We start from the raw sequence: 71752 nt of genomic DNA, 5'->3' as shown, positions 1-71752 counted from the left end.
TAGAAAGGTTACAAGTAGCTTTATTTTGTTGAAATGTAAAATAAAAAGGAAAAAAAGGAAGGAGCTATACGTGGAGCTGTGACAGCTGTGTGTGCTCATCTCTGTGGGTGTTATGAACAGAGGTCAAAATGATGTCTCACAGTGATATATAATCCTTTCCTGTTGTATGTTTGCAAAGCCTTTAACATGTTGATATTTCTGGACTAGCAAAAAGATAAAAACAAACAAACTGGAGAAAAATATTAAGCGTGGTCATTTATTTATTGATGTAAATATAACAATGTTAAATATGAGTCCTAGGATCCTGTTGTTAAGTGTTAAGGGTGACACATACAGTGATTCAGAAAAGTAAAAAAGTAATAAAAGATGCAGATCTACTGGGATTTTCCCACTACAATCATCTCAGAGAATGGTCTGAAAAAGAGAAATATCCACTGAGCGTAGATCTCTGGGGGAAAGTTGGCCTCTTGATACTAGGGGTCAGGGGAGAATTGCCAGAATGCTTAAGCTGATAGGAAAGGTCACAAGGTGCAGAAGAGCATCTCTGAACACACAACACATTGAACCTCGAAGCAGAAGAAGACAACACTGGGTGCCACTCCTGTCAGCTAAGAACCGGAAACTGAGGCCACAATTTGGGTTTGCCAAAATTAAAATGTTGCCCTGTCTGATAGGACTTAATTTGTACTGAGTTTGAAAGGCATTTTGAATGGTAGGCTCAGAATCTGATGTGAACAACATGAAAGCCTGGATGCCACAGCCTCCCCATCCATCCATTCATCCATTCATCCATCCATCCTCTCCCTTCTCCTTTTTCAGGGTCGCGGAGGGCGCTGGAGCCTATCCCAGCTGTCTTAGGACGAGAGGTAGGGGACACCCTGGACAGGTCGGCAGTCTGTCGCAGGGCTCACAGCCTACCCGCGTATTGCTATTCATTATGTTCATCCCTTTACGGCCACATAAAGTGTACCCATCGTCTGAGGGCTGCTTCAAGCAACAAAACACGTCATGCCATGAAGCTGAAATCATCTCAAGCTGATTTCTTGGTTCACTGAACTCAAACGGCCTCCAAAGTCACCAGATCTCAACCCACTAGAGCACCTTGGGGGTGCAGTGGAATGAGTGCTTCATATCACGGATGTGCAGCCAACTAATCTGTAGCAACTGTGTGACATTAACATCTCAATATGGATCAAAATCTTTTGGCAAGGTCTCGGGAACTTATTGGATCTGTAAACATGTTAGTTAACAAGGCACAAAGTGGGTCCAACACAGTATTAGTGATGTGTACCTAATAAAGTGACCATTGACAGTAAGCCTAGATATCTTACTCTTAAAATGCAGAAACTATATTAGAATTAGCAAATAAACTTGGGGGGGGGGGGGGAAATTATTGAGGGCTACTTCTTAATTACAATGTCATTAAGACTAGTTTAATCATAAAAAAAGCCCCTAAATCTTCCAGATTTTCCTCTTTCTTTTCCTTTTTCTCCACCAGAGGGCATCCTATAGTCGTAGATAGAAACAGACTGGTAATATCTAGCTTTTAGGTCAGTTTGTTATGCGTGGCAGTCCTTGCAAGTGTAAAAATTAATAGTATATATTTTTTAATGATTGTTTAATTTATGTTCTATGTGCAAAAGCAAAACAAACAAGCAAACAGAAAAAAATCCCCAAATGACAGGTGTAAGAAAAAAAAAAAGGACAGACGACAGGGGCACAGAGGTTGTGTGAGCGAGGTTAAAACAGGACGGCTCTCTCACCCTGACTGGCCACTCCTTAAGAACAAACAGTCCGCCAGATGTTGAATGTCCCGCTTAAATCAACATCACTGACTGCTGAGAGGCGGAAAACAACGAGAGAGCCTGGACGTAGCTGCAGAAACTTCACAGACACAAGGCAGAAATATGGTTTGCAAGCACCCGTGCACACACTCACACAGAGGTCACTACACGAGGAATGCACTCAGACACACACTGATGCTCAACATCGACCCCCATGCTGTGAAACATCATTTACCCAGATTCTTGGCCTTTGGAAAATTACATTTTTTCTGATGTCTGGGCTGTCCTGCGTGTCTCTGCGGCGTCTCTCTTTTGTATTTCTTTGAAAAAAAAAAAGACCTATTTTACAGAAATAGACAGTTCATAGCAGGTAGCTACAAATATGGGACTCACGTTTTTTAGAGAATCATCGACGGAAGTAAACTCAAACAGAAACACGCTGCCTTTCATCTGTTTCGGATGATTTTTATCTATTGAGTTTTATCTTTTGTCTATCTGAAAATTGTAGTGTTGATTTAGCGGAGAGAGCTTTAAAGTTTAAAGGGATTCAAAACATTAATTACTTTTAAATTTTTTGAAACAGCAGGTTGGGCTAGTTGAATGCAACGTGTGTTTCTTACATCTTCAGAGAGGCTCTATGAGCTTCGGAGCTGAAGACTGATTGATGTGTATAATGTTTGGGTCTCGACAAGCTTTACTCTGCATCTTTGATTTTACAGACATGGTTGTCTCTCTTTCCTTGATCATACAGTTTCTTCACACAAAGACAGCTTTTTTGTGTAATTGTGCCTTTGTGCACCACCTCAGGAGATTTTAAATCAATCTAAATGTGACTGAAGTGCAGACCTTCAGCTTTTTTTTTAGCTGTCATGCCCAGATGTGTCCTGTTCCCTTGGTACAAATTAAACAGATAAAATATTTGCAGCTAATTCCACTTGTATTTGGTGACTACTGTTTTAAAAAAGATTGTAAAAACCTTTAGGGAGGGTTGAATCTACAAGCTGGTACATTCTTAAAAACAATGGATGCACATCGATACCAAAATGCCTGAAAGACCACAGAAGACAAAAAATGCACGATGACAGAATTATTTCAGTAGTTAAGAAAAATAATTTCACGCATCTCTCGAGGAGACACGTACTGACAGAGGCGAGGCTGCCGGACACTGGCGCCACCGGGCCCTCTGACCACCACCAGTAGGCAACGGGTGAAGTGTCTTGCCCAAGGACACAATGACCGAGACTGTCCAAGCCGGGGCTCGAACCGGCAACCTTCCGATTACAAGACAAACTGCCAACTCTTGGGCCACATTCGCCCCATTGATCAAAAACCAATGGATCTCATTGCATGTTGGAGAGAGACAAACCCACAAGAGAGAAAAACACTGTGGAATTCACATCAGGCTTCCAGTGAGCTCATATGCAGCATTTGCTGTGATAGGTTCTTGACTCGGGGCAGCACGCTGGCACGGTGGTTAGCACTGTTGCAGCAAGAAGGTCCTGAGTTCAATTCCACCATCAGGCCGGGGTCTTTCTGTGTGGAGTTTGCATGTTCTCCCCGTGTTTGCGTGGGTTCTCTCCGGGTACTCCGGCTTCCTCCCACTGTCCAAAGACATGCAGCTTGTGGGGATAGGTTAATTGGATAATCCAAATTGCCACTAGGTGTGAATGTGCAAGTGAATGTGAGTGTGAATGGTTGTCTGTCCCTATGTGTTAGCCCTGCGACAGACTGGCGACCTGTCCAGGGTGTACCCCGCCTTTCGCCCTATGACAGCTGGGATAGGCTCCAGCGCCCCCCGCGACCCTGAAAAGGATAAGCGGAAGTGGATGGATGGTTCTTGACTCTGAAGTGTTACATGTGTGATAACACGATGGGAGGGGTTGTAATGTAATGCAATGCTCTCCTATATGTTGGTCTGAAAGGCCAGACCCAAGATCATCACAGGGAGATCCACCGGGAGCTTCTTTGTACAGTTGAGGGAAAACAAAGCTGAGAAAACATCCTTGTTATGTTTTAACAAACGTAAAACTCCAAACAAGAGCGTAAGCTGGAAAATTAGACGATTTGACTTCTTCTCTACTTAAGTTTAAAATGTTATTTTTAATGTTGAATCTTATTTACAGCTCAGTCAGATGATTCTGAACCTTGCCTTGGTTGCCACTATCCCATTAGTTTTGTCTCCTCTCTCATAGTTTTTGCTTTGTCTTGGTTGTTTTTTCTTTATGTTTTTCTTTCATCACTTTTCTTTGCCCTACTCTGATGACCGCCTTCCTACAAGATGCTGGTGCTTTATGAATAAAACCGATTAAAACCAAAATAAAGTAGCTGATACTATGAAGGACACATGGTATCAAAGCTTGATCAGAGATCTTTAAATAAGGACCAAAATTACTGCAGAAGAACCAGTTGTGTTTTTTCATTCCTTTCTTTTACCTGCCAAACCTAGTGCCTTGATTTATTCACAGTGCAAGTACAGCCCTGATTTTAATCCAATATTCAGATTTTAGTTGCATTTGTAGCCTTGAGTTGTTTGCACAGATGAGGTAGAAAAGGTGGGACCTCACTTCTTTCTCAGCACCTTCAGAATGCAAATCCTCGTCCTCCGCGTGAGGTCGGCTCTGCATGATGTTGAAACAACATAAAAATCGCACATGCGCAGACATGCAATGAAGCAAATTATGTCTCCTGGCTCCCAAACTCTGAAACTCTGTAACCACATTTAGAAGAAACCAAGTGAAGACCTAAGACTGATTTGTTCCCAGATGAAGCTGCAGAAGAGGAACACCGTGAAGAAAATCAGCCAGTAATAACAACCCAGTAGATCAGGTGATTAAATGCTTATAGAGAAAAAAAACCTTTAAACTTAGTTGGTATAAATTTCAACACAACAAAATGAGAAGTCTGAAGACCAACAACTATATGCCTGTTTATTCATGCAGCCTTGTCTCACCTCTGCCTCCCAGACGGTGGTATCCTCTGGAGGAGATGAAATCCAATAATTATGAAACATATTCTCCCTCCTGAGTTGGGACATCTGCGACTTGAGAAACCTCAGTCACACCAGGCTGTACTCACAGCTCCTCACATGTCCTTTAAACCCAATGAACAGCAGCACGAGCAGCTGTCGTCATAGATGAAACACACGTCACATTCAGGATTCTCATCTGCTGCATTCCACTCATATAATATGGATGAACCACCCACAGGTGCAAAATTAAGCAATCCATACGCATGGAATCGGACCTTTTAGTGAGCGTGCAGCACTGTACATGTGCATCTGCATCATGTGCATACATACATGACTAAAATGTAAGCTTCAGATGTTTAGCAGCTGCAGATGTAGAGCTTGCAAGCCTAAAGTATGATCAGCACTGTAGTTGTCCACTTTACTGGTCATGCACAGATCTCTAAGATCTACCATACTTATTATTACCAGTTATTCTTTTGTGATTTGTTAATATAAGAATACGCCAATGGGTCACTCCGAGAGAATGACTAATAAGCATTCATTGAGAGGTTATTGAGGGAAAAGTCTTAGTGAATGGCCTAGGTGTTTTAAAATATGCTTTCTTTTGGAATCAGGCATTCGTTAATGTTTTATGACTAAAAAGAGAAAAAACGTGACTAATATTAGTAAGTAACAAGTTATATTTTGAAAATGAATTGATTTGCTTTGAAACTGCATTTTATCCTTTAAAAATTCAGCTCTCGAATAATTTCAGTTTCACTTCTCACCATTCAGTTTCAGTTCTACAATTCAATTTCAGTTCCAAAATTCAGTTTTTTGGAACTTACATCCGGTTCCGGTTCAAGCGCAGATTAATAGAACTACGTTTTACTAGCGGACCGAAAGTGTTACTGACGGGAATCTACAGCGTCTTGAGCTGAATTAAGACTTCAGAAGTCATTCGTCATGTCGAATGACCAGCGGATAAACTCTCAGGTTGGTAATAAATGTATTACATGTATAAGAACAAGTGTCATGTTAACAAATGATAGCCGTAAGGTAACTTTTATGCTTATTGTAGCTGTTAGCTAAAAGCGCTAATTTAGCATAGTTTGCCCTGAATTCAGATTTGACAAACAAATATGATCGACTGTTTCTAGTAGAATTCCAGAGTTGTCATCTTGGACCCTCTCAGAGTACCCCCTCTGTATGCTTGCAGAGACCCCTACAGTAGGGAAACATGCAAAACGGTGCCCAAACCTTTGTATTTTAGCTTTATTTATGTCTTACACAGCATCCCAACTCTTTAGCTAACTTAATAACTTTAGCTAAAGTGAATAGTTAGTCTAATTCATTAGTGTAGCATTACTGGATCACCTCTGTTTGAAGTGATATAATATGATATACAACTATCACTGTGTTTAACTACCATAATAATTCTTAGGGTACTGAGTGCATGCTTAATTAATTTTTTTATTTTTAAACACACTGCTCCATTAATATGTTTGACAGGCTGAAGTTGTCGGGTCACCTCCTAAATCGACCATCTTTTACAGGTGTTTTGTGCCAGAAATGGAGTGTCCACTGAAGACTGAAGATACTGAATCTCTACGCCTTGCCATTGATCCCTCTTGTGCCTTCATCTAGACAAGAGACATTAACTTAACCACTCTCATATGCTCTGTACCTACATCACCTTCCCTGACAGTCGTAGCTTGGCTCATCTGAGGGTGAAATTATAAGAATGTGTTATTTTGCAAAGTGCTCTCCAGGGTTCCTAAATAAAATATGGCGTTGAGGTCATTTCTTTTGAATTAATCCCTTCTTCTGAAATATAAGAACCTCTCCTGGTTTTAATGGCACTTTGGATTTCTTTACTTTCTGTTCCACTTCCAAACCCAAATAGATGCTGACAAGCTGACACAGTAACATGGAAGAGGGAAAGACGTTGGAAAGGACTACTACAAATAAACCTAATGCCTAACAATGAAAAGTGTAAAATAAGAACAATAATAATAAAGATAAAAGATGAAGTAACACGTTTTTAGTATTTTATTTATTCCAAATGATCATCCAGATGTCTGTGACATGTGATGACAAACACCATAATGGAAGGCCTTAGTCATCACATGCTTAAACTCATCATATATTTTTGCATATGCTGAACAGGCAGTCAGACATGCTGTAACTGTGGGGTAGAAAACAGCATGAACACCATACGGCAGGGGTCTCAAACTCCAGTCCTCGAGGGCATGGAAAAGTTGCATGACACTTTGACCTTTGAGGACTGGAGTTTGAGACCCCTGTCATACGGAATATGACAGGTGTGGTTGAACTGCATGAAGACTCTGAAGTTTCTCTTCTCTTCTGGCAGGACAGGAATGTGGCCTAGTCCTGTGAGCCACTGTAAGGATGTACTTAGAGTAGAACTGGACTGTCACCGGCCTCAGGCTCTTCACCCTTTTCAAAGACAAAGCAGTCATTTAAATAAAATATTAGATATTGTTTACCTGTAAATGCACAAAGTAAATTTAGAAATGTTATTATTGTCAAGAGTGAACAAGCACTGATAGTGTAATCTACAGCTGTGGCCAAACGTTTAGAGAATGAGAAGTGTTGTTTGCTTATTTACAAAGTTTGCTGTTTCAGTGATAGTTGTATATCATATTATATCACTTCAAACAGAGGTGATCCAGTAATGCTGCACTAATGAATTAGACTAACTATTCACTTTAGCTAAAGTTATTAAGTTAGCTAAAGAGTTGGGATGCTGTGTTATGCTGGGCTTACACTGTGCGATTTTTGGCCCATTTTGAGCCGATTTTTGAGTCGTGCGACCGTTTTGGCGATCGGCCCGATTTTGGCCTTCATCGTGCGTCGTGTAGTATACGTGGGGTAACGAGAAGCGATTAACACCTCACGACCAGCTCCCGATCATCAATCGCTTGGTCGTGAGGGTGTCGCCGCAGCTTCTCACACTGCGCACGCGCAAACACAAATGTCAGCGAAAAAGACGGCGGAGCACGGCAGTGCAGCGTGTGATCTGGACACACAAGCGATGGAGGCACAACTTGTAGAACTATGGCAAGCTCACCCGAACCTTTTCGATGTGGCCTAACAAAATTATCACGACCACAACAACCGTGAAAATAGTTGGATTTACATTGCTGCTCAATCACAGCTGCCTGATCAATGTTTTTCATTAGCAATTTAGCAAAGTTGATGGTGGTGGTGTGTCTGTGTGAGTGAAAGACAGAGAGAGAGAGCGAGCAACAGAATTTCTCTTATAACCTTCATTTTATGGACGCACAGTGTGAGCACTCGGGTCGCATCAGAGCATCGGGCCGTATAGTGTGAGACCCTGCATCGTGACCTACGAACTTCTAACCCCTGCGAGTCAATCGTACAGTTTGAGCAGAAGCTGAATCGCGCGACTGAAAAAAATCGCACAGTGTCTGCCCAGCATAAGACATAAATAAAGCTAAAACACAAAGGTTTGGACACCGTTTTGCATGTTTCCCTACTGTAGGGGTCTCTGCAAGCATACAGAGGGGGTACTCTGAGAGGGTCCAAGATGACAACTCTGGAATTCTACTAGAAACAGTCGATCATATTTGTTGTCAAATCTGAATTCAGGGCAAACTATGCTAAATTAGCGCTTTTAGCTAACAGCTACAATAAGCATAAAAGTTACCTTACGGCTATCATTTGTTAACATGACGCTTGTTCTTATACATGTAATACATTTATTACCAACCTGAGAGTTTATCCGCTGGTCATTCGACATGACGAATGACTTCTGAAGTCTTAATTCAGCTCAAGACGCTGTAGATTCCCATCAGTAACACTTTCGGTCCGCTAGTAAAACGTAGTTCTATTAATCTGCGCTTGAACCGGAACCGGATGTAAGTTCCAAAAAACTGAATTTTGGAACTGAAATTGAATGGTGAGAAGTGAAACTGAAATTATTCGAGAGCTGAATTTTTAAAGGATAAAATGCAGTTTCAAAGCAAATCAATTCATTTTCAAAATATAAAATTCAATTTCAATTAGTGATGATCATTTTCAAACCATAAATTCAATTTCAAATTAGCCTAATTCAAATTCAGTTTTCAAAAGCATTTATTCAAGTTACAATTCAGATTCAATCTGAGCAATTCAAATTCAAATTGAACTTATTCAAATTCAGTGTCTGATGGCACAGATTTCTGCCCATAGGTTTGATCGAGCAAAAAACTCTCTGCAAATGAAAAAAAAGGTTACAGCTGGACAAAAAATGTCTGTCTGTTTGTGAACGATATATTCTTTAAAATAAGCATTAGTACCATTTAGGCAGAACCTGCTTGCACAAAAATGGTAGATTAATTTTATCAATGATGGCTCACCTGCAAGGTGTTAGGAGACCTGGGTCAAGTCCGCGTCTCTGTGTTATGTTTCCTGTTTTACTTTGAAAGTCCGTGTCTCGTGTTAATGTATCTGGGATTGCTTCCCTTGTCTCGTTAGCCCTGATTTGCCCCAGCTGTGTTTCCCTCCTGTTTCCCATTCCCTGATTGCTCCCTCAGTGTATTTAAGCCCTGTGTTTTATTTTGTCGGCGGCCATCATCCTGTGTTGTGTGTTCTGGTCATCTGTCTGCCAGTTAGTTATCTGTAGTCTCAGTTTGTTTAGTTTCTGTTCTGCGTTGCCATCTAGCAATAAAGCTGAGTTTGAGTTCACGTTTGCCTCTGAATGTCTGCACTTTGGGTCCTCCATACCACCACTCCTGCCTGCACCTGACACCACACAAAAAAATGTTTATCCTATGCAATGACCATGCGCTTATACATGTGGCCAAACACCCACATTTCGCACATCAAGCAGTTTTCCTCATTAAGCTGCCAGCACGAGTGCTCGATGCAGCCTTTTCATGTCACAGAAGAATAAGAAACAGCCTTCCTCACATAAACAATTCTCTCCCTCGACTCTTTCTGTGGCTCTTTTATGACCTTAATGGGTCTTTAGCGAGCAACTCGTAAAAGGCTCGACTCCTACTGAGAGGGCTTTCTTACTTTTCAGTGCTGCACAGCAAATCTGGCTTTTCTAATGGATTTACGGTTTAGGGCAATTACGGTTCAAGTGAACTGTGGTATTAACCGAATACTGCTTCCTCCTATGTTTTAGAGTTTTACAGTACACTGTAAATAAAACTGGTGGCATTGTTGAGACTGTAGGTGTTTCAATCTCCTGTTGAGTCTAAAAAGATATGGCAATGAAAGCAAGTGGAAACATTTGGATAAGAGGAGAACACGATGCGAAGATGCGCTGAAAACAATAAGAGGATGGCCTTGGGCTTATTGCAAATGTGCTCTGAATCTAGGAAGGAAGTGACACGTAGGCATGAGCATCTGCTCTTGACCCTTGAGCTGGACAATAAAAAGGAAAACGCATGCAGTTAGCTGTTAAGGAAGCACCCCTTGTAATGAGGAGCAGCCATCTACTGTACACACATAGTGTAACCTCTCTGAAACTCAGGGCCCCCCACAAATTTCTTCACCAAGAATATTTACGCTGCGTGGTCTCATGAAACCACATCCCTGTTTTTGCCTTCTCAGTGAGTCGTCAAAATGATCGTTTATACTCAGGCTTAATTCAGAGGTTTTTGCTTTACTTCTCCTGACTTTAAAATCTGTGACCTGCTGTATGTTCGTATAATAAAGGCTTGAGTTGTACATGTAAATACACCTGCAGAGCGGCGGTGTTTCTACAGCGCTCTTTTAAACCCTGTAAACACATGTAAGTACTGCGGGAAGGAAAACAAAACAAATAAGGCAACTAATGAAGCCACTAATTTAAATATTTGCAATTAGTCCTGAAACACCACACAGAGCCCAGGCATGATTTGTGGATTAAGTACTGCAGTGTCTGCACTCTTGTGTACTTTCAAATGCTACAGCCTGCATAATCTTTCAGACGTGCAAACAGAGCCAGCTGAGGAATGTGAAACAAATGTGCAGCCGTTAGATTTGCAAGGCTTCAGATGAAAATGCTGCAAGAGCAAAGTGAAGAAATTCCTCACCGGCAGGAAATCTATGTTCTCCCAGCAGTGATCTTTTAATTTCCTCAGCAGTCAAAACCAGACTTATTGGAGCTTAGAAAGGCAGAAGATCTGTATACAAACTAAAAAAACACTGGTAATTTGTTTCCTCTGCTTTTTATAAGTAATTATCATTGACTTTTTGTTCTCCTCCCTCTCTCTCTGTCCATCTACAGCACTTTCTCTTCTGACTTTTATCAATCTCCAAGCTGCGAAAAATAAAATCTTGTTTCCACGATCTTAATCATCATTTCACTGAGGTTTGTTCTGGATTATCTCATCTTATTTCTTTCTGGCCCTGTCGTTTATCTGCATGTGTCTCCCCTTGGGGCAAGGTACTGTAACCACACTAGAAGCAGAGATCGAGGCTGATCAAAGGCTGAAGGATAGGCGTCGCTCTTCTGTCTAATCACTGGGTTGGGCTTGTTGGTCAGGCCATAAGCATCACCTTCCTGGCATTCACTGACACACACAAGCTTTCACACACATACACAAACAAAAGGATTATATTTAGATAAAGAAAAACAGAGCAGGGGTGATTTATTTTTTATTCCTTGTAAACACATGTGCAGAGGAAGGGATAGTGGAAATATTGGACAAAGGATGGTAAAGACTGAGCTGCCAGGCAGGAAGCAAAGAGGAAGACGATCACAGAGAAGGTACAGGGATGTAGTGAGAGACGACGCAGATGGTTGGTGTGACAGAGGCAAGTGAGATGAAGGCAGAAGATCTGCTGTGGCGACCGCTAAAGGGAGCAACCCGAAGAAGAAGCAGAAGAAGAAGAAATCTATTAACGGACACAGGATGAAAGTCATGAACACACTGAGCACATAGTTTCTCACTTTCTTTGCAAACTTTCATGGCAGTAAAAAGTACTAATTTTAAAAGGCTATTGTGTTTTTATTTATTTACAATATTTTTTTTACAAACTTTTTTTTCCATTTAGACTGAAGTAAAGATATTTCTGCTGTCAGTGCAGCAGATTGGGTGTCTCTGTGGTCCACTTTACCCATTTGCTGGCTTTTATTCTTACTTATTCTCTTTTATTTGATGAGATATTGTGTCAGAGATTCACAGAGAGGAAGGTTTATTCGTTAAAATTGAATTTGTTTATACTCGTTTAAAAGGGCAATGTTTTTGTCAATTAAACAACTTAGTGTTGGGGAAAAGGTGTGCAGAATGTGCACAATCCTTTTCAGTCTCCACATATTTTAATCTTTCACATCAAACAGATAAACTTTGCTTACAACAGAGAACACACTATACAATTACATTGTGGGTAATCTAGGTTAAAAGTCAGCCTGTGTTTGTTGGCCTCTGTCTGGAGAAGAGAGGCACAAAATATTCTCACACAGGTGTTTTGGCATGAAAATCATTGTAAAAGTGAAATGCAGTTCTCGTAACATCCACATGCTTTTGATTTCACTGCTGCTTTGGTTCCCCCGAGGCCCTCACTAAAAGGCTTTAAGTATGCACATGCATCTAAGCAGCTTGTTTTATTTATATATGGTATAGGGGTGGGAAATGGTATTAAATTCTTCTTCTAAACCCAAAGAGAACAAAGACACTGTGAAGCATTAGACACCACGTCGTGCTTTTGGCGTTGCTACACAGTTGATGGCTCACCAGAGGTCCACCAATGAGAGAGGGGGCTCTGTAGCACACCCACGCTGTTCTGATCTGCTGGAGGTATGCTGAAGACGTGGACAGATTATCAGAGGTTGGGCCAGAGGGGCACAAAGATGCAAAAGCCTTCAACTCACACGGGAGAAAGATCTCCAGATTCACATCTCTTTGGGATTTTTTCACTGCCCCGTGCGCATTTTCAAAGACTTTGTCGATGCGCTTCTTTGGATCTGTTTTGTGTCAACACGCTTTCACTCCCACTTCATCATGCTTGATAAGAAGCATTGTCATGTTTTAATGCACTGGGTCCCCCCTCTAGTGTGATTTCTCAACTTGCAGCGCAGCATCTTTGTTGGCATGTCTGCAGTGAATACATCACAAGATTTTTGATCAAGAAGACACAAGTTTGTGTTCCTGCATAGGGCTCGTGCTGTATTTTCATTTTTTACATTTTGTTTTAGTAGCTGTTTGGTTTGGTTTTGGAAAACGTCGCTGTTAGGGTTAAAATGCCCCTTTTTACACAAGATGTGTTAGAAGGAACACTTCTCCTGTTTGCAAAAAGCTCTGTTTTGTCAACTCCACAACAATAACCGCTGGGGTAATGATGCCACAAGCAGAAAACACCTGGCTGAGATCAGACTTATACCAGTACCACCGCCAAAGTAGTTTAAAATGTGAATATGAAATAAAAAAGAAAAGATCATTTATACAAGCAGAAATATTTAGAATTTAAAGTGATTTGATTTATTGATGTAGACGATTTATTGATCTTGAAATAGGAAACATCAAGTAGGTTAATGTATTTTTAAGCTCATAATACATTTATAAGTATACATTTATTATGAATTGTATATTTTATTCTGTGTTTTACAAATGATTTTTCTTCTTAGTGACAATCTGAATGCCTTTTCTGCCTCCTAGTGCTGGACATGGACAGGGCTGGCATTAGGAGTACACTGGCTTGTGACCAGTTTCATTAATTAGTCATTAAAAATTAAACGTAATCTAGGTAACTGAACCATAAATTCACACCTAGAAAATGAATATTTAACTTATGAAATATGTACTCCAGTATTTAAAGCCAGTACTTGTAGTGTTTACCATAAAGACGGAGCGACCTCTACTAACAAAACATGGCACCAGGTAGCCTATGATTAAAAAATTATTATTGTGGCACGCAAGGCTTCACAGAAGTGATGTTTCCCCACAAGCACACGTCTCTCCATCTGGATATTTAAAAGGTTAAGTCCAACCAAATTACCAACACTCACTTCCACGCTGACACAACATGTTTTCATTGGATTCATTCCCCTGCCTCGATCCGTACTGTCTGACTGCGTGATTGTTCATTTCCCAACTAAAGTCATGACTCAATGGGCTGGTTTTCCCCTGCCCTCATTTTTGTTCACTTTTATTTGAAGCACAAACTTACAGCAAGACGTTTAGCTGTATATTGTAAAGATTCTGAATATACTTTTTTAATTATTTTGGTAACATTTTTATATTAATTCAATAAGGTCGATCATAATTTTTTTATTTAACCTTCTAGGGGAAAAACTCTTGAGATTAAAAGTCTCTTACAAGAATGTCCTGATCAGGACGGACAGCAGTATGATCATATGTTGCATAAAATAATAACACATGCATCCAAATCCATACACCAGTTAATGAGTCTAATATGCTGTTTTAAATGTCACTGTTTGGCTGAAGTGTGAGGAAACTCTGGTGTTTTCCTAAAAATCCATTGTCTTGAATGGTAATTCATACCTAACCCTGTTATCACCGCGTAAATAAAACACTCTGCCGTGCAGCCAGCTCTTCTGTAAAGGGATGTGGATGATCTGTTCTCCTTCTCCTCGCTCACTCAGAGCTGGGGTAAACATCAGTCTCCGCCCTCGAACCTCCAGCCAATCGTACTTGAATATTCAAATAAGCCACCAATAAAGATGACCTGTAGCGGCAACTGTGACAGACCATAAGCAACTTCACTCCTCAGCTCCAGCTTCACACCACTTTCTGACCTGTCCAACATCAACTGGATCTACAACTGCTCCACCAGCATCCAGCAACATTTCGAAGAAACACATCAATAAGATGGGAAAACAAAATATCTGCTTTTTAACTGCTTGGATAATTTTGGGAAAAATCTTTGCAACTTTTTCTTCAGACCTTGAATCCAACACCACCGCTTTTGGTAAGTGGCTGAGATACTTTTTATTTATCTTAAATTATTATTATCATATTACCCCGATGTTGCTCTGTTTAAGTAAATGGATGCAGGTTAATTAATGCGCGCTGCACCGTGTTGACCGGTAATAACCTGGTAATAAGCGGACGGAGTTTAGGTCTTTAGCTCCATGTGTGACTGCGGCCAAGAGGCTTTTGTCCGAGGAAAGAGTAAAGCAGAAGGCATCAACACAGGAAAAACTAAAAGCAAAAAATATTCGCACATTTATTTTCGCAGTTTTATTATAAAACATGAAAAATATTAGAGTAGAAAAACACGATGCTCATATTTAATTAAGTTACAACGCAAATTCAGTTTCATAGTCTGTCTCATAGGGAAAAAGTTATTATTGTTTACTTTACAAGATCCAGTTTTATTTCCGGAAAATCCACATTCTTCATTTTTTCACGAAACTTTCAAAACTTGTGCTGGTGGGAATCCAGGAGACAAAAGGGGGCGACACCGCCACGCTTTACACTCCTACTGCTCCACCGCTCACAATGCTTTATGCATCAGCAGTCCGAGGCGTCAGAATGATGCTGATTCACTTAATTAAAAAAACTATGTCACCGTATTGTTTTGAAGAGTTTTCCGTCATTATTGAAAAGCTGCATTTAACTGAAACTTAATAACAGCGTAAAAAAGTGTCTTTGTCTCACCTGTCAACAGACACCCGCTTTTCTGTCATATCATAACAATCCAGCACTGCTTGTTTGTGTGTGTTGTAACAGCAAACACCACAGTCACCATTGATCAACTGCTGAATACCACTGAATGGCTCACCGACTTCACCGACATCGTGTCCAAGTTCTCCCTGCGCACCGCAGACACCCCGGATGATGACATGTGTTACATAGTACCTGGGAGGCCGGAAACCATCAAGGAGTGCAACTTTAATCCAGAAACACAGACCTTCATTGTGATACACGGCTGGACGGTATGTCACACTGAGCACACTTGACAGCCATGTTTTGCTCTTTGCAAATGACAGAAATACTTTGTTCTGATGTTGAAAAACCAAACCTACCAATTGTACTGTTATTTTTGGGGCAGAATTGTAAACTTAATACAAAGCTACACTTGTAAGAGGAAACAGGCTGGGTAAGGAATGATAGGAAGTCCATGCATTTTCTGTTTTAATGTGATTTATGGCCAGTCAGGCAGCAAAATTTGAACCTGATGATGCTTTGGCTGTTCTCCAACAACAGGACACAGAGCGAGGGCTAAGGCAAGAATAAATCATGCCATACTGCAGTTGAGCTCACACTAGCTTTGTGTGTTCCTGTAGGTAACAGGGATGTTTGAGAGCTGGGTGCCCAAGCTGGTGTCTGCTCTGTATGACCGTGTACCCACTGCTAATGTGATTGTGGTGGACTGGCTGTCCCGAGCCAACCAGCACTACCCGACCTCTGCCGCCTACACCAAACTAGTGGGTCGTGACGTCGCCAAGTTTGTTACCTGGATACAAGTGAGTGCTCTCACAGAAAAGCAGCGGTTGACAACTAACTTAACACATTTTTTTTTCTTTTTGGACGCCCATATTACCACAGCGCTGACTTGTCGTCAGTGTGCTGCCAGAGAAAGTTGCTTTACATGATGTAATGTTTTGTACCCTGTGGTGCTGCTGCGGATATGTTTTCCTACTGGTTATGATTTTAAATGCCAATAAAAATATTTTATGACCGCGTTTGTGGCTCACAACAGCGTCTCCTAACAAGGCTTAGTGGAGCGCAGCTTTGGTTTGAACAAGGCTAAAAGGGGAACTGGCGTGAAGAATTTGTTTACATGAAGCTTGCAAAGATTTGGCAAACCCCAAATTACATAAAATGATCCCCTTTTTTGGAGGATTTCCAAAATTCTGTGAACATTTGGAAAAGCTATAACCTACAGATAGTTTCGATCCCTCTTGCAAGTCTGCAGGATTCTCTACAAACTGTTTTAAGGGAGTGTAATATGTTCTTCTGACGCATTTCTTACCTTTCAGAACGAGCTGCAGTTGCCCTGGGACAGAGTTCATCTGCTGGGTTATAGTCTGGGAGCGCATGTTGCTGGAATTGCCGGAGACCTTACCAACCACAAAATCAGCCGGATCACAGGTAAGAGCATTAAGATATCAAATGGATTATTATCTGCTCACATTATAGATTTATTAGCACAATGGGTCAGTGTTGCCCTCTGTTCCGACTGACAGCACAGTCTCACACAACTGCATCATTACAGTTAGGATTGTGTAAGGTGTTTTAGCTGTAAGCACTGTGACCTGTTTTCAGATACCATTAAATACTAAATATAGTGTAAGTGCCTGTGTGTTAACATACCATACCATATGTATGAGTATTTTTTTCCAGTGCCGTTCTTAAAAGCACCTCGGCATGCCAGTGAAACATAATCTGGGCATGCATGTGTATCTACATCTACTGAGCTCCTGCCAGCTAGTGGCTCCAGGTTTTTTTTGCCACTATGACGTTGCTCCAGCTTTGAAATCCGTCTGACCTGCCAAGAATAATATGTGCAGCTCTGTTAGTAAATCTATCTATAAAAGTGATCGCTTTCTTCTAGTACATCCAAATCTATCCATATTTTCTTTGTTGTGACACAGTAAAAAAACGCAAATCCCTCTTTTTCTCCAGGTCTGGATCCCGCCGGCCCCACGTTCGAGCACGCGGATGAACAGAGCACACTGTCCCGAGGCGATGCCCAGTTTGTGGATGTCCTGCACACCAACACCAGGGGCTCCCCGGACCGCAGTATTGGCATCCAGAGACCAGTGGGTCACATAGATATTTACCCCAACGGAGGCACCTTCCAGCCAGGCTGCGACATCCAGAACACTTTGATGGGAATTGCATTAGAAGGAATCAAAGGCCTCCAAAGTATGACATACAAACCCTCCTTGCTTTTTGCTCTTGACTGCACTTTTACAAATATTCACTTTGAAGCACTTTGTTTAGGTTTGATTTGATTACTGATGATAACACACAGCCAAATACAAATATAACCTGGATTCATAACAGCACATGCAGCATCACATAATCTTTGCTCTTCAACACCAAGAGTGAGTGTTTATGTTCAGTATAATGAGCAAAAACAGAAGATAATGGTGATCGGTTAAATTGTATAAACGATCAGTTTAACGAATGTCTGTAACAGTTCTTGTAAGTTTACGTGGCATCAACAGACACTGACTGTATAAAAGCTTTCAGGGCCGCAGTTAAAGCGTGTTTGCCTCCAGTCATAACAGACTTGCACTGTGACAGAGATTAAAGTACCTCCTGATGTTCTGCCCCCTCAGCTATTGTACTTTAACAGAGCAGAGCAGAATTAAGTGGGAAATGGCTTGTGGGTCAGCATGTGTTAAAAAAACAGTAAAAGTCCAACACGAGGAAGTAATTTTCCATGTTTGCGTGACGTTACCTGGGCGATGTGCAGAAACCTTACACGTTCTTTGCTCTCTGTTTCGCAGATATGGACCAGCTTGTCAAATGCTCCCACGAGCGCTCCATCCACCTGTTCATCGACTCTCTGCTGAACATCGAGCAGCAGAGCGTGGCCTTCCGATGCAACTCCAAAGACACCTTCAACAAGGGAATGTGCCTCAGCTGCAGGAAGAACCGCTGCAACAAGATCGGCTACAACGTGAAAAAAGTCCGCACGGCCCGCAGCACAACGATGTACCTCAAGACTCGTGGAACGATGCCTTTCAAAGGTAAAAACCAGAAAAAAGGATGTGCACGTGAAAAGATTTGAGTATCTGTCAGTGATATTAAAGTAGAATGAATGGATGCTCCCTGCAGTGCAAAAGAGATTAAATTTAACATTTAACAGCTGAAGAAAATTCCAGCTGGTTTTATGTACTTTATGGAGGATTATAATGATTTAAGCCATTCACATACTTTATTAAAGTAATCCTCAGTCTATGAGCTACTGTTCTGTGGTGTTCTTAGTGTGCATGTGGTTTCCTGAAGCTGGAATTACTGGTAGTACTGGTAGTGTTGCTGTGCACAATTTGTGGACCAGGAAAGATGACTTACTGCAACGACACGTGTACAAAAAGTATCACGCACTCAGAAGGTTACGAGAAGGTGTCATGGGTGTTTCCTTTATCTGGAGGGGATGTTAAGGAAAAGTGAGACCAGTGGACACCAGCAATGGAAAAGTTTATTGACACAAGCCAACAGTGTTATTGTTAGAAACTTTGTGTGGACAGCTTAGCATGTTTTGTAGATACATAGGGTCTCCAACATGGATCAAGCCTCATTCGCCACTCAGTGACTTTTTTCAACAAAGATCTTGATTGAATTTTTCCTCTAATCTGGTACACGTCTTGAGCCGTGTCTGGGAATCTGGCTGTTAGTCATTTATGTGGCTTTGCAAATGAAACCAGCCAGGATTTACCGCAAATCCGTGTTTTAAATGCCAGTCTGTAAAGGTCACACTGAGATAGAGAAAGGTCCAGGTTACATAAGCTTTTCTAGTGATAAACAAACTTGGAGCAGTCAAATAAGAGAAGTGGGCTAATCTCTAACAACTGGATCCCCCCTTCTTACAGTTTTCCACTACCAGGTGAAGGCACATTTCTTCAGCCAGAACAAGCAGAGCTTCACGGAGCAGCCAATGAAGATTTCCCTGTATGGAACAAATGGAGAGAAGGAAGATATTCCTTTTGTTCTGTGAGTACATTAAACAGCATACATATTTACTTTTATAACTTTAAAACCAAGTTTGCAAAGACGTGCACATGTAGATTACAAGAAAAGGTAGACAAATCTAACAATCCGTGTAGAGAACCTTCAAATCTGAGCAGCTTCTCTTGTCTTAACCTTGCAGACCAGCCCTGAACAGTAACACCACTCAATCCTTCCTCATCACCACCGACACGGATATCGGAGACCTGATGATCGTGAAGCTGCGCTGGGAGCGGGATGCGTACATCAGCTGGTCAAACTGGTGGGGCAACACCAAGTTCAACATCCGAAAACTTCGCATCAAGTGTGGAGAGACTCAGTCCAAGTAAGTTCAGACCTGCTGACATTTATGCACTGCAGTCTTGTGACGGAAAAATAATCATTTAGGATGTTAATAATGTTTTTTTTTCTCTGTGTGTATTCAGGGTGATCTTTAATGCAAAGGACGGAGAGTTTGTTGACCTCACCCGGGGAGGAGAGAACGCCGTCTTTGTCAAGTCAAAGGAAGACAAACAGAGCCGTAAAGAAAAACTGTAAGTTAAAGACAGTGAAACATTTTCTACTTTAAATAAAATCTTTAAGTGTTTGCCTAAATGTAAAAAGTAGATTTATCTTGTTAGAGAGATGTAGAGAACTCAATTTTCCCCATACCTGATAAATTGGAGGAAGTGGAAAAATGAGTAAATCAAACCTGAACCACAGAAATAGATCATTAAACTTTAATTAACAGTTACAAATGTATTAGAAAGAGTTTTAGGCAGAGACATTGGGCAGTTCAGGGGAGATTGAGCAGGTTTAGACATGCAAAGAGGAGAATTACTGGATGTATTAAGAGGGGAGGAGTTACCAGGCAAGATGAAAGGAGGACGGCCCGAAGATGTTTGTGGATATGCATGACAGAGGAAAGTGTGGAGGCCAGGAGGAGATGAAATCTGAAAACAAGAGCAACAAGAATAAAACAATTATCACATTTGAATCCTATAGATAGCATTCTTTAGGTCCTGCGAGCTTTGTTTTTGTATTATCAAAGACAAGATGTCTCATTCTACTCTTCTTCTTCCCAGGGCGCACAAGCTTAAAACGAAGGGCAGCCTTTTTGGGCAGCAGGAAGCTTGAAGTTGCACTCAAACACCCACCGCGCGTATCATCTGTCCCTTCACACGTAGCCAAAGATGGGCAGCACACAGCAACGCTGGGAAAGCCTTCGCAAATAACTGGACACATATGAGATTTGCTGTGTTTTTTTCTTCTTCTCCTGCTCTTGTATTTACTGAACTTCCCGTGCAACCAACTTAACCTCATCCACAGTGCTAGAAATCACGCTGCTGTAGCATGTTTCTTCTTGATGATGTGCTGACATTTTTAAGTAGCTGAACTGCTTTGTAATCATTATTTTTGCTTTTTGTATCCTATATTTACTGTTTATACCGACTTTGATATACTTTGACAGAAGCGATGTGTTTTCTGAGCCTTTGTGAACTTGGATTATTATTGATGTTTAAATAATCCAGAGTGATAGGCATAATTTTGGCACATCTTTGTTGGTTTTTATGTTTTTTAAATGTCCAAAGTGATTATTTTCTGCCCAACATTTGTCTTTACTTAACCACTAATTGCCAACAATCAACAGGGACCAAAGAAGCATTTACAATCTACTGAATGGAGAATCACAGTGGTCTTTGTAAATACCTTAATCAGTATCTTTTCAAATATGAGCTACATGGTAATATCTGATCTTTTGAAGTCTTGCTTGATCTTTGATTTTATTGGTTATTGTGTCACTGGTCACTTTAAAAGGCTCTCCGCCCCTCGAAGCAGTTCAGATGTTAAGGTCATCGAGGTTGCACTCCAATAAGGATATGCATTTTTTTTTAGTTTTGGTAAACTGATCAAATTTTAAAGGATAAGTGCGCCTCTCGGTCAACAGCATCTCACCTGAAACAGTTTACCTCATTTCACTCAATTATAGCCATATACTAAAAGGTCAAACATTACAAAAAAATCACCCAAGCCTTTATGATTTGTGATGGACTGACATAAACGACAGCCATAATACATCTCAAGATTACTTCACCTTGTATTTATTGATTGTACATTTATATATTTGTATATAAAGCTGTAATATATTTTGGCAGGCTCCCGTTGTCATCTCTATTTTTTTACAATTCAAGCGGTTTGTGTTTTTGTGGGCGAGACCTTGGAAGGATCGATCAAATTGGTCCCAGTTCTAGCTGTTGATGGAACCACTACTTTGAGCATGTGCAGATGCTGGTTAGGTAGGGGTCAACAGCCCTTGCTATCAAAAGAACAGAGCCTTATAATGAAGGCTACATGTATCAGCATCACTCATACATATAAATAATGCAGCAAATGTGTTCTGGTACCAGTTCTCAAGAACAAGAAGTGATGTGCAGATCTGTGGCGATGCCGATGAGCCACATCATGAAGATATGGGGAAGAGCTGTTGAAGCTAGGTTAAGACGAAGGGTGATGATTAGTGAGGAGCAGTGCAGCGCAGATGCAATGTTTGCTTTCAGAGTGTTGATGGAGAAGGTTAGATAGGGCGCCAAGATGACGCCCTATCTAACCTCTGAGACTCTGAGAGGTTGAGAAATAAGTATATCAGAGTGACCACTCAGGTTGGGCAGTGTGAAGACAAAGTTAGAGCAGCAAAACTGAGATGGATTGGATTGGAGAGAAGGAATGGTGGAGATCCTGGATGAAGGATGTTGAATATGGCGCTGTCAGGCAGGAGGAAATGAGGAAGACTCCAGAGAAGATTTGTGGATGTAGTGAGAGGGGAATGGCATTACAGAGGATGGTGAAACTGAGGCAGAAGAAGAAGCTAACGTTACATTTTCATTCCAGTAAAGCTTCTGCATGTGTGGCATTCATGAAATGATAAAACTGAAATCGTGAATGTTAGTGAAGACAAGGAAAAAAATATCTTGCTGTGAAAAGAGCTAGAAAAATATTCTGGCCACTTTGAGTGCTACCTGTGATTATACAAATAAATTAAATTAAATATAGATTACTTTGATAATAAATTAAAAGTATAGCAACCGAGAATGCTGGAGATACACTCATGCTCTCTACTTGCTGACTTGCAGTTTTATGGCCTGGTACTTGATTGTATTTGTGGAGAGAGCCATGCTTGTACATTTTCAAACAATTTCAGTTTAGTTTGACTGAGAATGCGTGCTCGGATATTTTAATAAATGATACTTTCAGCTTCCCACGTGTTACCATTTCCTGAGCAGCCGCTAAAACGGTTTCGACCACTGATACAGTTCTTAAAACTGCTTTTGCTCTTTTCATTAAAAGTACACTCCATAGCTAGGAGGACTCAAGCCATATAGGTGCATAAATCAGTGCTCACCACAGTACTGTAAAATTAAGGATAAGGTGCCAGGCAACAGATGATGTTGCCTGGCAACAGATGATGATTTACCCTAAAGAAGAATTGTTTATGTAAACACTCTTTTTTTACTACCCTTGTGTATAAAGACTGTAATATTAATAATAATGGATACTTTATTGATCCCCATGGGGAAATTACTTGTTTTTCTCTGCATTTGACCCATTCACTCTGTGAAGCAGTGGGCAGCCCACTAAGCAGGCGCCCGGGGAGCAGTGTGTAGGGACGGTACCTTGCTCAGGGGTACCTCAGGGTAGCCGTTAAGTGGATTCGAACCGCCGACCTTCCGATCATGGGGCGACCACTTTACCTACTGAGCTATCCCTGCTCAGTAACAGCTTTCCCGCACGGGTCCACAGCAGGCACACCTGTAACGCACACCTCAGCCCCACTCCACACTGTGGACTTCGGTGCTGGGGCCTCACATGTGTCTCCTCCGAGGCTCAAACTGGGGAACTTTCACAGAATATGAAAACAACATATTCTGTTGGTTGGGACTCTCCACCCTCAAATGGGCCTCAAATGGGTGTGCCCAAGCAGGGCCCACAGCAGTTTTTTCCCCTTTGAGGCTCCACGTGGGTTTTCTATGGGTAAGTACACTGTGGACCATGTAGTAGTCCCAAAGGCCCAAAATGCTGTATGCCCTGTGTAGACACATCCACTTGAACCTGAATAGGTGTGGGTTTGCTGTGCCCCCACAGCCCCACAGCTCACCTAAACCTAAACTTTCCTAAAAAGAGGAAAGCTGTTGTGCAACATTTGGAGTCTGGACCGGGATAATGAAATGAGATGTGGATGTTTTTTTATATTCTAGTTGTTTAAACTCTCAAAGCACAATCTGAATGTCAGCTGACGGCTGTTTTAGTTTTAAAGTTGATCAGGTCATGGCGTGATTTAATCTTCCAAACAAAACAACAAAAATTCCCCCGACTTTGTTTGTAATGTTTCATTTTCTATAATTCTGATACTCTGAAAATGCCTGATCCACTGTGAGGGGACTGTAGAAATCAGTATTTTCTTCTTTTGGCAGTGTCACTGGGGAATAACAGGATTTCTAACCTTCAGCCAAAGAGTTTCTTAGAGTCCGTTTCCCATTATTCATAAAGTATCACTAACATCATTGCTCATTTACTTTTCTGGGACACAAAGAAGGTTAAAGAGTTGTAACAGAACTTGGTGTGAGTAAGTGTAAGGTCAAGGTACAGGAAAGCATTTTTGTCCTTGTGGTCACTGTGGAAACTTTCCCTCATGACTTTCTGTTGCTGGTGAACAAGTGTTGTTGAAGCCACAAAGATGACTTTTACATTTTTCCTGCTGCCCTCTCCAATCTGAAACTAGTGCTCAGGAAAAACGCTGCATGTATAAATGGTAACAAATTAACTATTCATATTTTTGCTTGGTTTAAAGCTGTTGCTGTCTTTTATAAGCCTAAAAAACACAAAGTTTTACTCTGTTCGTCTTTTTTTGTGTGATTTTCTCATATGCAACATGTGCCATTCCTAGAAATCAGCTTGGGAAATAATCTTGGAAGTACATAAAATTAAAGACATTCTGTTGTCTCCAAACTTTAAGGAGGAATTACTGTTTGCCCATTTTTCATCTCAGCTGGAACCAACAAATCTTGGCTGTGGTCCGGCATGTTCTTCACTGCCCTTTAGTCACCAGGGGACGAGTGCTTCCCCTGAAAAGGCTGCAGAGGCAGGAGTGGAAAAACAAATGCAGTCACTGTTTTTCAAGGAAAATCCAATCATATTCAAAGAAGAATAAAAAGTAATGAAGCCAGCTATTTTGTTGCAATACCAACATCTGGAGAGTGTGTGCAAAAGGAAGAAGAGGAGTGGAGCTTTTATTACACAGTATGGCCTGCACCTCATGTAACAGAGCAAAAATGAAGATATTATGTAAAATATTTCTGTGTAGGTTCTCGGTCATCCAGGTCACAGTTGTCTTTTAAGTGTTTTGGAGACATTTACCTCTCATTGAAAATGCTTCTTCATAAAACCAAAGGGTGGAGAGTCCCAGGTTTTTAAACCCTAGTTGGGGTTTGTTCCTTAGGTGGTTGTCCTTGACCCACTATTAATCATATGCATCATCACATGAGCCCAGGTGTGAAAAAAGGCGTGTGTCATTAGCACTACAAGCTTTGGATGAAACCACTCTGAGACCTTGAGATCACCTGACTCAAGGTGCGCTGGGAGTTGAAGCCCTTGGGCAGGAATCTCAAGACTGTACTGTTGGTGTCCAGTCCAGGTGAGGCTAAAAGTGGGTATTATTATTGATTTTGCAGGGTTTTACTCATGGTCCAAGTTAGATGCTCCATCAAACGCTCATTTTTATGGCTATATTCATCTTAAATGAACTGAATATAAGTTTTTTTTTTGCAGTTTTAATGTAAATGGGGCGATCGTGGCTCAAGAGTTGGCAGTTCGTCTTGTAATCGGAAGGTTGCCGGTTCGAGCCCCGGCTCGGACAGTCTCAGTCGTTGTGTCCTTGGGCAAGACGCTTCACCCGTTGGCTACTGGTGGTGGTCAGAGGGCCCGGTGGCGCCAGTGTCCGGCAGCCTCGCCTCTGTCAGTGTGCCCCAGGGCAGCTGTGGCTACAATGTAGCTTGCCGTCACCAGTGCGTGAATGGGTGGATGACTGGATGTGTAAAGCGCTTTGGGGTCCTTAGGGACTAGTAAAGCGCTATACAAATACAGGCCATTTAAATATGCATGTTTTAATGTGACCTGGAGAGTTCCACAGATCTGGAATAAAAATCACAACAAAAATGTTAAAATTATTCTCTGTTTTGAAAGAGTTTAACACAACAGCTGCTGCTAAAATATATTTGATTCTAAATACTGTATGGTGAGGATTTTTCAAAATCTGCAAGCGCTTCACATTTTAAGTCCATACTTTAATAAATTCATAATGCTATTTTTATGTGCCACTGTGTAGAAGGTATTTTCAATAATAGGTTAGTAAAGTACTGTATGTTGGTAATTATATATGTCTTTTGTGATCTGAATAGCTTTCAGGGAGTCCCATTTCACAAATGATCATTTTATATGTGCTCATGTCTGAGTCAGATCACAAGTGATTTGTGAATAAAGTGTGAAGTAGCAGCAGTTTAGCAGTCAGAATCAAGAACTTGGATTTATTTAGAAAATTATATTAAAATGGACTTAAAAAAAGATCCGAACTTATATTAATTTGGTATGTACTGTATTTATTACACACTCTAACATTGTCACGGGTAATGGGGGAAATACAGACTCAGTCGCGGAGCTCTGGATGCGAAGCAAACAGTGCGTTTATTTACAGTGCTCAAAAACAGTCACAAAGCGAAGTACAAAAATCCAACGGTGATCATCTCCAAATTCCCAGTGGTGTGCAGGTGAGTCTCCCAAGTGATTATCTGAGTGTGTTTCTCCTCCGAGGGCTTAATCCAGCGGACTCCTTCTCTCCAACCTTCTGCTCCGTATCACTTCCTCCGAGCCTCCAGTACAATCCAGCGTCGACTGCCATCCGGACACATAGTTAAGTACCTCAGTCCACAACGAGGATGATCAGTGACAGCTGGATGGCAAATTAGGTGCAGGTGTGTCAGCCACTGGGTGGAGGAGGAGAGAGAGAGAAGCACACACATACACACACAGACAGGTCGCTCCGGGAAGGACCGTCCGACCATGACAAACATACATAGTATATATCAGTCACTGCACCAGTAATTTTTTTATATCTTGCAAATGGTGCAGTTGACTTTAACACGCTTCTGACTCTTCAACCATCACTTCATCGGCCTCCTTCCCAGTTTTTCTTAGTGTCTTGTCCTGACGTTTTGGGCAACAACTCAGCAGCTGTAAAGCCAGCTACTCTTGCATGAATATGTGTCCATAATCTTAAACTTGTATCAGCAATACCTAGCCTATTTGGTAAGTAAATAGGTTAGGTATTGACCTATCACATGTAATAGGTCAAAGGTCAGAGTTTTAAAGCAATGGCGGCTAACTTTACTGCAAGAACCTCACTGATTGCTCAGTTAGGTTTCAGTCTTATCTTTCCAGTTTAAAAAAATAATATAATATTGAATAAGAACTGTTTCTGAGTAGTGGAGCCCTGCAAACATGACGATGAATGATCTGAATGATGTGGAACCTTTGACTTATAAAAATCGGTTTAAAGCCATGTATGTATACAATTCAGCCTAGTTACACTATTTAAATATGAAAGTGCATTTCTTTACAGATTTAGTTAATCACACAGGAAGCACTGCAACAATGCAAACGTTTATGCTAATCAGTGTCTCCTGCTGATCTGGCCGTGGTCGTGTGGTAGAAACATACACTGAATGCATTTAAAAAATAAATAGCGCTTTCTCGGGGTTCAATGAGTCGCTACACTGCCAAACACTGTTGCTATCGCTCCTCATAAAGCAGGCTTAATGGTTTAGTTTACACATTTACTTTCCATTCCCCGCCCGAGGCCAGCAGCCAATGGCTTGTCAGAACTTCAGAAGCGCTATTTAAGACGCAGACTGTTCAAGGTGGTTCAGATATCAGCGCACTGCGCGCAACAGGACGCGCGGGCTTATTCCTTACTACAGGACTGCGTACACTCCCGGGCTGCGGCGTTTCATTGACTGATTTCGTCCTTAAAGATATTTTCTCCAAAAGGAATAAAGTGCAAAAGAAATGAGAGCGTGGAAAGTGCGGTTTCTGTGCTTCGTGGTGTTGAATGCAGCTGTGCAAAATGTGACGTCCTTGGAGGAAGAGCTCGCCGATTCAATTTTTGGTGAGTTGTCAGTTACTTCATCCACATTTAGGTCTGTATGTTTGTAGTTCTGCAGGTACGTGAGGTGAAAATTCCCGTGTAACTGTAACTTGGTGAAAACCAAGCGCAGTGCTTGTGTGTGTGTACAGTAGTTTCTACCTTGCCAGTGATATCAACGCGCTATAGGACATACTTTAGGTCACGTGTCTATGACTAAACTCATCTCTGATACTCTCCTCACTTACTATTCCCTGGAAGAGACGCTCTGAAATTGAAGCTAACGCTGGAAATTAGAGAAATAAACTGAAATGTGTCAGACTGTCAAATTATCCCAACAAACTGATTTATCCGGGTGTCATCATGTCTATTTATTTTCACAATATGATCCTCAAACTATTGGAGCCTTTATTTTGGTAATTGTTTGCAAGGGTCTGGTCTCCGCCTCCCCACACTTTGAAAACCAGTACAAGGCCCAGTCAGCTGACTGTGCCAGCAGGACCACAGAAACTTGGGCAGATTATATTCGGTGAGGTGGCAGGAACAAAGCTGAGAAACCCTTATGAGCCTCTGTGGAGCTCAGTCCTGACCAAGTGAACTCCTTAAACCCCTGAGCTTTGATCTCCTCTAAGGTGGAAGCTCATTTTCTGAGGGGCCCTGGGGGCGGACCTTATTGCCACCAGCAACTCAGCTAGCTGGTCAGACTTCTCAGACTTTCCAGCCAGACTATTAGATAAGATTTGTATATCTGATCAAAACACCAGGAAGCCAGAGGATTTGTTTCCCCTTCTTTATTTTTTTAAGAGTATAAAGTTCTCTTAAACCATCCAGCTAACTGGATAATCTTCTCTGTCAGGTAACTTCCTCGATCCTGTGAAAGGCTTTTTTGGCCACAAGGCTGAGAGCAATGCCACTGTTGCCAAATTCTCGCTGCGCAAGCCATCCCATCCCGATGATGACCTCTGCTACATCATTCCAGGAAAACCCGACTCCCTGGCAACCTGCACCTTCAACGGCACTTCCAAAACCTTTCTCATAATCCATGGCTGGACGGTAAGCAGAGATGCTTCAGCTTGTTTTAACCTGCCCCTATTTTCCAAAATATCCAGAGCTTTGTTTTCTTTTGAATCGAAAGGAGAATAAAAGACCGGGAATACCTTTCACCAAATTCTGGTGAGGTGGCATCTCACTAAAATAAAAAAATCATATTGACTGACAACCAGCCAAAGTATTTCCTGACATGTTGATCTGGAGGTGGCTTAAATTACACGCGTACACTAGTTTCACTTGTCAGGATTGATGTTTGTTTGTCTTTTCAACAGCTGAGTGGTATGTTTGAAAGCTGGATCCCTAAACTGGTATCGGCACTGTATGAGAGAGAGCAGACGGCCAACGTCATCGTGGTGGACTGGCTCAACTCGGCTCAGAATCACTATGTGGTCGCAGCTCAGAAAACCAAAGCAGTGGGGCAGGAGATCGCTCAGTTCATCGATTGGATCGAGGTTAGTTAAGCTCTTGATTTCACAGGTCTCATTAAATGCCCTTTCATTAAAATATCGATGAGTTAGTGTTATTTAACCTCAAGTATTTAAACGATGTGTTTATATGAGTAACAAAGAAAAAGCGAATGAAATTAAACCCAAAGGTAATGTGGAGTATTTCTTACACTCTCCTTAACTTAATTACTTTTGATTTTCAAGGAGACCACCAACATGCCTCTTGAGAACATTCACCTGATTGGCTACAGCCTCGGGGCCCACGTGGCCGGATTTGCTGGCAGCCATGCAACCAATAAAGTCGGAAGAATCACCGGTAAACAAGACAGAAGATTTCAGATGTTTGTTTTAAAGCTATTACCACAACAATAAAGTCGTGTAATGTTGGTCCTCCTCGTCTCTGTCTGAAGGTTTGGATCCCGCTGGTCCCGACTTCGAGGGCGAACACGCCCACAGGCGCCTCTCCCCAGATGATGCTCACTTCGTGGATGTCCTTCACACCTTCACACGCGGCTCTTTGGGTCTCAGCATCGGAATCCAGCAGCCCGTCGGCCACGTGGACATTTACCCCAACGGAGGCAGCTACCAGCCGGGCTGCAACCTCAGGGGAGCGCTGGAGAAGATCGCCAACTTTGGAATATTTGGTAAAAATAACTAAAATGACTGCAGCCCTGATTTTACTGTATCTGCACAGTGATTGTTGTATTCTTTTACGAAGAGAGTAAGAAACAGGTAAAGTTAGTTAAAGCGTTAATGAACTTTATTATGAAGCAATCAGATCAGAGGTTCAGCCACAATAAAACAAAATTAAGCACATTTTTTAGAAACACATAAGTGCCTATACACAGAGTGTGCCGCTTAGAAGCTTGTAACTGCTTGCTGCTGTCATTAATATCTTAGCAGTGGACATTGTTAATGACAGCTGCACAATGACGTCATTCACACCAGTGTGAAAATAAACAGAGGGTCCCAAACATGGCTGAGGAAAGGTCAGATTAAAAATAAGTAAATTTACCCGGAGCACGGTCAGCTACTGAATGGAAAAGTAATGTGTATGCAATGTAGAGAATTAGAGCAGATAATAAATTGCATCCATTTCTTTCCTCCTCAGCTGTGTCGGACGCCGTCAAGTGTGAACACGAGCGTTCGGTTCACCTCTTCATCGACTCCCTGCTGAACGAGCAGGAAGCGGCCATGGCGTACAGATGTGGCAGCAACGACATGTTCGACCGCGGGATGTGCCTGAGCTGCCGGAAAAGCCGCTGCAACACGGTGGGCTACGACATCAACAAGGTCCGCAAGCCTCGCAGCGTTCAGATGTACACCAAGACACGATCCTCCATGCCTTTCAGAGGTCAGCGGCATGCTCTTTAATATCATCGCTGTTATCACATGAAAGCTGATATATTTGCAGAAACAAAAAGCAAAGAATAATCTAAAAAACATCTCATACTTTCTGGGATTGTTGACTTTTGAGATTCTAGTTGCTTCGGCTGAAACTTAAACCCATTAAATCTGGAGCAGTTTTATTACGTTAATTTACACGCATGCTTTCAGGTCCTTAAATGGTGCAAATTGTTGCTTTGTTTTGCAGTTTACCACTATCAGCTGAAGATCCACTTCTCCAGTAAGGTGAATAGCTCAGCTATGGAGCCCTCGCTTACTGTCTCGCTGTATGGAACCAGAGGAGAAGCTGAAAACCTGCAGCTTAAACTGTGAGTGAGGGTTTGAACCCTTATGAAGAAGAATTACTGCACAGTGACTTGCATTTTTCAAGTTACGAGTTGTTTTTAACACTTGCACAGTAATCAAAGAAAACAGCACGAGACAGAAACCATAAACAGAAAGAGGCAACCACACACAAACACATTTCACTGCTGGGCCTTTACAGCGTGCTTTCATCGCCATGTTATCATCTTTTATGGCACATACTTTACAAGCCTCAGTTAAATAAAACATGCTGGCTATGTGTATGCGTGGAGATCAACATTTCTTTCCGCCTGTGTCTGGCAGAAAGGAGAAAATTGTCACAAATAAGACACATTCGTTCCTGCTGGTGACGGAGAAAGACATCGGTGACCTGCTGATGCTGAAGTTTAAATGGGAGGAGACAAACGGCTGGTCTGCGTCAAGCATGCTGAAGATGGTTTCCTCTTGGTGGTCTGGCAGCTCAGATGGCGCTAACGTGGCGGTTCACAAAATCCGCATTAGAGCGGGCGAGACGCAACAAAAGTGAGTTGCAGAACATTAAAGGTGTAGTTACCAAATAATGTCTGTCTGCCAGAAGACAAAAAACTCGAGGCTTCCCTTGAGTTTTCCTGAAATGCCAGTGTTGGAGTTTCCATGATGGACCTCATAGAAATGTGTCTATTACTGGGATTTATGGCTAAAATATATCAAGCTTAAAGCACAGGCTTAAGCAGAATCTCAGGGAGCTACTTGAACACGCACAGTTAAGCAGTATTTCATGAATTTCTCCCACAGGATGGTGTTCTGCATAAAAGATCCTGACGCTCAGAAGCTGACACAGGAGCTCACGTTTGTTAAATGTAAGGATCCGTGGAGGACGAACAGAAAGCGAACTCTAAGAAGGTGAGCTTGCCTCTGTGTTAACCCTACTCTTTACCATTGCATTACTGCTAACGCTGATAAATAACAATACATTTGCTGCTTCTGTCTGTAGAGTAACTCTGGAGAACCACTGATCGTGAAGACAAGACGCTCTCCACCATCCCCTTTGTCCATTTCAGCACTTAGCAGATAATTTATACACTAGTAACTTTTATACACCAGTAAATATCTGAAAGCCTTTATCACCTTGTATATATCCAAATAGGTATAATGTTTAAAACAATATGTATGTGAATACTATGTCATACTTTGTAAAAAAAAAAAAAAAAAAAGTAATTTAATGACTTTTGCTTGATTGTTGTACTACTAGTAAATCTTACAGGCCAGATCAACAAAGTTTGGTTGTAGAGGTACTAATGCCCTGATGTGTAGTACAATAATAATATTTCATATAAAGGAACCACTGTGAAATATAATAGAGTGACACCTCTGAAAATGAGGAAAAATAATATTAAAGGTGTATTTTTTGTGTGTTTTAAGCAGTAGGTTACAGTTTAGTTACCTTTTTGTGTTACCTAAGTAAGTACTAAGTTACCTGAGTCACCGAGCATTCACCACTGTGACTCTCAGCGCTGTATGTGACTGTGGGACCTGTATCAGTGTGCCTTACTGTAAACAAGCAGCAGAAGCTTTTCGGCTTTTTATTGTTGCCTTCCAACTCGGCGTCCGTTGTTCTTACTGTATGAACTTATACTGAAGTACTCAAAGCTGAAAAAGGTGTTATTTTAAATGCTTTTGCATGTTTTACTGCTTCACTCCTGCAAGAAGACGTTACTTTGAAGCTGTCACCTCAAAGAAGTGCTGGATACTCTTCTAAAAATGGCTTCCTTCTTTTAACGAGTATGTAATATTCGGTGTGAGCTCGAAAGCAAAGCTTCTATTAATGTTTGTGATGTGTGGTCTTTGTAAAGTGCAATATCTGCTGTGGATAAGATTTTATTTTTTGGCTCATGCTCATTCAATTATGCATTTCCAGTTAGTAAGCAATACTTGAACCTCAGTTCTTCAGAGGTATTGTACTGTAATAATTGTGACTTTTATAAAAAGGTATTTTGCACTTAAAACAGGGAAAGAGAAAACAACTCACCTGTACAATAAATGTAAATACTATAATATAGATACTGGAGTCTCTTATATGGAGCGCTGCTAGTTATATATTTTCACCTCTCTGTGAATTTGATCTATAAAAAGTGTGTTCATGTAATCACTGTACATAGCTGTAAATACGTCTCTGTATTGTATAAATTCTTTAATAAAACCAGCGTGTCGCCTGAGAGGTCATCTTGAGCTTGCATTTTTTTTAAAGGTCGAGAGAAATGCTCAACTTTTCTTCCTTGCTCGCTCAGTATAAAAAAAAATATAATTATCAGTCCTATTTACCATCTCAAGGCTGTTTGTTCCGTTAAAAAATATTATCAAAGTGTGTTTGATCTAAACAGTTTTAACAATTTAAACACTCACAACTGTTTCTGATATAAAAGTGCAAGCAGTCCTGGATTCAGCCCAGCGAGCGGTGTTGTTTCTGCAAGTCCTTGTAATTGTGGTGTTGTGACACGTGTTTGGCTACATGTGTCAAGGTGACCCCAAAGATATGCTGAGTAAGGACACCGTAAACTGCAGCGTCAGCTTTAGTTTAACCACACTTTGGTTCCTTACAGGACCACAAAGGTTGGAACTTGCTGGTTTGACCTCGTAGATAAGTTTGTTTTATATCTTATTCTAAACTGTTATGTAGGTTGTTAAGAAGATTGAAGATAAATGTAGCAGAGTAAAACACAGTATTTGCCCAAAGATTTGCAAAATAGTATCTACTGAAAGAAAGTACCGTCAAACTCTATGTACACGCAGACCCTTCAGTTGCAGGTGTTGCTATGGTTGAGATGGAAAGCTGGATGCTCCTCATAGCTGAAATTAGTGTCTTAAACATGCTCCGTGCATTTAAGGCTTTGTAGTGACAGATGGCTTTACATTGCAGCTTCAGCTTTCTGAGGGGCAGCTGACTGACCCACATTTGGCAGCAGAAGAAGCAACATTTTCCACAACACATACATCACAGGAGACTCTTGCGTCTTTCCTAAATGTGAAGAGTTACACAAAGACATCGGTGAACATGGCTGAGTTTTTGGGCAGTTGAACAAAGCTGATGAATCCTCCTCGACGTGGCACCTGAAGATCTCAGGTAAAGGACATTTATTCAAGAGTCTTCAGGGATAAAAAGTCACTCCAAGTTACGTGTGTCCAGTTTAATGCTGCAGAGGCAGACGGTGCAGCCCATGACTCCAGACAGCGTCAGGATAGCCAGCAGGATGGCCCACCAGTGAGCCTGAGGAGAATAAACAGAAACATGATTTCGAATAAGCTGGAAGCATTGGTGTCGTTTGGTTTAAGATTAAGATTAAGATCACTAGAATAAAAATCTTTAATTTAATCTTTAATTTAAAATGTTGAGCAGAAACAATAATTTTATTGTTCAAAGGTTTTATTTACCAAAAATATTACCTCACTGATTTTGCCTTATTGTTCATTATTGTTCACTTTCATATTATTCCCTCAGTTATTACCCCCCATTACATAAATCAGTCTAATATCACTAAGCTAGAACCCATCACTGATACAAAGCTATTATTTAGTAATAATGTTATAATTAAATATCATTACAGGCCATTATAATGTTATTACTGTGCTATTACCATGTTATCACTGAGTATTAATCTACCTTTTCTTTTGCAATCGTGTCTCTTTTTGTTTATGAAGCAGATACAAAAACACTACATGTGCAGTTTCTTCTTTCAAAAGTTTCAGTCTATAATGCTTTGTGGTTTCATACTGGTTAGGTCCCAGTCACAATAACCTATATACTGGCTGATGACTACCTAGCAACCACTAGTTGCTAGGGAAAAGGGAGTATTCCACTGGTTGTGACTTTTGTGACTGATGTCACGCAGTGACAGCCAACAACCTCCTGCAACTACTCACCTACTGGTTGGGAAATGCACAGTTTCTCCCAGTGACCAATAGGATACCAAGAGGGATTAAAAAAAAGGTCTATATTATTTTGAATTACTTGTTTTATTCAAATGAACACAATGGCTAAACATCCTGTTTGTTACACAGGGAGCACATATGGTAGCTGATCTTTTGGGTAACTCTACCGATTGAGTAACACTTCTGACGCATCCACTGGCTGAAAGAAAACATGCTTCAAGGCCAGCTGCACGTGCTTTCCACACCATTTCAACCCAGAAACTGTAGAAAAGACTCTACTTTGTTTTAAGACTGAACACTGAACACCCAGATATGAACAACATATGGCCCCGATAGAGAAAACAAATGTTCTCCAGCTGCCAAATGCATATCAGCCAAATAATGGGATGGGCTCATCACGTGGATCTACAGGCCGTCAGTCGTAAACCTCTTTTTTGGATCATACCTAATCTGAAGGAAAGAGGACTTTTCTTCTGTATTTGAGCACAAAAAGTACTTTCTTACTACAACCATCTTTCTCACAAGCACCTTTTCTTATACCTAAGAGCTTTTAACCTAAAGTTCACAGACTCATACAGATGAGCAAGTATACTTCAACAAGTAGAGTAGAGGAGCTTCTAGTAGACAAGCTGCATGTTTTATAGCCATGTGTAGATCGAATACATTTTTGAGGTGTAGGCAGATTTATATTTATTTAGACCCAGCTATCCCTCATGTCTTAGTCTCAGTGTTTCTTCCTGTTTTATTTTAATAGTCTAAGGTCTCCTATGTATCATGTTCAGTTTTGCTTCCCCTGTCTCGTCAGTCGGATTCTGTTCAGCTGTGTTCCTCAGGTGTGTCCACTCTGCCCTATTACCTTCAGAAATAAAGCCATTTTTTGGGTCCTGCGCTTGGGTCCAACTGTGCCTGCTATGCAGCGAAACCTGACAATCAATGTATTTATCTTATTCTGATGTTATCGCACTAATGTAGATTCCACCTTCATCCACTCTCCCACGTCGTCGAAGTCATCCAAATGAAGAAAGGAGTTCTTCAGTCTCGCGATGGGGCCGTCTGCATCGAGGATGCGGCATACGTGAAATTTGTCGCAGTATCCACGGTTTCCAGAGCACGGCGCACCACCCACCAGGGGCAACACTTTTTTGTGGAAGTGATCGGACAGAACAGACGATGTGGTGCTTGCACAAGTCTCAGGCTGATCTGCAAGAAATACAAACAAAGGAAATCAAATCAAGTTACAGAAACATTACACACACACATAGAGAGAGAGAGAGTATAAATACTGTTTATACTTTACAAAAGCAAGTTTTTTGAGCCGCATACCAGCCTGTGTGTGTATATCATAAAGAGATATGCCACTTACTCAAAACTTGACAATATGAAATGGAAACCGGAGTTTGAGAAACAGTTGACCTTTAATAACTACGATCTGTGAACACAGATTGGTCTAAAAGAACACAATCATTTAGAAATGTAACCTCAGCACTAATTAACACAGCCTGAGTTGTTGAGACACAGCGTGTAAACACATTCCTCTGTAGCAGAGGACACATGTTCCCATGGTTACCGGGCTTCTGGCAGCACATGTGGCATTTCTCCCTCATGGAGTCTCCGGGACAGTCGCACTTCTCCAGGTGGTGCTTCACACAAACCGAGCCAGTGCAGACCTTCAGAGACAAACAGATACTACAGTTAGGATGTAGAGTCAGAAGAAGCTGGGAGAACTATGATGTAAGAAATTAAGACAAATAAGAGCCAGTTCAAGTTCATCAATATCAGTACGTCTATTGTTGATGATCAAAATATTGACTCGATTGGTAGGTAATTGGATTATTTCACTACCTTACAGTTTATGTCAGTCATGCGAATTAGCATTGAATTAAAATTTATATATCTATATTTATGTTTTAAAGAGGACCTATTATGTTAGTTTCCAGATCCATGTTTTTATACAGGACTCTACCAGAGCTCATAAAGGTCCTTATTTATCGTACACTGGACCCTCGATTTAAGCATTCTTATATCTCATTGGCTACCTCCCACAAACAGGAGATTTGAACTAAAGGTGGGCGGGGCTTCTTTCCTCACAGCCCAAGCCATGTGCCTATGCACCATATTAGACATATGTGCTCTCTTTGATGTCATACAGAGCCTAGGGCATTAAAGAACGATCTGAAGTCAAGAAAAAATACAGAAAAGTATACCAGGTTCAATTCAAACAACACTAGTTCAAATACTCAAATACGTACGCACACAAAAAGACATGAGCTAGTTTAGGGAGTGTTTTTCATTTCATGTTAATACATCAGATTTAGCCATTCATAACCACTCCTGGCTAATGTCTCATAAGAAAACTGGGGAAACAGACAGGTAAGAGGTACTGGGGCGCTTGTGTTGCATTAACTTTTTCAGTATATATAACACTTACAGACACTTATATAGTGTTCGACAGAGTTTAGAAACTGCCTCTTACTTTCTGAGACTTTGTAATGTGGGGATCTGCATCACAGATGTGTTTCACTGTTGTTGTTTTTTAAGCCTGAAGTAAATTTATGTTTGACATGTTTTGATGAACCGAATATGTTTGTTTGAAGTTTTTTTTTCTCTTTTGTGTTTCGTTGGAAATAATATATCAGTGTCAGTGAAAAAAAAGAGATGAATTTGAGAATTTTAACTAAAGATAAGTTTTACCTTTCTTGGTTTACACTATTACTTACATCTTCTTAAAAGCCTTTTATCATGTTTTACGTTTGGGATTATATATTTTATGTTCCCGGATCAGGTCATCCAGGTTAGATGAGGTTAGAACATCTGGAGAATAATATATCCAGAAAACCACAGTCACAGCTGGAATAAATGTTCTCCTGCTGAGAGGACAGAGTAACGTCTGTGTTTAATTTTGGAGGGAGATCCTGTTGTTATCCTGCTGGTTAAAAAGGATTTTTCTCTTCTTTTTTCAGAAATGCTGTGTTAAAATGGCACCTTTGTTTACACCTGTAATACCTGCCAGTAAGCACAGACAGTGGGTTTTAAATGTTCTGATTATTTCAAGATAATTTTCATTTCGTGCTACCTAAAACAAAAACAGGAAGCACTTGATTGTATTTTAAATGAGAAACTGGAAACAGCCGAACTTATTTGTGTGCAACGCCCTCAATCACTTTTAATCAGAAGGCAAATGCACAAGTCAGCTGATGGGAGGCAACTTGCACTCTCTGCACTCTCAGACACACTGGTGAGTGTTTGCAAATAATTGTGCTCTCTTCTATAAAAGTAGACAGACTGCTTATATGTTAGCATTCTGTCTGCAATATGCAATCAGTCTGAGTCAGTCTGCACTGATGATTGCAACTCATCTGTAACACGTCTCTTTGCAATAGAGAACTACTATATAAAAGCAAGGCTAGTTTGCAGTTAAATCACCTTTCTGCAGCAACGATTTCAAGTGAAGAAATTTCTTAACTTTTATTTAAAATAAGTGAGACTCTGGCTGAATTGTAATGTGAATTTCTGCGTATGCAGGCGACACGGTTTTATCAAAAAAAGGTTGCTTGTTGTGCCAAATACAACAAATATCATTGACACTGATATTTTTGTATGATCACGATATTAGGTGTAGACAGAGCTGACACACAACACAACAAACTCACTCACTGAACACTTTGTTAGGAACCGCTGCTCAACTGAACAATGTAAATATCTAATGAACCAATCATGTGGCAGAGTTGTTGCCAGACAGGCTGGTCTGAGTATATCCGAAACTGCTGATCTGCTGGGATTTTACCACACCACCATGTCGAGGGTTTACAGAGAGTGGTCTTAATAAAGAAAAAATATCCACTCACTGGCAGGTCTCATGGATGAAAATGCCTTGTTGATGTCAGAGGTTGTGTCAACATATGAAGAACTCTTTTTCATGTCTCTGAAAGATGAACCAGAGTAGCAAAAGACCACTCCAGGTGGCACTCTTATTAGCTCATAACAAGAAACCGCGTGTACGGGATTGTTAAAATTGAACCTTAGAAGACTGGAAAACTGTTGTCTGGTCTGATGAGTCTCTTTGAAGTTCTGCGACATTCTAATGGTAGAGTCAGAATTTGGCTTTGACAAATTCCACAGCCTACCTGAGTATTTTTGCCAACTATGACCATGTCCTTATGACCACACTGTGCCCATCTTCACCTTATAAGGTGTCTGGCGAGTGGACATGATGAAAAAGAAATCTCTGGAAAAGCTACTAAATGAACCTTATACTGAAAGTCTATTGCCATGTGCTGCTTTCAAGGTCAAGATTCACATGCTTTGCAACATTGCTGCACACTTGCACACTTTCCCTCATTGGGTAACGGAGTGTGTTAAGTAACGCTCTGGTGTGGTGGATGTGCCCGCCTCACCCCATTCAGGCAGACACGCGTGCCCTGACTGCACACAGTGAGGTTTTCCTTGGCAGCTGGCTTGGGGCAGAGCGGGGAGAGTCCTGAGCACACGCTCGCTTTCTGGCAGTCTGTCTCCTCGTCGCACCTCTGACCCTCTGGCTTAAACTCGCACTTCTGACCACAACACAGGCCCTGACTTGGACTGATGAATGGAAGAGAAAAAACACCACAAACATGGCTGCACATGAGAGCTACATCTAAACTAAACAAAGCCGCATCTCGAAACTAGAATATAAATAGTTTAGATGAAAGACTGATGATGAATATTTAAATTTATTAACCTCAAATCCATACATGATTGAACTACAAATATTCAGAAAGACCTGAACAGCTAATTACAGTTTTGGAAATCATTTTCGCACACTTTGATGTTGTGTACATGTGGAGTACCTGCAGATTTTACCAGGCTTGAGGTGACACTGGATTCCTACAGGCTCTTTAGCACTGTAGCAGCAGAGATCTGTATCTTTGTTACCGACATCACACTCCTCACCTTCCTCTATGATCTGGTTTCCACAGATGGGCTGATCACTGACTGCCCAAAATGAACAGACAAGCAGATAAACACATGAGCAGATACACAAATACAGATATAGCCTGAAGGCTGCAGCAACTAGTGCACAATGTAAACAGGATGCAGGACACTGATATTTCTTCCTCACCCGTGAAGCAGTCATCTTTCTTCAGCTTCAGGATGTTGCTAACGTGTTTGATGCTGCAGGGTGAGAATTTATCGTTGTTTTCACGCGCCCCGTCTGTGGCGTAAGGAAACATCAGGTACCTGCCTTTACCGACATCGGAGCCGAGGTTCCCGCAGTTAGCGCCCTCATCGTGCTGAAACACAGACAAAACGGCAAGCATGAAGATATTTGCTTCCACCTCTTAAATATAGATCGGGGAATCAACTTCCTTCACTGATCACGATGAGGAGCTTTTCCAGTCATGTCCATCAGCAGGCCTCAGCTGAAAGGGCAGTTTTACTTTTAAGAGCAAAAAGACAAATCTTGAATCCCCTGTCCATCTAATGATGTGTTCCACATGTGCAATAAAACTAGAGCTTCCTCTTTTTCTGGAGCTCATACTCTTAGCATGTCAAAGTCTCTGATGAATTATTAGTCTAATGCAGAGACTTGAAGTGAACATGCAAACATGCTGAGGGAAACGGCATTGATGTGGATATTTTTGCATATGTTTAAGATTAGGTTGAAAGACACTGGTGATTATACAGTCGTCACTTTATCTGTCACTATCTGCAGCTCTGGGTTTGCCAGGGCACTGCAACACAGCAGATGTTGGAACTCTTTCTTTCAGCATGCATAAAACTAACTTGAATTGTGTTTCCACTCTCATGCCTCAGTTTCTTTTGTGGGGGCTTCAGACTTTACACCAAACCTTGTATTCGCTTCTAGTGTATACCAGAACTACGCTTTCTTTAAAGCTGAAAAACAGGAAGAAAAGCAAAGCTGTGTTCAATACCTCTGCAGAAATGTATATAACAGCACTTCCTGTTTACTTTTTGAGCACCTGTAGCAGTCTACAGATGCTGTTTTCACAGACACGATGTGATTTTAGGTTAAACATAACCAAAAACAAAGATAAGTGTTTATACTAGAAAGCTTTTCCAATTCAGGAAAAACCTGGTGTGCTATTTCCTTGTATTTTATGAGGTACTGAATGTTTCTTCTTATACAAATATACATAAGCTCTATGCACTACACCCCCCAGAATACAATGAGAAAATAAGGAGCGGGACAACAAAATATTCACAAAGGATAAAGCAATCAATGACTATACAGTTTAAGTAAATATGATTTATGGAGCAGCAACACCTGTAAACAAATATGGGGACAGGGGAAAAACTTAAAAGTGCTCCTATATGAATATGAATAACAGTAACAGAAACAGGCTAGACTATTTAACAATACAATATGTTACAGATTTACAGATGTAAGAAATAGCACAGTACAAATACAACAATACAAACCACTCAATAATAAATATCAAGGATTGACAGAGGTGATTATAAATATATATCTAGAATATTGACAACAACATTACTGAGTAGAAAAGAGCGTGTGCAAAAAGGGTGTAACTGTTGCAGTGTTTACAGTTGTAAAGGCCACGGGCAGGAATGATTTCCTGTGTCGTTCAGTGGTGCTTTTCAGTCTCTCACTGAACGTGCTCCTGTGGCTAGCCAGCATGTCATAGAGTGGGTGGGAGGTATTATCCAACATTGTCCTTATCTTGGACAACATCCGCCTCTACGACACCACCTTAAGGGAGTCCAGCTCCATCCCCACAATGTTACTGGCCTTGCAGATCAGTTTATTTGCCAATCATTGCATTTTGTTTTTATTTACATTTTACACCTGAAAAAAGACGTTTCAACTTAATGCAAATTAAGACTTGCTGCCTAAATCTGCTTTGATGGTTTTGATAGTTATTTTCTTTTTATCCATTATATTAGAGGTAAAGCAAAGAAAAGATATAACTTTTCAGATATTAACCTGGAAGCCAGTCTGATAAATGACCTTCAAAAATTCATTTTGTTGTTGCTGACTTACAGTTGCAAGGTGTAATGGTTTAGATAGTGAAGGTCGCCTTTGCAAACTTTGGTCTTGTTTCCAACCCATCAATGATGTCCTCTTTATATTTCAATTTATCTTTCACCTGATGAATTCATTTTTAAAAATCAGTGTAGAGATACACAGTTTGGAAGAGAAATATTCTGAAAGCCAAAGCGTCTTTTTAATCAAAGTTTCTCCCCATCACAGTGCACCCCTGTGCTTTTTCCACCATGAAGTTGCAGGAGAGACCTTCAGTCACATGTCTTTATGTCTTCCTCAATCCTATGCAGCCTGGAAACATGGCTGTCACAGGAGCAAAGATATTAGAGGGGCCGAGGTGTGCTTACAGTAGTTTAATTTATAAAAAGGCAGCAGGGTCTGACATAGCAGAGCTAATCTGCTCAGGAATGCCTCGGAGGGCTCTTTAGTGTGTGGTAATATGAATAATAGAGAGCAGGGTGAAAAGAGAGTGTGGAGTGCTGCTGGCGTTTTGGGCAGCAGGAGAAAGGTTGGAGGTGTTAGCAGCTGTCACACATACTGAGGTGCAGGCATTTGTGTGCTTATATAACATGTGTGCTGTTATTGAGGTGGCGGAAGAGACTGCCAGGCTCTGCTTATGGACACAAACAGAGAGTAACCATAGGACACAAGTGACTGACATCAGAGCTCCTCCCGTTCCCTTTTTTGAGATGTACCAGTGAGACTGAGACAGGGGTCCCTATAAAAACAAACCAGTCAATAAAGGACAAGGTCTCCAACGCCCACAGAAGTGAATCATTCACAGACAATTTGTTCCAGTGCAAACAACCGTGTGAGAATATGCGACTCGTCACGTTCAGCAAACAGCCAACGACGTTTTATGTTTAAATAAAAGATGGAAATGATTCAGGTTGAAACTAGCAAACAGACATCCAGGATACACTGAACCCATGAAACGTGCAAATCGAATGAAAAGTCTCCTCACGTTTTACCGTCACTCATTAGTACAACAAACAGAAACAGCAGCAGATTTGGCTGCACTAAAAAAAAGAAAAGAAAAGGCATGATATATTTGATTTTGTTTTCTTGGTGCTGAGCAATCTGGCTTTCATTTCAATAGAGTTTTTAACCATGAGTAAGACTGATTCCAATACAGGTAATCCTTCAGTCAGAAATCACCTGGCCTTATTTTGGTGCATGGAGCACTGTTGTCACTAAAGCTAGGCTAATGCTAAGTCATTACTGTCTCTCAACAAAAGCACCATCTGTCTAATAACCCACAATTTGATTTACATGAACATGAAATTGTGGTCGTGGAGCAACATACGCTAGCTGCACCATGGAGATATAGCAGCACAGAAGATTGAGATGTACTTTTTAAAGGTAAGATGTTGAAATGCTATCAGTACACTCAGATAAATACAACTTAATAAATACAACTGAATACAACTTGCTCTGTCTGCAGCTGCAATATCTACAAAAGGCCTCCTGTTCGACCTTCTAGATATAATTTAAACCACAACTGACATCAACAAGTTCCGACATATATGAAAAAATCTTTATATAAGTTGTATGGTTGAATTGTAATCATGTTTTGTTTTTTTTGCTGGTGTTTTTCGTGGTGACTGACCGGAGATCCAAGGCTGTGGCCAAGCTCGTGTGCCAAAGTCAGCTGGACTCGTCGAGGAGGCAGAAACTGTCCGTAGTTCTGAATTGTGACCAGACCTGTGTTCAGGGTGCAGTTAACACCGTTTTTGAGGGTCGCAGGCTTTGAACACACTCCTCCCCAGTTTCCTTAGATAAAGAAAATAAAAGACAATATCTGAGATTGTGAGGTTCACTGAGTATGTGACACTTAAAGTTAATACTTAAAGTAAATATAGTTTAAAAGCTGAAACTTCTGAACATTCCGATTTATCTCAGCGTTCTCCTGAAAAACCTTTACATATATTTATGTAACATTTATGAATTCATCTCAATCCTGTAAGACCCAACCCATCAAAAATAGCCAGAGAATTCAGATTTTTTGGGAACTCAGATGTTTATTAACCCTTAGAACAAAATCCACTTTTTTTTTTTTGCTGTATCATTTTTTGTATGATATATTTTGATGATATATCTTTTTTTTTTTTTATTGCATTTGATGCATTGGCCATTTTTGGCAACTTTTTGTTAACAACACTGTTAATTTTATACAAAAAAAGAGTTTTGTCCATAACATGTTGAAATGATGGCAGGTATTGATCATGTTGATGAGATAGAGGTCTCAGAGGGTTTTGTTATGTTATATGCAACTGTAATTAGTTCATATCTTTGTATAGCTGTCGATTTAATACATTTCTGTTTATTTATATAGAAGCAAATCACAACACTAATGCCTTCAAGGTGCTTAATAGTGTAAGGTAAATAATTGACAATAATCCAAAAAACCCCAACAATCAAACAATCTTCTATGAACAAGCACTTTGGTGACAGTGGGAAGGAAAAACTCCCTTTTAACAGGAAGAAACCTGTGGCAGAACCAGGCTGTGGGAGGGGCGACCGTCTGTTGCAACTTTGTGAGTGAAGGGAGCTTCTGAGTGCTGCAACCAAATGATCCACATAGGATTTTAAAAACCACTGAAGCAGCTGAGGAAGGTAGAAATACAGGTCACTGCAAAGCTGTAACCTCATGAATGCCTCCTGAGTTGATAAGGAAGATCTTACAATCACAGCAGAAACGAGCTGCAGATCTAATTAAAGCCTGGCACCTGTTACTTTACAGGGTGATAAGATTGCATAAGTGACCTTGTGCTACTGGAAATACTTTAAAACCAACAGTGCTCTGCTACTGTGGCTCCAGTTTGAGGTGTGGCTAGAGTCAGGTGAGCTCTCCTTTTTTTACACCAAAGCCTGTGGTGGTCATCATTGCCTTTCACTTTACATAATATCCATTGAAAGCCATTCTTACAATTACAAACAGCTGTCCACAATCACATGGAGGGATATCTGGGAAGTGATGTCATGTTGCAGCTGGCCAGCCACAGAGCTAGCTTTACAGAAACCAGTCTGATTGGTCAGGCTGCACACCTATAGGTCAGAAAGACTGTTCATTGGATAAAGTATGATGTGAATACCAGTAGTTTGACATTATCTAACTAAATTTTCAGTCTTATAGGTTCAGTTCTTCTCATTGTCAACAACACACCGAACATTGGAGGAGTCTAACCCGCGTTTTCAAAGCACAGCTGGGGAGTTACTTCCCCATCTTTTCATTGGTTCCCGTGCACCCGTGTGTCGGTTGAGGTTGCAGGTCTTGGCAGTCTCGTGACTTTTATGTAACATCCTCTTACATAATGTTATCAGCGCCACCATTTTGGCGGGAAAAGCTTGCAAGGTACGTGTCCGTTTCTGAGAAAACCGAGCACACCAGGTGTCATCGCGGACTGTGGGAAAATGTCGCTGGCATCTGGATCTCCCACCTGCATGTCTTTGTTACGCAGTGGGTGTAAGTGTGACAGGAAGGGTCAGGGACAATCAGAGGTAAGAAAGCAAAAACAGAAGCGTACCCTATGACACCAGGCTGGAAGCAGTAGCAAATAAAATGTCTTCTAGATAAGCGAAGGAGGTTTGAGGCTATTTTATCTTTTGGGAATTGAAACTTTGAGGCTTTTAAGCTTTAGATAAAAACACAAAAAGAATTACGATAGACTGCCATTACTATAAATCCTCCGCATAGTTAAAAGTCAAACTGCCGAGCACGGCTTTTCCAGTCACATTGATGAAGAATGCTGGCTGCTTCTTTCCTCCATTCCCTCCTTTTGACCTGAAATGGTCCCCCTAATTCAAGGGGCTGCATTTCCTAGAAAGAGTGTTACTTTAGAGGTCCCCACTGTGGGTTTTGGCAGCAAGCGTGCAAGCGATCGCAGAGTCGGCCTGCACTCTGTTCCTCTCCTTTTCTCCTTCTCGTCTCTGACACACAAAGGACGCGTACTGAAAGAGTCCTATTATTAGCCTGCTGGATAAACACAGTCTGCATGAGCAAACAATCATCTGGCTCGCTTAAATCTAATGTACACACCGACACACACACACGCACTCACCATCAGCAGGAAACATGCGTGTATATATTGTATACATACACTAACGGTAGAAAAAAAGTTTATATGGTGACACAGCATCAGTTAACATCATAGCACACACAAACACTGAGATGCTTACACAGCACACACACACAAGCAAACACACATGGTTTTAATGTAAATGAGCAAACGCTACAACGACGGAAAGGGTCTTTCCTTAGACCTAAACACATCTGGGGGAGTCGGAGTACCCAAATAAGACCTTTAACAGCAAAAGCAGATGCAGTGAACATTTTGCGTTCCAAAAACAACAACTAGTTCCCAGATAATACGCTGGTACTACTCAGGAAGGCAACCAAAAGTACTGTAAATAATGTACGTCTATACAGGCTTCCGCTCAAGGCTGTCTTTGTCTCCAGAGTTCAATGACCTTGCAGTTGTGTGTGTTTATTTGCTGTGTTATGAGGCTGTTTCAAGCATTTTTATTGGTCAAAGACTAAAGACTTAATCTGACGGGTGTGTAGCACAGCTGTTAATCAGCCGGGGTCTTACGCTTTGTATGTTTTTCAGCTCCAATAATGTCAGTATAACAAAATGAAACTATTTCATTGAAAAGGCTGCCACTGCTGTTTATTTGCACGCATTCATTTTATTACTGCTGTTACCATTGTACATAGGTTTGATTTTTATGTGTCCTTCATCTTTCCTAATTCTTCTCTATAATAAGGAGAGAGAGCAACAGTATTTTGATTCTCCTGCATGTACTGGACATGCAGGAAATTGACAATAACAACAAAAAAATCATTGAATCTTAAGAAAGTACTTTTTTTTTCTAGTTAATTGTGTCAGGAGAGACCCTAGATGATTAAAGTTTGAGGAAGAAACCAAAGAAATTATATTATTCTTGTTATTATATATATTATGGATATATATGGCTATATGGACATATATATATGTGGATATATTATATATTATTAGTTCTTACCACTCACTACACACATATTTCTCCAGATTACAGTGTGAAAAATCACTGACAGAATGACGACTAATTTGAAGTTCAGTCACAAGTTATGAGCCCTGCATGCCACCAGTACAGAATAAGGTTATTAAACAGCTTGTTATAGCTGAGATTTTATGCACCTGATCTGAATAAGACTTTTTTTTGGTACAACACACATAAAGCCTTTAATTGGTCTACTGACAGTTACAGAGCAAATAACTGGCCTAATAGTAATTAGATACTTTCGCTGCTTTCCAAACTGCATGCCATGCATTGCATTGTATTTTACTGCACTTTGACATTTTGTCCGTGTTTGAAAGCTGACAGAGAGGCGTACAGGCAAAGGGAGTGGGTGGGGGTGGGTGACATGTGACAAAGATCTAAACGTCCTACACTGAATGCCCCGGCACCAGCTGAAAGGTGATTAACCACAAATAAGAGTCGGATCTAAAGGAGAGCAGCTGTGCTCTGTCTAGCTTTTCATACAGCAATTATTTTACAGATACAAGCTACATTTTCAAAGCAAACCATGGTAATGGAAAAAAAAAAACCCCGTGCTTTCTCAAGTTTTCTTTGCAGCATTTCCTTTAAAGTTTCTCCATGTCTAATATAGCTGGTGAATATCCCCTCCTTTGTGTATGTATATGTATGTTCGAGGCCATTGTAAAGATTCATTAACGCTAAACGTAATGTCTGGTAAATTAATGTCTTGGTGTGGTTCGAAACTCTGAGCTGAGCCCAACCCCCCATCTTCCACTAACATAGAAAAACGCAACTTGGAGGGGTTAGAGGAGGAGTTTGGTGTGGTGGATGGGGGTTGTGTGTGTCCGCATGTGTGTGAATGCAGCACTTTGCTGAGGCTGCAGATGGAAACGGGGTCTTTGAGTTTAAGGGCCAGTGGTGAAACCACTAAGAAACTGGTCATACGGAGGTCGAGTGTATCAGCCTGTGGAGGTCAAACCTCTCTGCTGTGTCTATGGGAGATCACATGAGCCTGAAAAGTCCTAACAGTGTAACTGTGTGTGTGTGCGTGTGTGTGTTACTTATGTGAGATGTCACCATGGCAATCATGTGGTGGAATGCAGCTCCAATCCTCTCTAAGTCGTCTAGGAGCGGCTGTGTGTGTGTGTGTGTGTGTGTCAAAGGTTCAGCGCACCCTAATCGTATGTAATTCTGGTGGTCTGCTCTCACGCCCCTGAGTTTAACCAATCAAATGCTGAATGTGAGACATAGACCCAAGCAAGAACCTCCTACTGCAACAGTTCTCATACATGTGGTCAAGTCCTTCCAGCACACCAATGATACTGCACATCTACGGGAGCTGACTAATGCTTGAACCGTACGAACTAATCCAGGTATACTGTGGCAAAGTGGGATGGGAGTTTATTTATTATTATTTTACATGCAAATAATAAATTCATCATGTTTTCAAAAGAAAGGCTTTGTGCAACATGCAGGTTTGTATGTGAATAACTGAGGATTATTACTTCAATGTCTCAGACCCGAACACTGCATGTATGAAAGCCTTGAAATGGGAGCTGTCTAATTCCTGTAACTGTGCAACATTGTCATTTGAACAAGGAAAACTATGCTTGGATGCATTTTAGGGCAACCAGCACATAATAAAACATATGTGTTTCTATATACAGTGGAACCCCAACTTACGAATACCCCGTTTCACGAAAAATTCAAGTTACAAAGGCACTGAACAGCAATATTTCTGCCCGTGTTACGGCAAAATGCCCGAGTAACGAAATCCGTTGGCTCTGATTGGCTGAGCCTACAATGCCCACAATGCCTTCCGGGTGACAACCCCTTGGCTTCCGTACTTTCGCTTCGCTGTTCCACTTGAACGACATATTGTTGTCCTAGTTAGCATTTAGCCTATAGCCTATCATTCAGCATCGCCTCACTCAAAACGCGCAATGGGTGCTTCAACTTACGAAAAATTTTCGACTTACGAAAGACCCTCGGGAAGAATTAATTTCGTAAGTCGGGGCTCCACTGTATATAGTTCTTACACCCACTACGATACCTCATTTAATGCACATTCTTATTTAAATATTCCTTTTCCAGGTTACAAACTTTTTAACACTGTCTGGCTCATATCCACACAGTCTGTATAATTCTGTATAATGTATTTGCATAACGCTGAGCCTGGCTTATGTTCTCAATGCATCCTTTTTAATTTTTCAGTATAGAAATGCTCCAGCAAATATTTTAGTCTCTATTAACTGCTGGAAAATGCTTACCAATGCTAAAAGTTTGGATTTTTAATAAATAATGACATTTTTTGGTCTTTGTAAAACTGCTTTCAGATGAAGATATGAAGATAGCATCATGATGTCTGCTACCTGTGAGAAAGAGAACTGATTCTCTCTGTGTCGTGGAAAAACAATGAGTTTATTTTGTCCAATTCTTGAAAAATGTTGAGTTGTTCCTCCAAGTCCAGAGTTTAGCTCGTATTCGTATTCAGGAGCCAAAACACAGCTTATACTGATGTTTTAATAGCGGTTAATTAAATCATTGTACTGGGGTGGCAAAGTTGCAACACTAACACTGACTGGTCCAACGCATGATGGTCTCGGTCAATAGATGGTTCGTAAAACTTCTGTAGGGAGAGCTACACGATGATTTTGTAGTCTATTAAACAGTGGACGTATTTCCAGGAGCCTGACTCGCTCTGTGCATTATTTAGTGAATGAGTAAAGGTTCATTCGTAGCCTAACAAGTGTTCCAAATTCTTTGTGTGCTTCTTTTGTGAGGAAACCAAACACAATATTACATTTACGGTACCTGTGGAAACCAGTGTTTCCACCATGCTGCATATGCATTAGTTACATGAAGAAGTCATTTGTTTATGATTTTTGTAAAAGTGCCAAAGTGATTCTGACTCACCGGCTTTGCCTTCCCAGGCAAGCCCCAGCACTCCACTGTAGTCTCTGTCAGTGAGCAGGTAGGACAGGCAGAAGTTGCCCCAGTTGTTCTCCGAGTACAGACTTAGCAGCTTCTCGGGGCCGATGTACAGAGGAGACAGCGGGTCATTTTTATCCTCTTCTGTCATCACCTGGAGACAGACAAACACAGGAACACTCAAACACACCACAGTTCTGAGGTCCTGTATTTCAGCTTATTTTGCTGCTGTGACTCACTTCCACTCCCAGAAGAAGACACATGGGCACCATCACCGACTGATGCATGAACCCAAGTATCTCAATAAAAAGCTTGTTCATGACATGATTTTGAATGTGTAAAAGCTTCACTGTGTTATCAGCGATCAGCAACTGAAGAACATTGCTCAAAGGTTTGTGGAGTTTGTGCACTGTTCTGAAGCTTACTCTGAGGGACTTGACTTTAAAGTTGATCAACTGGATTCCACTGAAGTCCACCTTGTCGTAGATGTCATTCACAGCCCGGATGTACGAGGCGACCTGAGAAACCACAGTTAATGCGAGAACAACAGGAATCTCTCTGGAATTAAGCTAAAAAAAATTAGCTTTTTTGCCTTTAACAAGTCACAATAAGACAAGAAAAGGAAAAATGAAAACATTAAGTGATATATCATAATAACTTATTCTATCTCATTTATAAATAAAAACAAGATTTTCAGAAGGTTTAGCATTTTATCCTTTCAGTGCTATAAATGATATTTTCGTCTTGAAGATAACCTTCTCCTGCTGATTTGAAAAGATTGAACAATAGAAATCTGTTGACAACAATGTGACTGTTATATATGTAAATGTGTCGCGTCAGGTATTATATAAAGCACTGGGTGTTTTTGTTGTGGTTGGCACAGATTGTAACAGTTTCAGCAAAGCATGTGCACACCGGTCACATGCGCAGGTTTGATTCTGCACAGCAGGAGACAAACGTACAAAAGCGCCTGTGGGGAAATGCTCATGAATGTAAATATTGACAGCTTGGATGTAGGAGACATTCAAACTGGGACAGGAGCCTCTGACAACAAGGTTTTGCTTATTTACATTCAACGATCCCATCACGGCATCAGTTACAGTTAAGAGGACCTTGTGCAACAAAGGTCTGGCGCTGAACCAGAGACAACAAATGTGCTTGTTTAAGGTGGAAAGAATCTGAGGCGGGTCAAAGAGGTGCTGAAAGGGTGGACAGCACAAGAAACTCCAGAGAGAATAACAAGTAAACTAAGGACAAACTGACTTACTCATTAACTGACTTGACTTTGACTAATAAGAGATTTAATTAGTCAAAAAAGAGATTCGTGGGAGCATGAACTCACATCTGTGCACTTATCTTGTTTTATCACAAAAATAATGACTCTTTATTGGTTTTTAATTCGGAGGAATCAGAAAGATAATCATACTGAAGTGGGTTTTTGCATTATCGTATCATCTTGTAACTAAACTCAATTTAAAGTAATGCATCATGTGACCTCTCTGTCTGATTATGTTTCTGACTGCATTGAGGCAATGCGGGGACATCGGCAGAAAGTAAGCTTTTAGCTGCTTGTCTGCTGATGTCGTGGCAGATGGCCCCGCCCCTCCCTGAGCCTGGTGCTGTCGGAGGTTTCTTCCTGTTAAAAGGGAGTTTTTCCGTCCCACTGTCGCCAAAGTGCTTGCTCAAAGAGGATCACATGATTGTTGGCTTTTTCGCTGTATGTTTTATTATTATAGGGTCTACCTTACCATATAAAGAGCCTTGAGGTGACTTTTTTTGTGATTTGGTTCTGTATAAATAAAATTGAATAAAATTGAATTGATATTGAATTTTAGCCCAGCATGTCCTTTAAATTCAATGCCTGCTCAACTGGAAAGTATTAAAAATGTTTTTAGCTTGCATCTGTAAGCTCAGAGTTGGCTTTTACTACAGCTGCAACAGTTGTACAACATTACAAAGGAGGGATTTTCATGCTTTAAGCTTTATGTGTTGTTTAAAAATAAAGAAAAGAGCGGATGCACTGTGCACTGTCGCCTTCTTCTTCTTCATTCAGCTGCTCTCTTCAAGAGACACCACAGCAGATCATCTGTCTCCATCGCATCCTCCTCTCTCACATCAACCTTCCTCCTTCACTACATCCACGAATCTTCTTTCTGATCTTCCTCTTTTCCTCTTAACTGGCAGCTCCATATTCAACATTCTTTGTCCAGTATATCCACAGTCCCTCCTCGGCACATATCCAAACCATCTCAGCCTTCACTTTAACTCTTTCTCTAAACTGCTCAACCTGAGCTGTACCTCTGATATATTTATTACTAATCCTCTCCTTTGTCATTCCCAGTGAAAATCCAAACATCATCTCTGCCACCTCCAGCTTGGCCTAGAAAGCATTTAAGCATAGAAAGCAGTGCTTGTATAAATCGGTGTGAATGGATGAATGATACATAAATATGTCTGTGCAGGTTCTCAGTCCTCCAGGTCATGGTAGTCTGAGGAGTTTGGGAAGAAAGTGACTGGACTTGTTTCACCTCTGGTCAGAGAAGCTTCTTCAGTTCTAAAACCAAATGGAGAGTCCCAGGTATTTAATCCGTAGTGGGAGTTGTCCCTTCAGTGCGTCATTGACCCACTATTGATCATGGGATGATCTGATATCGTCGTGTTGGTGTTGTTCCTGGAACAACATAGTAAATGTTGTTCCAGGATCAACATTGCAAGTGACCAATCACATTGTTGTGACGTTATTCTTTGGCGCGCCAAGCCATTCGTGCATTTATGAAATTCCAATGTTGCAAGGACAATATCAATTCTGCTCAGCGTTTATTAAAGGGTTAGGGTCAGGGTCCGTTGATCGGCGGATAAAGGTGGTTTCTCGCAGCTTAAGTACAGTTTTTTGTTTTACGCGGTTTTTCCCGAAGTCGCAAAAGTATGACGTCACAACATTCTGATTGGTCACTTGCAATGTTGATCCTGGAACAACTTTTACTATGTTGATCTGGGAACAACACCAACATGACGATATCAGATTGTGCATTGATCATGTGCCCAACCACGTGAGCCAAAGTCTGAAAAAGGGTGTGAGTTATTATCAGCAGAGGTTTCGGGTAAAACCATTGTGTGACCTTGCCCAACCCTTTCAAGTGATCCTTTGAGATCATCTGACGCAAGATGTGAAGCGGGTGTTGAGGTGCCTGGGAAGGAATCTCAAAACTGCACTGTAGGTGGCAGACAGTTGGAGTTGTAACCCACTGCCTCTGTTCAAAGATGGTGGTTTACAGCGGATATAGATGGCTTCTCTTACTCCTCTTTCAAACCATCTGTCTTCTCTGTCCAAAATATGAACTTTGGCATACTCCAAAGAGTGACCTTTGACCTTTAGATGCAGACGCACAGCTGAATCTTGTCATGTCCAGGTGGCTCTTCCATGTTGTGCCTTGTGTTTATGGAGTGGCTGTTTTGTTTCTCCAGTGTAGAGGTCTGAGCACTCCTCGCTGCACTGCACTACATATTTAGCTTGCGTTTTAGAGTTTTGTCCTTGGGATGAACCAGTTTTTGTCTGAGGGTGTGGCTGGGTCTGAAGTGTACTGGGATGTCGTGCTTGGAGAAAAATCGCCTATGTCAAAGCATAAAGCGCTTTGACTTCTCAGTTAGACCAGAAAAGCACTATAGAAGAACCAGTCTGTTTACCATTCATCACATTTTTATCAATGATTTTCTAAAACTTTGATTCTGATGTGAAAGACCGTGTTTGGGTAGGCAGAGCCAGCCATAGTTATTATCTGCTTGGCTTCAGTTTTCAAAGAGTTGGTGAAAAAGGGAAGGCAAGATAAAGCAATGTAAGCATGGACAGTTCACCATTTACCATGCATTTAACATCTAAACTTCACCTTGTTCTCAGCATGGCAGTTTTATAGCTGTCAGTTATATGTTTTAAAGAACATACTGAAGAAACTATTTAGAAAAATGATAACAATTCTGGCGCAGGTCTTTGCACCTGACAGAGCCTCATTTAGCCATGTTTGCAGCCAGTGCAACATAATGTCCCTGCAGTGCATTGCGCCACGGCTGCTGTGTGCGTCAGAGCGGGGCCTGGCATTTGCATCTTCGTTCGGCGTCAAGGTAGCAAACACTTTTATTGTTGACTATCTCAAAGGTAAATAATGCAGCACAAATTGTTGTCCACTCAATCCTTTGATGTTGGTCGATACAAAATCAGACAAAAGTTTAAGTCGTGACCAAAATCCAACCTTAGCCCAGCATAATGCTCCTTTGATATTTAAATAATATGATAGCAGGTAAAGCCTGACGCCGTGTACTGAACTACTAGCTGGTACATTTACAAAAAGGATGATAAGCAGTAAACAAACATAGATTTAGCATAGTTTTTTTTGTCTGCCTGTATTTTGAAACAAGAGGCTTGAATGATAACTTAAAGTCTGACTAATGATTGCACTTGTTTCATTAGGATATGGTTTTACTATCGACGAATGACATTAAGTGACCCGTGTACCCAAAATCCAGGACACCAAATGCAGTTCAGAGTGTGTAAACAAAGCGTGGAGAGTTCTGCCAACAGGAGGGGAAATGTGCTGTGATTTGATGCTCCTGCAGGATGTCCCAATAGAGAAACACTGTGCTCTTAAACGAGCGCCCTGTGGCCCTAAAGGCAGGGGATCTTTTGTTTGTGATGTCAAAAAAGCACAAAGAATCAGAACTATTCTTAGCTCTGTTTTTTTTTTTTTTTAACATGTTTCTATTTAGCTTTTTGTGAATCTTTCTAACCTTTGCAGCAATCCTGAATATCTGAAGCCAAACTTCTTAAGTGGCAAATAAAGCAGTTTTGAACTTCTCACCTGAGCCACAACAGCTTCGACAGACTTGAATCTTTTGTAGTAGAGGTAGTCAGCACGAAGGTGGAGGAGGCAGGTGGTCTTTGACTCATCCAGAGTTCTCCTCGCCCGGCTCACTGGTGCCTCCTGTGGATAAAAATGCAAGGACGTGATGCAAAAGAAAAACCGATGGGAGACCGATTTGAAGTTTGTTATTCTCCATAGCAAATATTCAACAGAATGTACTGAAATTACAGATCTGATTCAGGGAGAAAGATGTCATGAAGTGGCAAAAACTGCACATACAAGAGTTTAAGAAAATGAAAGCAGATGAAAGTGAGACTTTCTCAAAGTAAATGTCGACACAGAGCTCGTACTCATGACCTAGTGGGAGCGGGGACAGGTAGTGGCAGGAACACAACTTGGATGCTTAAATGGGAAAAACATCTGTTGAGAACATCTCATGACCAAACAGTGGAAGTGATGTCTGACAGGAGGTATGTTGTTAAAAATGGATTCATACTAATGTCCCAACATTCACTGTTGACAATGGACTTTGAGAGCACCACCCACTTGGTCATAGGTTAACAATTTTCCACGTGCCCATGGGGAATATTAGATTAATTGATACAGCAGATGTTTATAACAGCTGTTCTTATCATTTTACAGCCAAGGTCGCCTGTGAGGCGGCCGCTCAGCTCCCTGCTGGTCACCACGCTACCGGCGATGTGATAACAGCCTTCTGGAGTTATAAACAGCAACTTACCCGGTGACTCACGAGGCCCAATAAAAGTGAATGAATGGTCAGTTATAAAAGATGAATCAGACACACGAGTGAATTTCTTCCAAAAACAGTTATAGGATTGGCTATAAATAAAGATTACAAAGGAGGAAAGAGGAGGAAAGTGGATACAGTAGATTCTTCATTCAGTTTATGTCTGGATGATCATACCTGACTGGATCTGAGGTTTTGGGCGAAGACGTTTAGAGTTTTTGCAGCACAGAATCCATCGGGGGCAGACGTCATGTATGACAGAGCTAGTAACAAACACAGATATTTACAGTCACAAAAATACAGAATCTGCACTGTTCTTCTACCTCGCCTTTAGCCAAATACACAGAAAGTTGCAGATTGCCAAGCCAATGAGTGACGCTTGTCCTTGAGCACGTTTATTCACGTTGCTTTCTCTTCAGTCATGCTAAATAACTGAGCAGAGATCAAAGGCTTGCTCCACCTGCAACTATTCAAATTTACTGGAACAATTTAGAAAGATCAAAATAAACACATGATGTGATGTACTCGTCGGCCACAGTGTGATCTTTGGAAGATATTTGTGCTGACATGATAATGGTAAATAACTTGCTCTGCATGTTTGTTTCTCTAGGGGCAATGATCAGTGAACAAATACTGAATATATGCATGTAAGAACTGGACTGCACAGAAAAATTTCCTGCCTGTACTGATTGCTAGAACTAACCCCAACCCTGTACCCCAACCACAACCCTGTGCAATCCTTATTCTCTACTAAATAGTTGCATGAGGTCACAATAAAGACTTTACTCCTCTAATAAGAAAAAATCTACAGCTGTTTCTGGATTTTGCTGGGAAATTTTGAAATTCTCTCTTTTAGACCTGTTCCTGCTGTACTTCATTTTATTTATTTTTAGTCATTTCCAAATGGAAGTTAATATCAGCAATTAGAAAAAAGAGCAACAGAATATTTAAAATATCAAGTGAAAGGCCCTCAAACTGGAAACTTACACGAAAATCAAATCACATGATGCAGATCAGTCATGTGGTTCCACTCTTGAATTTGCTAACGATAGCAAAAGCTGGGGATTGGATCCTTGTTGCACGAGCGACCATTCGTGCAGCAATCATGGGCAGAAGCACCCTCACACAATTTGTAAATAGGCCTGCATTTGGAAACCAGCACACTGGTCTGGAGTGAGAGCAATGGAGCCACATGTGGAAATGATGTTATAACTGCTGCTCTGATTTCATTAAACCATTGTCCATGATTTGCAACACCTCTGGGAAGGCTGTCTCATTCAATCTGATGCAATAATGATGGGTCTGCAGCCACGGGGGGTATTGCTTTTGCATGTTTTGGCGCATCATGTTGCATTGAAAAAGCCGCAGAATTTCACAAAAGTGCAAGAAGTCAAAGGGTGCTCACACTGAAAGAGTACAAGGTTTATAGTCAGGAAACCAGTGCAAATGGAAAGTAATGTAATCCACTCTGCATTAATGTTGACCAAATATTATTGAAATCCACAGTTACAGTAGAGTCACATGACATGATGATAAGTGACTTTAAGGGGTAATGCAAAGTTTGTGTGTGAGAGACACTCAGGCATGAACCTACAGTGAGAGAACACATGATTGGATCACACCATTATACCAAAGTCCTTCAGCCAATCAGAACCCCGTAATTCATCCTATACATGGCACAAGTGGGGGTGGGTATAGATGCGGAGGCCTAAATGCTGGGTGTCGACTACCCACAGACTGAATTATTTCCAGACCACATGTCCATGTTCTCTTCCTTAGTCTGTTGAAGAGTCTCACAGCAGAAGACAAATCTTTGTGTAGTCAAACTTGCAAGCAAATAGTTTCTTCTTTATAATATTTGTTAAGAAATAAACACCTTTTTCCAACTGGAAACCAAAGACAGCAACTAAATGGATTTAATTGGAATGGCCTCTTGTACAGTCAGGGCAAACAGAAAAGGATTTTCCCAGATGAAAAAAAACATCAGTGTCACATTTCAGCCAAGACCCTCATTTCCAACAGATGCTGGAAGCCACTTCTACCGTGAAGAAAAATGTAGATAATCCAATCCAGAGTCAAAGTCTTATTCCAGCTTTTTAGTGTAACAGTTACATTATTTACACACAAAACAAAAATTACAATCCTGCCACACAATCACAGAACAGTTAAATCTTTAATGGATGCTCTTCCTGTGCATAAATTGTTGCATTGTGGTGAAGAGATTTGGGTTGTTTGGGAGCAGGTCCAGAACAGGTACTGAGGATGGAAATGAATAAAATATGTGCGCATAGGAGAGCTCCGTTTTTGGCCTAAAGTTACTGTTTTAGGGGCCAGATGAGCTTGTTGGACCCCCCTTCTATTTTCTGGGGGGCTGGAGCCTATCCCAGCTGTACACAGTGGGCAGGTCGTTTGTCCTTCCCGGGCCCATGTTGGACATTAGATCTCTCTTTCTTTTATCCCATAGCCTCTGTCTCTTATTGTACTCGCTTTTATTGTTGTCAAAATATTAATTTAACAAAATTATAAGTGTCACAAGCATCATCTGTGATACAGTAGTATCAGATAAACTGTTTCCAGGGGGTGAACATTACTCATGAACACATGGTCGTTGCTCAAATTAGATCTTTGATCTAACAGTTATTCAGTGGAGTCACAGTTTGCCCGATGATGTCATTTGCACACTAACTGGGAAGTTGCTTGGCGATCCTACTTCAGATATTTCTCATCAACCCACGTCTTCTCTATTTATGCAATTTATGAAACTTAAATACAGCTAAAGGTACTTCCCACTATGAATGACACTTGCTGAGTATTTGTTTGAAATAATGTAAGAACATTTTGATGCATCTTCAGCCATTTTCACAAATGCACTGAACCTTTCTGAATTAATCAAGACTGAAGTGTCTAGCCACGTTGGAACAGATTAAATGGTATTAAAACAGCAAAATGCAAAGTCTGTGTGGGGTCCTGTTGTGCAGATTTACCCAATGTGAGACTTGCCTCCTGGAAACTCGGATTAGGAAGCACCCTCACCTGGATTTTAAGCAGTGAGAACAAAACTCAGACAAAATACCTCCCTTTGTGTGCTACATGCCAAAAAGGACAACTATCATTTTCAAGAGCTAAGAACTCTTACATTTTCCATCCAGAGCATCACCTGCATGCAACAACTGAAGCGACTTTAGCACCGACTCAAATGTTTAATGACTTTCTTGTATTGCTGGAATATCAGGAGTTCAGCCGGGGTGAGAGTTATTTCTCAAATTCTCCAAGCTTGCATGTAATAGATCAGTAAATACAAAAAAGTAGATGTTTGAAGGTCCATTTATGTCATTGTAAGATTACAAAATGTAAAATAAATCCTCAGTAGATGTTCTGAAGAGGATATATATTGTGGGCAACGACTACTTCCTGATTGTAAAGGCACTTTCAGTTTGAGCAATTACGGACCCAGCAGTTAAACATTAAAAGTTCTAATAAATGTGGATATGTATTACTTTTCATTTAACCAAAAGGAATTTGAGGTTAATAATTACCCATCATTCCTAGGCTACTCCCTAGCAGTAGGAAGTAACTGCAAGTAACTCCCGATGCACGATCTCAGGGGCAATGAGTACACATTCCCTGAAACACTGTATGTACTGGGGTGGCTGTAGCTCAGGTGGCAGAGCAGGTCAGTCACTAACCAGAAGGTCGGTGGTTCGATCCCAGGCTGCCTCCTGGCTGCATGCCAAATATCCTTGGGCAAGATACTAACCCCATGTTTGCCTACTGGTGGTGGTCAGAGGGCCCGGTGGCGCCAGTGTCCGGCAGCCTCGCCTCTGTCAGTGCGCCCCAGGGCAGCTGTGGCTACAATGTAGCTTGCCGTCACCAGTGTGTGAATGGGTGAATGACTGAATGTAGTGTAAAGCGCTTTGGGGTCCTTAGGGACTGAGTAAAGTGCTATACAAATGCAGGCCATTTACCATTTACTTCCAAAGTACTTAAGATGTCTTAGATGGCTAAAAAGATTCATAATAAATAGAAATGTAAAAAAAGTGAATTCTCATAATCACAATGGAAAGTCAATGATATGTTTAGGTAAACTTAAAAGATATATAAAAATGTAAAACTAAAAAATTTCCTTCCTTTTTGGTATTGTTAATTTGTTACACTGATAGTTATAAACTGCATAATTGTTTTTTTTACACATCTAGGGGGCAACCAGCTTCCTCTATCTTTATTTATGCAGCCCTGAAATTAAACAAATTTGTTTCTTATTGCCTTTTTGATAGTATTTACATGCATAACTTAGTGTTTAGTACGTGGGTATGTCCCTAAGATATGTCTATGCATTTTAACTTTTTTGCATATAGTTTAATGACCTTTAATGGTATGATTGCATTAGCCAAAACAGATACTGATAATTTGAGTTTTTATTCAAATTTTTAAATGACCAGGACAATACTGACCATCATCTATGGGTGGAAGACTAGCTGAAGGGTTCCCACAGTGCAGACAAAATGACTTGGCACATTGTTCATATGTTCCTTAATGTTACCACACTGCACTATGATGATTTGCTGCAATATGTCCGCTCCTGGCTTGACCTGTCCCCCAGATCTGAAACATGTTATGGCATCAGGGACTGAAAGTTCCTCATGCGTCCCTTGTTGCCTCCACACGACACCCACGGGAAGTGGAAATATACACAAGAGCAGACGCATTATGTCACCCATCTCGTGGTCTAATTTACCACTTTGTTTAGAAGCATTGATTGTTTATTTATCATCTGCAAAATCTTTCACAGCTTCCTGCAGATATGCTGGCCTTGTGAATGAAAGAGCAGGATGTTAACAGCTGCGATGCTATCGCATGCAAAGTTTGGATACAGCTTTGAAAGACGCTGAAGGAACGGCAGGAGGATTAGGGAGGAAAGGCAGCCGCGGAGTCTGTGCAGACTTCTGGAGAAACGGTGGGGGGAGACGGGGTTTCTTGCACAATGTGAATTATGTTTCCAGTAAAAAGCTTTCTTGGAAAAATTCAGATACTGTATTTCCTCCTGCGCGTCCAATCTCATTGTTAAGTTTGCAGATGACACTACAGTGCTCGGACTTATATCCAACAATGATGAGACAAACTATAGGACAGAGGTGCAACAACTAGAGTCATGGTGCCACGACAATAACTTGGTCTTAAACACCAAAAAGACCAAGGAGATCATTGTAGATTTCCGGAAGAGGGGTCATAACAACCATCTGCCTCTCTTCATTGGCAGTGAGGCGGTGGAGAGGGTGAGCAGTTTTAAATTCTTGGGGGTAACTGTGACCGAGAACCTGTCCTGGGGCAACCATATCACCTCAGTTGTACGGAAGGCCCAACAGCGCCTCTACTACCTGAGGAGACTGCGGAGCGCACACATTCCCAGATCTCTGATGTTGAACTTCTACAACTGTGCCATCAGCAGCGTTCTGACGTATGGATTTCTAGTGTGGTTCCCCAGCTGCACCAAGGCCGATCAGCAAGCACTCCAGCGGGTGGTGAAAGAAGCTGGCAGAATTATTGGAACAAGTCTGCCAGAGATCAGTAATATCTTCCCCACTCGCTGTCTGAGGAGGGTGCACAGTATCCTGCGGGACCAACATCACCCTGCGCGCCACCTTTTCCATCTGCTGCCCTCAGGGAGAAGGTACAGGTCTATACAGGCCAGAACATCCAGACTGGCCAACAGCCTGTATCCACAGGCTGTGAGGCTCCTGAACTCTCTGCCCCCCTCTCACGGACAATAACCATATCCAACTTCTTAATAGCAATGAACTGGTCTGCATTGGTGCATCATATCTTTATTCTCTTCCCCCTCCTGCCCCCCCCCCTCTTTCTTAAATAGATAACTATCATATCTGATATCATATCTCACAGTACAATAATATTGAATGGGTTGCATTGTTGTATTTTGTCATGTTTCTCAGGTCTTTGTCTGAATTTCTATGAACATTATTGCTAAGGATTGTCTTATTGCATTGGAGTCACACTGGGTTAAATATGTACACTTGGGTTTTAAGGGGTATTTATTATTTTCTTCTTCTTTTTGGGTTGTATGGAAGCCCCAAACGCAATTTCATTGTTCTTGACAATGACAATAAATAAATAAATACTAAAATAAATACTAAATACTATTGCAAATGTGCACCTTCAGCAAGGGAATCACACTTTGGCATCCACATTGATTCATATACTCTTTGACGGTTGTCTGATGTACCCCATCTGGATAGATCATATGATCCTTAGCCAAACCCAAATTCATCTTAATCTGTTGTTGTAGAAATTGTCTCCAAAGCCCTCAAACCCTGAAGAAGTCGCCACATATTGCCTTTCTTTCTTCTTCTCCTTATTTTAGAAACCTACCTCCTTCTCTCACTCCTCTTCCTCCTGATTTAGGCCCAAGCCTCACCCACCCCTCCTGTTTCAAGAGTCACACCATCTTTGGTTTATCTTTTCTTTGGCCAGTGCCCAGGCAGTGAGGGCCCCTACACCCCCTCTTAAAGGGCTTTTCTGTTACATTATAAGGTCCCCGGGTACTACACTGACCTGTAGTAACATTAGTTTGAGAACTACAGGCTGCAGATACTACACAAGCGAGGAGCACTGAGGATGAAAAATAGTGGGAAAGACGTGTTGCTGTAAAACTGCCAAAAGGGCCATTAATCAAGCTATTGATATGTTTATGCCAAAGACCAGGAAATTCAGGTCATGGTGTATCATTTGGATTGCAAATGCACAAATATCCTGCACAGTGAGCATTACTGGGACCCTTACTCCAGAGGCACTAGAAGTTTGAGTGCAGGACAACCTTTTCATTGAAGTCGAAGCAGTCTTACCCATGTCGTCCTCACGGTAGATTATTGAGTGGTGGTCTGCTGGACTGCTGGTGTATCTGTCAGATGGCTCTATGTGATAAGTCCCATTTTCTGTATGGATAGTTCCCTCAAACTGTCCCTGTAACACAGAGCCATGGCAGGCGGAGGCAGGTTCACCTGCATGACCAGGGCAGGAGAGACGGGGATTAGAGAGACGTGAGATTATATATGATACTGACAGAAACCTGAATACAGGAGGCAGCAACTGCACACACAAGGTGAGGTATGGGGTAAGAGAGAAATCAGCCTTTTGCAGCTCAGATTACTTTTTAAAATCTTTTTATATATTTTGCATATTCTGTTGTATTTCTTTTGTTGTACATTGCGTAGTTCTTCATAATGGTTTCTAAATTATAATTCACTTTATTTATCTATTCTGTTTGGCATCTGTGGACAGCAAAGAAAGAATTTCATTGTACAGGGAAATCTGTTTCTTTCCATTGCATATGAAAATAAACCTTGAAACCTGAGACTTGAATGAGAACTTTTGAAATTCTGCAGAGGATCTTTTATCCTTGTGCCCAGCACGGTTTATTTTGGCCTAATCAATGTCGAGCTATTACTAAAGATGTTTCTTCAGGTGGAACTTTCCAGATCAAGCCGAGGTTAAATTCTGATTGTAGTGAAATTGGTTAAATAGATTTTTCCTTTTTCTTTTTTTGCAAATGTAGACAAATTGTTTGGAGTCCCACAGGATGACAGGATATCTCTCTGATACCAACCTTCTAGTATTCCTGAGTAGATGTGGAAAAGATCAACATACGTTGAATCATTTTCACTGACCAGTGTAAAGTCTTTGGAAAATACTGCACTGTTTTGCCTCAAAAGCAGGTGGAAAGTCCTGAAGGGAAGAAAAACACAAACAGCTTACAGATGTGGTCAAAGCTTTGTAGTGTTGTGGGAAGTATGCAGATCTATAATCTCCTGAGATATATGGACTAATGAGTGACTAATGTCTGACATGTGTTACAGGTTTAGGAGCAACAACAAAGAGTTTGCACAATCAGGTATTTCCTAATAGTTTAACCAAAGAGTTGCATATAGACAGACATTTTCAACCAGTCGCCCAGACGGAAATATGAATTTACCTGTGAAAAGCAGTAAAATTCAAATGCAGTGTATAGTCCTGAGATTGTGTGGCTCTCTTGGCTCTCAAGTGCCTCCTGTGAAGATCTTCCCTGTCGTAAGACAAGCCCTCGTAATACTTTATGTAAGGACTGATGCTACTCACGGCACCTGTTGGAAAGGAAGATGTTCCTATTACTGAGGAAAAGCAACATTTTGAAAGTATTTTTGTTTCTAATTTTCAGGTAACTCTGATTTTAACAGCTTGTGACTGCAATTCTCTATGGCTGGATATCAGCATCTGAGCCAAATCCTGATTGATAGTGATCTATTCCTGCCTTATCCGCACTTGTAGTTGATTACAGTTTGTGGGCATCTGCTTGATGCAGGAACAGTTTGGTGATAATCTGTACCGTTTTCAAAATGATAGAGCACCATTTCACAAAGCAAAAGTGATAACTAAAGGCTTACAATAAATCAAATTAACATTATGTTCCTATTGCTGAGAAGTTCCAGTCACCCGTTTCAACTTATCTAATTAGTGGTCATAGTGGGGTCTCAAGTCTGTTGCAAGGCCAACACAGAGACAGACAACCATTCGCACCTACAGGCAATTTAGGATAACTAATTAAACCGCATGTATTTGGACTGTGGGAAAAAGCCAGAGTAAGAGAGAATCCACACAGAAAAGTCTTACCCAGATGGTGTATTTGAACCCCAAACCTTCTTGTTGTAAGGCACCAATGCTATAAGCACAACGCCACCATGCTAGCCAACTGAGAAGCTCACTAAACCTTATCCGACTGAGAACCTTTGGTCGGTCCTTATAAAGCAGGGGATCAAACGGAAACACTTGACCAGCTTCAAGCACTGATAAGGCAGGAATAGTATGCCATAAATAAAGATAACAGTCCAGAAGCTGATATCACATTGTGGTTCGAAATATAATAGAAACATGTTCAAAAAGATCAGATGAACAAAATCTGAAGGTCCCGAATTTGCACCACTGCCAAAGCTTGGTCATGACTGTAAGCAGCCTTTACAGAGTGATTTGTACTTGGCACACTACACCACAAAGTCAATCCTGATGCAGATGACACATTCCTAATCTTAAAAAATCCTTGTTTATTACAGGAAACATATTCGGTTTTTTAAACACAATCTTTACTCTGTTTTGTTTTCCAGCAAGTTGTGTTTGCAGCTGTTGGAGGTTAAACAGCAGGGGAGTTGTTTTGGAGTTGAGCCTTGTTATCTAGGACCATTCTAAGATGCTAAGGTTTTGAAATAAATGTTGCTGTGCTTTATTAATGTAAACCTAAACCAGAAATGTGATTGTTACTAAGTGTCAACATTCACTCTCTCAGTAAGCAATGGTTTGTAAAAAGTTACTTTAAAATTAGACATGAATCCAAGTCTGCTATTCATTCTATTAGTAGCTTTATAGTGCAGTGGTTTACACATGGGCATAGCAAGAAAAACATCCACAGTTCAATGACAAATAGATACATATTCCTTGGAGGATGTGCCAGGAAGCATCTGGTGTAAAAATTTGCTAAATCAGATATGTGGGGCTCCCCCTCTTGAATGAGAGCATCAAAAGTAGCTGCTTCTAAATTCTCAAAAATATCTTTATTCTTTTTGGAAGATTTTTTAATTAGTTTCATTGTTAAAGCAAAGAAATATTAAACATTTTGAATATACATAACTTGTTGGACTTCAACATGACTTCCGATCAAGATTATAATGACACAAACTTTGCTAAGCACATTCATGCTCCAAGGGGAAAAAATAAATCCAGCAATAAACCCAAATTTATCCTAAATAATCTTTCCAGACAATATCCTCTTGGCACAATCACAACAATTTTAACTGTCTGTCTGCCTAAAACTAATCTGCCATCTACTGAGTGTTTTCTGGCTAACTGCAGAAACCCTTGAGGGAAGAAAATTATAATTCCCTGTAGCTTGCAGCCATTTTTAGTTGCCCATCATGAGTGACTCCCGCATAAATACACTATAATGCACTCCAATGAGCAAGACTAAGTGAGCAAAACATTTTTCTCCACTGCTGATAACACTTTGCAAGAGCACACTTCTGTACAGCATTCCTGAGGGGACAGGTTGAGACATGTCTCGCCCAGGACAGACCAGTCCACCAAAACACAGCCATTTCATACACACACAGACACTCAGGCAGACTGACGCTCACATACGCACATGTGACTACAAACAGCCCTGCTTATTTTAGGTGCAGTCCTAAGACCTCTTATTCAGACAGTATTTAGAATCTACCTGTAATCCATTCATGGCAGCCCACAAGCAAAAGCAGCAAACAGCAGTGTTGGACCCCCATCGTCTCCTTATTGGGGCGCTCTTCTCCTTTCCTCACCTCTCTATGTCTTTCTCATCTCATTTCTCCTTACCTTTCTCTTCGGCTTATCTCGTACCTGTGGTTTCCCACACTGGAATGTGACTACTTATAAAATTCAAGCCATGACACAGGAAGATATGAACACTGACACACTGGAGAGGCACATTCAGACTTGTTTGCTAACAGATACCTGCGCAGTTGCAGGAAGTTTTTCAAATGAAGTTGTGAGATATGTTTCTCAAATAGTTAGCATAGCGCAGAGATTCTCACTTTTTTTTTTCTGGTATGTCCAAAAAATCAGCCCTCACAACCAGCATATTCTGGGGGGGAGATCAATTACTACTAATAAAAAAGGATAAAAGTTGAATTTAAAGGAACTAAAGGTCCTCAAGATGAAATTTCCCCAGAGTTAGAGAGCTCCTGGTGGGCAAGATTAAATGTGACAGAATCAAAAGTCATAGAACTGCTGTGAAAAAAGTATTCGCCCCTTCGCCCTCAGATTTCTTCCTTTTTTAGGTTATTGATCATCAAACTATTTTTTTAGTAGCCAAAATAACCAGATTAAATACAAAATGCATTTTTTAAATGATGATTTCATTTGTTAATGGAAAAAAAAAACCTCACTAAACTTGCCCTGTAAAAGTAATAGCTGCCAAGGGCTGCACGACCAGTTCTTATATTTAGGGGCCAATTACTTCTTCCACATATAGAGACTAGGTTTGGATAGATATATAAATAAAGGAATCAAATTCAAAGAGGCACATTTTCTGATTAAAAGTCAACAGAATAACACAGTAGTTGTTTGGTAAAAGAAAGCATACAAGCTGTAAATAAGTTGCTTGATCATGTTGCAGTTTTTAGTGTTGCAGTGATTCAGAAATGATTCTGAAAAAGGAAGATGTCTCCCACAGGTCTAATTATTGACCCTTGTGTAGAAAAGAAAGTGCTGAAATGGTTCCTTCTCATAATAAATACGAGAAGGAAGTAATCATATGCATGACTAACACTGTGTGAAGGGTATTTTGTGTCCTCATCCTGAGCAAAGAGGTGACAGTTTAAGATTTTAGAACAATAGCAGAACCAGGACATCAGTCGACCTGGAAGTGATGCAAATAAAACAAAGGTTTTACTGCTTAAAATAAAAGCCACCTGTGTCACTTCTGCAACAAGAAAAGCAACATGTTTACAACAGTTTGCCACATAATTAGAGATCTCGGGAATCAGGGATTATGTAATGGTAAAGAAAGCAGTCATAATCAGCGTAGATTGGATGTGGGAAGTGCTACTAAATTAATGTGTGGATATTTATGGCTTAGAGTTGTGCATTTATACAGTCATGGTAAAAACTGTTTAAATGGCTTAATTTTTTTTGTTTCATATCAGAAACTAATAACAATCACCTAGTCCTTAGCAGGTGCTAAAAACCGGTAAATAGTTTTTACATTTTACTTGTGGCATTATCTATTTAACCATAACAAAGCCAAAATGACGAAGCTGTGTGGAAAAACAATAAGTGCACCCTTGCTACTTCCATAGGAATTAAAAGGGAAAATGGGAGTCGGGTCAAAAGCACTTCATTAACTGAACAACAGCAAATCTGAGCATCTCAATAAAAGCAGAGGTTTGCAGTTTCTAAAGAATTTGAAGTCGACATTATACGGTGAGAAGGATTATTCACGCAGCACAGTTAAGGTTTAAGTTGCAACTGTGCAAACCACAAGACTGCTGGAACAATGTCCTTTGTGCAGATGGGGCCAAAATGGTTTGGCCTTAACGCAGACACACAACTCCATGTTGGAGAAAACCAAAACACGGCATATCAACACAAGCGTCTCATACCACCTGTCAACCACGGGGGAGGAAGGGTGATCATTTGAGCTTGTTTTGCAGCTTTGGGATCTGGACACCTGACAAATGTGAGGCCATCTCCCCGACACGTTTTGTTGTTCATCTCAGCTCATATTTACCTGATTTTAAGACCTGCTGAGCACCAGATGTTTGATATTTTGCCGTGATAAGTAAAATCTTAGAATTTTAAGAGGATGTAATATAAGTTTGATCTATTTTTACATTTAGAGCTTTTGTTTTGTTTTGTTGTTTGTTTTTTGTCAAATGTATGTCAGCAGATGTCCTAATTTGCTTTCTTGACAACATAAAATGAACGCAGGTTGGAAGCAACTTTATTTTATTTATTTTCTATATTTAAACAGTTTCAGTCTTAAGTAAATAACAGGTACAAATGATCTGAGAGGTTTTATTGACATATCACATTGTGTTGATGATATTTGCATTGATAAAAACGTCTTACGGGACTTCCTCACATTGTCCCGGAGAAGGATTTCTAGTTATCGACATCCTGGAGCTCTCAGTGGGAACTGGAGCCAAGTGAATCAGACCGGATTAAAATGGTTTCCATATTGTTAGAGTTTAGCAGCCATGTTTGTTATTTTTTTATTTTTTTATGAATCCACAGCAGATTTTATTGCATGTTTAACTTTGATTCCTTTTTGTTCCTGTAAACCTAATTTGCACTCATCCTTCCTGTTTTAATATTTATTGTTTATGAAGGACTAAATCAGTCGGCCCGGTTTTGCGATCATGCAAAGTTGTCCTTATGTTGTGTTCTCATGGTGTAGTAGTAGAAATTTGTCCAGTTAAGTCTTATGCATCAGACCGCTTTATTTTTGAAGTTTTATAGTATGTCTGTGCACACGTGGACACATAAGATCTGCCTTTCTAAGAGACAGTGGGATAACGTCCTCACTTAATACAGCTAATATTGAAATTTACTAATACTGGATGGGTGTTTCAGCTGGGTCACATCCAGCCACAGATTTCAAACTTGGCCTGCAGACGGGTTCTTGGCCAGATAAGCTACTACAGATGAACATATTACTATCAGTTTACTCCAACAGGTCTGTTTTTACAGCCTGGTTTAGAGCTTCCCCTCCCCCATCCCTTAATCATTCACCGGCAGGCTTCCCGAAAGGTCTCCAGGGTTCCGGTGATTGGCTGAAAAGGAATCACCCGGATTCGAAGACACACCCACCAGGCTCACACAACTTTGGCCACACACACATATCATCAAGAAGTCTGCTTGTGGTTGTATTATCAATAAAACAAAGTGCAACTAAACACATGCGTGGTGTGTTCATGTGTCCTTTGGGTTGTCAGAGTGAGCTTTTTATTATTTTAAAATGGAAACGGCTTAAATGACATCAAATATAGTGAATAAAAATACAAAATCAGAAGTTGTCTGTTGAAAACAAGCAACTTTTACAGCTCTCGGAGAGGCCCCATAACCTTTATGCTTCCTATCATTACCTTTATGAAGTGTAGAGGTTACTCAAGGATGTTGGCTTTAGACAGAGGGTTAACTCACACACTATCTCAGCGTTTTTCTTATGAAATGTAACCATGACTTAACATTTTATAGCCCAAAGTTTGCTTTATTTGGAACATTTTAAAGCGCTACAATGCCACATTCTTGAAACAAAAGAATTCAGGTTTCAAATCAATCCTTTCCAAAGGTTTCCTGCTCGCATGGATCTCATCACTTGTTGCATATGTCACAAGTATCCTAAAGTTTCTTCTTCTTTTTTTAAGGCCACGCTACTGTAACCGATCCTGTCGGTTTCTCCTTTTTCGAGTTGCAGGAGGTGGTCTCATGAGGTTTTTCGTCTCTAACTCGCTGAAGTGTTTTTCATGGGAGTTTCTGGTGGCCTTCAAGGCTAATTCAAACCAACACTATTCCTGACATCCAGTGTGACCCTACAAATGTCTACATAGTTAGTTTGAGACAAAGGATCACGGTTTCTTTGTTTCTCAGGGGGGTTCATAGGTTATGGGAATTATCAAATCACATCATTCAGCTGACAGAGACAAGTGTGAACCTCTTTACCGACATGACCCAGTTCACAAAGGGCCACGGCTTTCCCTTTCTTTATAACATGCAGCGCACAATATCCAGTCTGTGTTAGACTCCATAATGACAGCATTGTGTCCACAATTTGAGCTAAACAGATAGATGAGTTGGCATCCTACGCTGTCTGTGTAACATCTGATATCGCCGCTGGCAAAACATTTAGAAGTTTATCTGCAGGATCGTGTTTGTTTGCAGTGGCTTCTTTTACACTGATCACAATCAGTATAAAATAATGGAGTTCTTGAAGAGCGCACTGTAGTTGTATTTCAGTGTGGACTCACATTGTACATCCAGAAAGAGAAAAACACTACACATGGCTGTCCACTTGCAATGCAATGCCTCCCCCTACAGTAAACACGTCATATGCAGTTTTTGTTCATATTCCTTGTAAGGCTGTAGGTGTGATTCCCCTTTTTCTTTTGTTGAAATCTTTATAAACCTTTAATCTCTTTTTTCATATGACTAAAAAAGTAACATTAGGATATGTTTGTAGTTTTGTGAGGGTTTTTTTTTTTTTTTTGGAGACAGGTGTGGCACTGTGCACTGTGGCAAAACACATTTCAAATGCTGTTCATTCAAATCTCTCAATATTTCATAAAACTAAGAATCGTTAATAGATTTTGAAGGCCTTGTCATGTCAGGTCATGTCACGAACTGTTACCCAAAATACAAACGGGCAGACGAGGTCTTCCGACAGCAGAGATTGGAGCAGTGTCTGCCCGTTAAACTAACATTTTGATAAACTTTGTTTGATATGGCTCTAATAGCTCTGATGCCAAAACACATTCAATAACCTTGACATATTTGGGAAGTACAGTCAGCATCATGTTGAAATGTTGCAGTTTGAAATGAGTGAAAGCAAGCCCAGCCAGGATTTTACAGTTAAAAGAATTACGTTACATGATAGTTTTGTGCAGCCTTACTAAATGCACGTCTTTGGACTGTGGGAGGAAGCTAGAGTACTGAGCAAGAACCCACGCAAACAAGGGGACAACATGCAAACCCCACACAGAAAGATCCTGGCCAGCCTGCATATTTGATCGCAGAATCTTCTTGCTGTGAGGCACCAGTGCTAAACACCACTCCAATGTGCTGCCTGTAGTGGGGTTAATTCTAAGTTACCCATAGGGGTGAATGGTTGTCGGTCTCTCTGTGTTAGCTCTGTGACAGACTGGCGACCTGTCCAAGATGTACCCTGGCTCTCGGGCTTTTGGATTTTGGAATTTCCATGTTCTCACTGAGTCGATGCGTGTCGTATAACCTTACATGCCTCAAAGACATGCATGTTGACTTTAAATGGCTGCAGGTGGGGATTTACGTGTCAGGGGTTGCCTGCCTCCTGACAACCCTGAAGTAGTAGCCTTTTTCTCTACAGGCCTGTCTTAATTCTTTGAGGCATTGAGTCAACAAGGTATTGGAAACATTTCTTAGAGATTTCGGTTCATAATCACACGATAGCATCACACGTCTGCAGCAGAATTGCTGGCGCTACATCCTTGATGTGAGGCATTTTTTTAACCCAGAGAACTGGATGTTCTCTGTTTTTCGCACCATTCTCTGTAAACAGTTAGTTGATGTGGGAAAATCTCTGGAAAACCCTGTCTGACACCAGCAACCATGCCACGTTCAAAGTCACTTAAATCACCTTTCTTCCCCATTCTGATGCTCAGCTTGAGTTCATTAACTCATCTTGACCATGTCTACACGCCTAAAAGAGCTGCTGCTGTTTGACTGACTGATCAGATGTTTGTGTTAACAATTAGTCGAACAGATGTACTTAACGAGGTGGCCAGTGAGTGTTTTTCCTATTGGTCTCACTTGTGACAAAGAAATGAGAGTAATCAGCACACGTTACGTCATATTCTTCAAGCCCAGAAGAGGGAGCTGTTGACAAACCTTCAAAAAAATGTGATTACGCTTGGTGAGGAGGCAGTGGGAAAAGGAGGGGACACCTCCACAAATGGAAAACAGCAATATTCCCAACAAGGGACAGAGGGAGAATGGGTGCGACTCAGCAAAAATATAAGCATAAATTTTGTCGTACTTCTCTGTGGCAGCACTGAAAGAAATGGAGTGTGGCTACACTGAAACATCATAAAATGAGCTGATTTTGAAAAGCTGCAGGGGAAAATACACATCTCATAAACTAATATGTGTGCATTAGTGTGCGTGAGACCTCTTTTGTTTGTACTGCTGATGACAAATGACCCCAGCCATTAGTCTTTAAATGAAGCCATGTGTTCAAATATATGTGGGTAAGGCAAAAAGACACGCGCACGCACGGTCTCTGGTTTACATCATGATGCTTATTGCTTTG

At 40.9% G+C, this 71752-nt stretch overlaps 3 protein-coding genes across 4 annotated transcripts; 2 read left to right on the top strand and 1 right to left on the bottom strand.

Annotated features, from left to right (window-relative positions):
* Positions 1-14407: 14407 nt before the first annotated feature.
* Positions 14408-21477, top strand: lpla (lipoprotein lipase a). Its single transcript, XM_080877431.1, has 10 exons — positions 14408-14622; positions 15387-15592; positions 15944-16123; positions 16640-16751; positions 17286-17528; positions 18119-18361; positions 19205-19325; positions 19483-19665; positions 19766-19873; positions 20405-21477. Exons 1-10 carry the CDS (start codon positions 14523-14525, stop codon positions 20454-20456), a joined length of 1548 nt encoding a protein of 515 aa, XP_080733557.1. The 5' UTR covers positions 14408-14522; the 3' UTR covers positions 20457-21477.
* A 5808-nt stretch (positions 21478-27285) lies between these two features.
* On the top strand, positions 27286-31827 carry lpl2a (lipoprotein lipase 2 a). Of its 2 annotated transcripts, none has more exons than XM_080879131.1 (10): positions 27286-27534; positions 28490-28563; positions 28833-29012; positions 29211-29322; positions 29417-29650; positions 30118-30360; positions 30601-30721; positions 31020-31238; positions 31491-31598; positions 31690-31827. In XM_080879131.1, the coding sequence occupies exons 1-10, from the start codon at positions 27435-27437 to the stop codon at positions 31709-31711; spliced, it is 1413 nt and encodes a 470-aa protein (XP_080735257.1). In that variant the 5' UTR covers positions 27286-27434; the 3' UTR covers positions 31712-31827. The 2 variants fall into 2 exon arrangements, with proteins under 2 accessions (XP_080735257.1, XP_080735256.1); XM_080879130.1 differs by having other exon boundaries at positions 28367-28563.
* Positions 31828-33826: 1999 nt separating this feature from the next.
* LOC308394692 (disintegrin and metalloproteinase domain-containing protein 10) lies at positions 33827-65635 on the bottom strand. The gene is made up of 15 exons (XM_080879129.1): positions 65432-65635; positions 63164-63311; positions 62798-62916; positions 62037-62192; positions 55357-55442; positions 54429-54551; positions 50004-50096; positions 49564-49732; positions 43235-43398; positions 39721-39892; positions 39449-39593; positions 39017-39200; positions 36190-36289; positions 35602-35822; positions 33827-33960 (listed from the first exon to the last, which is right to left on the bottom strand). The coding sequence occupies exons 1-15, from the start codon at positions 65490-65492 to the stop codon at positions 33856-33858; spliced, it is 2046 nt and encodes a 681-aa protein (XP_080735255.1). The 5' UTR covers positions 65493-65635; the 3' UTR covers positions 33827-33855.
* Positions 65636-71752: the final 6117 nt, after the last annotated feature.

The sequence above is a fragment of the Rhamphochromis sp. 'chilingali' genome (genome assembly GCF_963969265.1).
Source record: "Rhamphochromis sp. 'chilingali' genome assembly, chromosome: 3".
Taxonomy (NCBI): Eukaryota; Metazoa; Chordata; class Actinopteri; order Cichliformes; family Cichlidae; genus Rhamphochromis; species Rhamphochromis sp. 'chilingali'.
This window is presented reverse-complemented; position numbering and strand designations above follow the sequence as displayed.

What these genes read in the sequence shown, in the direction of transcription:
- lpla (XM_080877431.1), top strand. Translation starts at nt 14,523, where the DNA reads ATGGGAAAACAAAATATCTGCTTTTTAACTGCTTGGATAATTTTGGGA. An exon ending in TTGTGATACACGGCTGGACG is followed by an intron (nt 15,593 to 15,943) that starts GTATGTCACACT and finishes GTGTTCCTGTAG; the next exon opens with GTAACAGGGATGTTTGAGAG. An exon ending in AGGAATCAAAGGCCTCCAAA is followed by an intron (nt 17,529 to 18,118) that starts GTATGACATACA and finishes TCTGTTTCGCAG; the next exon opens with ATATGGACCAGCTTGTCAAA.
- LOC308394692 (XM_080879129.1), bottom strand. Translation starts at nt 65,492, where the DNA reads ATGGGGGTCCAACACTGCTGTTTGCTGCTTTTGCTTGTGGGCTGCCAT. An exon ending in AAAACCTCAGATCCAGTCAG is followed by an intron (nt 54,552 to 55,356) that starts GTATGATCATCC and finishes TTTTATCCACAG; the next exon opens with GAGGCACCAGTGAGCCGGGC. An exon ending in CGCGTGTCTGCCTGAATGGG is followed by an intron (nt 36,290 to 39,016) that starts GTGAGGCGGGCA and finishes TTGTCTCTGAAG; the next exon opens with GTCTGCACTGGCTCGGTTTG.
- lpl2a (XM_080879130.1), top strand. Translation starts at nt 27,435, where the DNA reads ATGAGAGCGTGGAAAGTGCGGTTTCTGTGCTTCGTGGTGTTGAATGCA. An exon ending in TAAAGTCGGAAGAATCACCG is followed by an intron (nt 29,323 to 29,416) that starts GTAAACAAGACA and finishes CTCTGTCTGAAG; the next exon opens with GTTTGGATCCCGCTGGTCCC. An exon ending in ATCCTCCATGCCTTTCAGAG is followed by an intron (nt 30,361 to 30,600) that starts GTCAGCGGCATG and finishes TTTGTTTTGCAG; the next exon opens with TTTACCACTATCAGCTGAAG.